We start from the raw sequence: 72,089 nt of genomic DNA, 5'->3' as shown, positions 1-72,089 counted from the left end.
TGCAATTCAACTGTACAGTAATTGTGCATATAGGAAAGACCTGTATTTGGCTGCAGTGACCACAACATGGAGCAACAGTGGGTCTCCAACATCTGTAAAATGAATTGCCAAAGGGTACAGTAAGTGGGCATAGAAGTGGGAACTAACTTCTTGGCCAGTGCCAAAGATATACAAAATAACGACAATGAAATGTGAAGTAACACTGTCTTACCTGTGTGTCATTGGAAGTATTGTCGTGTCACTGCTGTTCTGTTGTCCTCATCCTCTGCCTCCTCATCCTTACTGTCCCCGGCGTCCACTGCTGCCACGCGGCCATCTCCAGCCTCCTCCTCCTGCAGAAAAGGCACATGGCGTCTAAAGACAAGGTTGTGCAACATGCAGCATGCCACAATTATCTGGCAGACCTTCTTGGGTGAGTAGCACAGGGATCCACCTGTTAGATGGAGTCACCTGAACCTGGCCTTCAGGAGGCCAAAGGTTCTTTCGATTATCCTTCTTGTTCGCCCATGTGCCTCATTGTAACGTTCCTCTGCCCTTGTCCTGGCATTCCTCACAGGGGTCAGTAGCCATGATAGGTTGGGGTAACCAGAGTCACCAGCAAATATTGAGGGGCAACATTTAGCCACACACTATCCCATATGGCCATTACCATACCAATACACCAACACCTACTGGGTGGGAACCAGGGCTCACCTATTAGCCACACACTGTGCCTCTGTAGTTGGCCCATCACATTTGGGATGCTGCTATTCCTCAGGATAAAGGCATCATGCACTGACCCAGGATACTTAGCATTGACATGGGAGATGTACTGGTCCGCCAAGCACACCATCTGTACATTCATGGAGTTATTCATTGTGACGGGGGGCACAAATGCAATATGAGTTCCATCAATCGCCCCAATTATGTTCGGGATATGTCCCATTGCCTAAAAGTCAGCCCTCACTGTGGCCAAATCCTCCACCTGGGGAAATACAATGTAGCTGCACATGTGTTTAATCAGGGCAGACAACATTCTGGTGAGCACTATTGAGAACATTGGCTGTGACATTCCTGCTGCCAAGCTCACTGTCACTTGGAAAGAACCAGTTGCCAGGAAATGGAGCACTGACAGAACTTGCACAAGAGGGGGGATCCCAGTCAGGTGACGGATAGTAGATATCAGATCAGTCTCCATTTGGGCACATAGCTCTGTGATTGTGGCCCTGTCTAGTCTGTAGGTGAGGATGATGTGCCTGTCCTCCGGTGTTGCCAAGTCCACCAGTGGTCTGTACACAGGGGTATGTCTCCATCTCCTATTCATCCGCAGCGGTAGAAATCTAAGGGACAAAGGAGTGAGGAGCCGGTCACAAACTGAACATTGGAGCCACAACAGTACAATGCATGATGTCAATTTGTATTAGGTAAGTGGGATTTGTCCTGTATGTCCAAATTTTAACTGTGACGCAGTTATTATCCAGGGCCAAACCCCCCCCGGAAATTGCGTCTGTCTGTCCTGTATGGAGGGACAGATGAAAGTGATGTAATTCCGCTGACATTGTGTGCCGTTAAGGGAGGCGGTAGGGAACCGCCGTGCAACTCCTCATTGGTTAACATTGGGCACTATGGGGTACAGTGGCCTATGGTGATGTACGCCGGCAGTGAGGGTATGCACCGCCATGGATGTGACCGCCATTTTCTATTTGATTCCTCACTTGCTACATGACCTTCAACAGGAGAGGACCTACACTGCATGTGCTGCTGTGACCTGTGTCTGGAACCTACCATGGCTCGTGTGACTGGAAAAGGGCCCCTGCCTTCACCTCGGCGGAGTTGTAGAGACTTGTGGATGGGGTCCTACCCCAGTACGGAATGCTGTATGGTCCTCCAGACTAACAGTTAAGTACACTGTGAGCATGATTCATGTGGCATGAATGCATGGAGTGGTGTGTCTGAAGGCCTCGTGTAAGGAGGGCCGGTGGATGTCCTCTGGGTGGCGTATTGGCTGTGTATTGGGCCATGTGTGTGCAAATGGTGATGTGAAGGGGTATGGTGGGCCATAAGTGTAACAGGCAGGACTTCTGACTGATACTATTTTCCTGTGTGTATTTCCTCTGCAGGTCAGCGCCAATCAAAAGAAGGGTATATGGCGTGCCATCGCCAAGGAGGTGTGGACCCTGGGGGTCTACGGCAGGCGGAGCACCCACTGTCAGAAACGGTGGGAGGACCGGAGACGCTGGGCTGGAAGACGGTGGAGGCCCAGCTGGGGATGGCCTCCCTATGACACAGGGGTGCCCGTCGAACTCTGACCCCCCTGATTGCCCGCATACTGGCAATGACCTATCCTGACCTGGATGGGCACATGAGGCCATCACAGCAGCCACAAGGGAGTGAGTACAGTGCCCATCAATACAACTTACGCATGGTAGGGTGGTATCCAGGTGGGGGATGTGTGTCAGTGGGTGCCCCTACCCCAGGCCTGACATTGCAGAGTAGGTCCCCTGGTGGCAAGGGTCCTGAAGGGATAATCCTGCTACCTAACTCGTAGGCATCCACAACTGGTCATGGCTGTGTGAGTTCCAGGTGTGCTGCATTTGGCGGTGTGTGCCCCTTCCCATGACGTGGTGGCTAGCAAAATAACTGGTAGTGCAATGCATAGTGCGTACGGCTGTTTCCTGTGTGTGAGAGTGGTGTGTACGCCAACGGTGGTGTTGGTGCAGCCACTGACCAGGTGTATCCTTTGTCTCCCCCCCCCCCTTTTTGTTTTGTCACCCTGTTTTTATGTGCATTAGCATCATCTGGTGGAGGAGCAGAGGCACCGGCGACGGCGGGAGCTGCATCCCACAGGACACAAGAGACAGAGTCCACCGACGCTGAGGGCACCAGTGGGACGGAGGGCAAGGGGTGCACCATGGCAGAGACTGGAGGGGACAGTTCAGACTCTGATACCTCCTCCGATGGGAGCTCCTTGGTGGTGGCAGACAACTCTGTGACCAAACCAGCTACAGGTACAGCTGCCACCCCGTACCAGCACTGCTGTCCCAGCAGCCCCTCAGCGAGTTGCCCGTGCCCGCTCACTCTGGAGGGTGGGCATCTCCTTCGCCTCAGGCGCTGCCCCAGTGAGCCCTGCTGCCCTGAGTGAGGAGGCTATTAACCTCCGGAGATCCTTCTCTGTAGGGCAGTCAACCATTGTGAATGCCATACATGGGCTGGCAGCCCAAATGCAACAAACAAATGCATTTCTGGAGGGCATTCACACTGGCTTGGCGTCACAACAGAAATCAATCCAGGCTCTGGCCTCCTCTCTGATGGCAGCCATTGTCCCTGTTTCCTCCCTCCCCCTCCACCTTCCTCTTCCTAAGCCCATTCCCCTCAACCCCAACCTATCCCAAGCACACAGGCAGATGAGCATGCACACAAGACAACACACAAGAGTGGCACAGGCAAACACAAGCACCATACATCATCCCACAGGCACTCATACAAACACCATCCAGATGCAGACATACCAACATCCACAATTTCCACTGTCTCCCCCTCCACCTCCCTCCCAGTTGCGTCTACACTTAACACCTGCATGCACTACATCCTCATCCACTACCAGCATCACCACCACACCTAGCAGAACACACATCTCACTGGTAGGCACCTCCACAACAGCCATGCACGCATGCCCTGTGTCCTCTCCCACTGTGTCTGTCCCCTCCTCCTAAAGTACACAAACGGAAGCACTCAGACACCCAACAGCCATCCACCTCACAACAGCATCCAACCCATGCACCTGCACCCAAAATCAGCAGACATCTCCTACAACCACTTCCTCATCGTCCACTCCCAAACCTTCTCCCGCTTCCCGCCCCAATGTCCCTAAGAAGCTTTTCCTCTCCGCCATTGACCTCTTCCCTACCCTCCCGTCCTTTACGTCTGGCCAGGGTGGCAAAAACCCAGGCAAGCACCTGAGCCACCCAGTTTACGGGCCTAGTAGTCTCCACACCCACTCGTGGTGGGAAAGGATCCAGGGCACTTGTGCAGAGGTTGAAGGAGCCTGCAGGAAAGTGTGCCTGCCCCAGCTGCTGCACAGAAGGGCAAGGAGCCAGCCCAAGCTGCTGCCCGGAAGGGAAAGGAGCCAGCCCCAGCTGCTGCATGGAAGGGCAAGGAGCCAGCCCAGCTGCTGCCCGAAAGGGCAAGAAGCCAGCCCTAGCTGCTGCCAGGAAGGGCAAGGAGTCAGCCCCATCTGCTGCCAGGAAGGGCAAGGAGCAGGGACTCTGATGGAGCCCCCACCACCAACCATAGTTGTGCAGGGGATGGGCAGGAGCTTCCCCCCACCACCAGCAGGAGCACAACCACCACCACCAGTGGGCAGCTGTCCGAGGCTGCAGTGGATGGGCAGGAGCTTTCCCCCCACCACCACCAGCAGCAGCACCACCGCCACCAGTGGGCAGCCGTCCAAGGCTGCAGGGGATTGTCAGGAGCTTCCCCCCACCACCACCAGCAGCAGCAGCACCACAACCACCACCAATGGGCAGCCATTCGAGGCTGCAGGGGATGGAAAGGAGCTACCCCCACCACCAGACTCAGCAGCCGTCACTGCTGGCAGACAGTATGTAGTCCTGCCTCCATGGGCTGCTGTGCAGCCTGGCCCCTGCTAATCCAGTGGGTATGACACCCACCTGAGAGAATGTGACCTTGCACTCCCCAGGACCAAGAGCACAGGGCACGATGCCCCCTCCAGAACCAGTGTGTAAGACACCCACCAACCCCAGCCTCCCCAGTATCAAGAGCACAGGGCACGATGCCCCCTCCAGAACCAATGGGTAAGACACCCACCAACCCTAGCCTCCCCAGTATCAATAGCACAGGGCATGATGCCCTCTCCAGAACCAGTGGGTAAGACACCCACTGACCCCAGCCTCCCCAGGATCAAGAGCACAGGGCATGTTGCCCCCTCCAGAGCAAGTTGGCAAGTCACCCACTAGAGAGACTGTGGCCTCGCACTCCCCAGGACCAAGCACAGGGCATGTTGCCCCTCTAGAACCATTGGTCTTGTTCCATCTGCTGGCTGAGGTGCCCCCCCATTCCCCATTCCCCAGAGGTGCCTGCCTATTTTCCAACTGATGCCCCTGCAGAGTTCTCTCTGTGTTGGTGCAGGTGACAAGTGAGGCCTTGGACCTTGGCCTGTGGCCCTGTGGCCCACGCACACTGAGGACTGGTTAGCGTCCCTTGAACTGTACATTTGTATATACCAGTTACATTGCATATTTCTTATTTCTACTGTGTTGATCTTATTACACTCACTTTGATAAATTCATGTTGTCCTTGCATTTTTCATCCAAGGTACTGGGTATATATGTTTTATTATTGCAGCTGATTGGGTGTATGGTTTTGGGAGTGGGGTGTGTGTGTTGTGCGTGAGTGTGTGTCACTCTTGTTTTCTTCCCCCCTCTCTTGTGTGCTAGGTGGCTGTACTCACCGTCGTCGTCTTCGCCGTTGTTGGTGTTCGTGGTGGAGCAGCACGTAGAAGAGCATTGGGAAGACATGCAGCTCAGGCTCTATGGCGACGCGGTTGATCCCTGTGTCTCCAATGGTGAGTCCTTTCACTTCTGCACAGTGTTTCCACCAGGCTTTTGATGTCATTGGTACCGCCCCAGAAAAGGTGGCAGATTGCAGGGTCTTAATACAGTGGGTGGGACATTCGCTTCCGTCTGGCTGTAGGCGGCTACTGCCGTGGTGGCTGTTGTTTTCGCCATGGCGGTCAGTGTGGTAAAGTGGCTGTCTATCTGAGTCCTCACCGCCATGGTCAGAATTTGGCGGTATTACCGCCACTTTATCACCGACCGCCAGGGTTTTAATGTGGGCCTATTTCATCCTCATCCCATGAATATTAGTGGATGCCTCTTTATCCCTAATGACCTCTAAGAATGTATGATGGAACAACAAATGCGATAATAACGCATGCCTAAACATTGTGGTCGAAACAATGACCACGTTGTTACCACGAATGCCTTTACCACGCATACCTTCACAGCGATTTTTCGTTGTAAAAGCATGCCTAGTAAAGGCATGTGTGGGAACGGCATGCGTGGTTCTAGCATGCCATCCCCCACCTGCCCTAAGGCCCAGAAGTACCCCATCCCTAATACTAAAACTACCCAGACCCCCCCAACCCCACCCCTAAAAACAAAAGTACTCCAACACCGCCCGCCCACCCTGAGACCTAAAACCTTTCCTGAGCCCCCCACCCGCCCTAAATAAAAACGACCACCACTCCTGCCCCTAAAAACAGAACTACCCGACCCTCCACCCCAAAAACCAAACTACCCCACCCCCAAAAACAAAAGTACCCCAATCCCCCCACCCCAGCCCCTAAAAACCAAACTACCCCGCACCCCTGCCCCTAAAAACAAAACTACCTGACCCACTGCCCACCCCTAAAAACAAAACTACCCAAACCCCCACACCCCAAAAACAAAAGTACCTTGACCCCACCCTAAAGACAAAAATACCCTGACCCTGCACACCCACCCCTAAAAACGAAACTATCCTGACCCACCACCCCTCGCCCCTAAAAACAAAACTATCCCATCCCACCTCGCCCCTAAAAACAAAACTACCCCGATCCCCCCACCCTGCCCCTAAAAATAAAACTACCTCACCCCCCACCCCCAAAAACAAAACTACCCCACCCTGCCCCTACAAACAAAATGACCCCAACCCCCCAACCCTACCCCTCTACCCCACCACAAAACTACCCCAACCCCGTCCCTAAATACAGAACTACCCCAATACCCCCACTCCTAAAAACAAAACTACCCAGACCCCCCACAACCCTAAAAACAAAACTACCCCGCCACACCACCCCTAAAAAAAAATTACCCCAACCCCTCCATCCCATCCCCGAAAACAAACCTACCCCACCCCCCTCACCCCTCTCCTAAAAACAGAACTACCCAAATCTCCCACCCCTAAAAAACAAACTACCCCGGCTACCCACCCTGCCCCTAAAAACCAAAATACCCTGATCCCCCCACCCTGCCCATAAAAACAAAACTACTCTGACCCCCCAACCCCCACCCCTAAAAAAAACGACCTCCACCCCCAAAAACAAATGTACCCCGACCCCACACCACCCCCTAAAAAAAGAAGTACCCCGCCCCCCACCCCCAGAAAAACAACACTAACCTGCCCCCCACCCCGCCCCTAAAAATAAAATTACCCAATCCCCATCCCGTCCCTAAAAACAAAACTACCCCACCCCTCTACCCCACAACAAAACTACCCCACCCCTAACCTCACCCCTAAATACAGAACTACCCCATTCCCCCACCCCCACCCGTAAAAACAAAACTACCCCGACCCCCACCACGCCCCTAAAAACAAAACTATCCCCATCCCCGTCCCTTAAAACAAAACTACCGGCCACCCCACCCATAAAAACAAAATTAGCCCAACCCCCCACTCCACTCCTACAAACAAAACTTCCCTGTCCCACCCCACCCCAAAAACAATACTACCCCACCCCCACCCCACAACAAAATTACCCAGCCCACCACACCCACCCTTAAAAACAGAACTACCCCGATCCCCTGTCCCGAAATCACAAACTACCCCGACCCCCTCACCACGCCCCTAAAAACAAAACTACCCCACCCCAAAAAACAAAACGACCCTGACCCCCACCCCACCCCTAATAACAGAACTACCCCAACCCCCACCCGCCGCTAAAAACAAAACTACCCCGATCCCCCACCCTGCCGCTAAAAACAAAACTACCCCGACCCCCCCACCCTGCCCCTAAAAACAAAATTACCCTGAACCCCGTCCCTAAAAACCAAATTTCCTCAATCCCCCAACCTCCGCCCCTAAAAACACAACTACCCAGATCTCCCAACCCTAAAAAACAAGCTACCCGGGTACTCACCCCTAAAAAACAAAATACCCTGATCCCCCACCCGCCCCTAAAAACAAAAGTACCCCGACCCCCACCCCAAAAACAAAAGTACCCTGACTCCCCACCCCCTCCCAGAAAAACAGAAGTACCCCGACCCTCTACCCCCAAAAACAAAAGTACCCCGACCTCCCACCCCCAAAAACAAAACTACCCCGCCCCTAAAAACAGAACTACCCAGATCTCCCACCCCTACACAACAAACTACCCGACTACCCTACCCACCCCACCCCTAAAAACCAAAATACCCTGATTCCCCAGCCCGTCCCTAAAAACCAAACTACCCGACCCCCACCCCAAAAACAAAAGTACCCCGACCTCACACCCCGTCCCTAAAAACAGAAATACCCTTCCCCCACCCCAAAAACAAAAGTACCCTGACCCCCCACCCCACCCCTAAAAACAGAACTCTCCGATCCCCCCTCCCCAGCCCCTAAAACAGAACTACCCTGACTCAACACCCCTTCCCCTAAAAACAAAACTACCCAAATCCCCCCACCCGCCACCCCTAAAAACAAAACTACCCTGCCCCTAAAAACAAAACTACCATGACTGTCCATCCCCCACCCCAAAAACAAAACTACCCTGACCCCCAACCCAAGCCCTTAATCCACCCCACCCCAAAAATCTACTCTAAACCCTGCTCCAACCCCACTTACCTGACGCACCCTCTCCTGATCCACTCTGCCTGTTTCTCTGCCTTAACCACGAATATGCGTTGTTCAGCACATGTGTGGTTACGGCAGAGAAAAAGGCAGTCGTTGTTCTGGCAAGCGTGGTTACGCTTGCGTTGTTCACGGCATCATTCTTCAGGAGTCGTTATTGTAGATGTTTCCCGACCGTAAATCCGTAAATAACCCCGCCCTCCCACTTATCCCTAAAAAATGTCCACCACATGCTCCTCAATGACCTTACAGCCTATAATGCTTACACCATTCACACATAAATAGTATCCTATCAATCATCCTTATCCACAAATAATTCTAAACAAATGCCCACCTCAACCTTCCACTGACCTTCAATTTACAATTCGTCCTCCGAATTGCCTCTAATGATCTCTCGAACATTCACAGTTAAGAAGCAGAAATGTACATGTCACCATTCTCCACATCCTTGTGCGCTTCCAATGTTCCCTTTATCCTCCCAAATTGCCTCATTCTCACTCCTTAAACCCTTCAGAATGTGCAACTCATCCTCATCCCTTAAGCTCTTTAGGTTGTATATCTCTTCCTCACTCCTTAAACCTTCAGAATGCACACATCATACTCACTCCTTAAACCCTTCAGAATGCACACCTCATTCTCTCTCCTTAAACCCACAGAATGTGCAACTCATCCTCATCCCTTAAACCCTTTAGAATGCATACATATTCCTCACTCCTTAAACCCTCAGAGTTCGCACTTCATCTTCACCTCTTAAACTCTCAGAATGCACACCTCATCCTCACTCCTTAAACCCTAAGAATGCACACCTCACTCTTATTCCTTAAACCCCCGGATTGCACACCCTATCCTCATCCATTAAGCCCTTTAGAATGCACACCTCATTGTCGCTCCTTAAACCCTTCAGAACGTGCACCTCATCCTCATCCCGTAAGCCCTTTTGAATGCATGCCACTTCCTCACTCCTTAAACCCTCAGAATGCGCACCTCATCCTGACTCCTTAAACCCTCAGAACGCACTCTTCATTCTCACTCCTTAAATCCTCAGAATGCACACCTCATCCTCATTCTTTAAGCCCTTTAGAATGCACACCTCATTCTCAGCCCTTATACCGTCAAAATGCACACCTCTGTGTCACTGCTTACACCCTCAGAATGCACACATCATCCTCATCCCTTAAACCCTTGATAATGCACACCCCATCCTCACTCCTTAAACCCTCAGAATCCAAACGTCATCCTCACTCCTTAAACCCTCAGAATGCACAACCCATCCTCACTCCTTAAACCCTAAGAATGCCCACCTCACTCTTATTCCTTAAACCCTCTGAATGCACAACCCATCCTCATCCCTTAAGCCCTTTAGAATGCACACCTCACTGTCGCTCCTGAAACCCTTCAGAATGTGCACCTCATCCTCATCCCATAAACCCTTTAGAATGCATACCTTTTCCTCACTCCTTATACCCTCAGAATGCGCACCTCACCCTCACTCCTTAAACCCTCAGAACGCACTCTTCATTCTCACTCCTTAAATCCTCAGAATGCACACCTCATCCTCATTCTTTAAGCCCTTTAGAATGCACATCTCATTCTCACCCCTTAAACCCTCAGAATGCACACCTCATCCTCATTCTTTAAGCCCTTGATAATGCACACCTCATCCTAATCAATTAAGCCCTTTATAATGCGCACCTCTTATTCACTCCTTAAACCCTTCAGAATACACACCCTATCCCTCATCTCTTAAACCCTTTAGAATGCACACCTCATTCTCACCCCTTAAACCCTCAGAATGCACACCTCTGTGTCACTGCTTACACCCTCAGAATGCACACATCATCCTCACCCCTTAAACCCTCAGAACGCACTCTTCATTCTCACTCCTTAAATCCTCAGAATGCACACCTCATCCTCATTCTTTAAGCCCTTTAGAATGCACATCTCATTCTCACCCCTTAAACCCTCAGAATACACACCTCATCCTCATTCTTTAAGCCCTTGATAATGCACACCTCATCCTAATCAATTAAGCCCTTTATAATGCACACCTCATATTCACTCCTTAAACCCTTCAGAATACACACCCTATCCCTCATCCCTTAAGCCCTTTAGAACGCACACCTCATCCTCACTCCTTAAACCCTCAGAATCCAAACGTCACCCTCACTCCTTAAACCCTTAAGAATGTATACATTATGCTCACTCCCTAGCTCTTTAGAGTGCATACCTCATATTTTAAAATCACTTCCATGGCTCACCTCATCTTCTGCAACAATTTCTACAAATGCCTACCTCCTCTTCCTTTTAAGCTTCCAAGCCCACCTAATCCTCTCTGCTGATTGTTGAACATTGCCCCATTGACCTCTAATGCCCATTGTATCTTCCTTCGTGGTTCTAGATTAAGCTGAAGCCTTGCTCCTAAGGACATGTAATGCTGGATTTATGTTCATGCAACAGCCCTCAGTGGGCACTTCATCCGCCTTGTCGATCTCTCATTTTCGAGACTGATTATTGCACAACTACCTCTAAATCCACTTCATCCCCTTGATCGTATATCCCAATCTTATCCTTGCCCAGTGATCGGAAATAATACATTGCTCACCCCCAAATACAGTGGCCAAGCCACCTTCTTCATATCGTCAATAATGCTGTAAACACCATTGCCTAAACTTCTCCTAACTCCACATTCCCAATACATTTGAAATGACCCACAGGTATTCCTGCACTGTTCCCATGCAATTACCATTAATGCCAAAGTCATTCTTGCATATTGAAGATTAACATATACCCCATCCTCACCCGAACATCCTTAGAGCCTTCCTTATAGGCTCTAAGGATGTTCGGGTGAGGATGGGACATATGTTAATCTTCAATATGCAAGAATGACTTTGGCATTAATGGTAATTGCTGCGTACCTGGCAATGCTACAACTTTCTAACTAAAAGCTGCCGTCTCTTATCTAAGACACAGAACGCCCCTGCTTCCTAAACCATGAAGTTTGAAAAATGTAACTTTGTGCATTCTCGTATGTTCTTACTTTCAATGGTCATCTGCTCTCTTTCTCAGGGGTTATTTAGTGCACATGTCCATTATCATATTGAAACCTGTCAGCCACATGCCCAACTCTAGAAACCTCTGAACTAGAGTATCAATTTGGGATTCAGCAGCCTCGGGGGCCTCTACTCCTTTGACAACGCTGGGGATCTCTTTCCTCAATTTTCTATGATTCACAGGTGCTGAGCCATGTCTCCAAGTTCACTCTAACTCCTAAAAGTAACAATATCGCTCAATTTTTCATAATGCCGAGACACTTACTTATTCCCTTCTCGTGGGCACCCTGGCCATATGTGGCCTCTCCGCTTATCTAACCAAAAATCTTACTTTTCATATTCTCTCCATGGTATAAACTTCCTTGATGCTATCTTCTTCAAGCACAGGTTGCTGGTTTTCAGCACTTCGACAAATATCATTTTGTCTGTTGGGGTGCTCCCCATGATGGACGTGTGGGGTGGCTTTCTAAGAAACATTTTAGACACCTGCACTTATTTATTTATTTACAAATTAAGCACCGAGGAATGAGATATTAAAAGGCCTAGCTGTGTGTTAGAGTAAAATCCAGCCCCAGGTAAGTGTGTTCAGCTTCCACGAAGAGCTTGCATTATTGTTTTTTTTTTTTGTTGGGGGCTGGGGAGGACGCTAGAAAAGTTCATAATTGCATACATCAGATTTTTGGGGTCAAACCACATCTTTAAAGTTGAAATCCCGGTTCCCTAAAATTTGGAGAGAAGATGAAAGAAAAAAACAGATCGTTTGACAGTGTAAAGCTCTTTATTCCAAATTCCAAAATCACGTTTAAAGCACAACGTATTCTAGTTATTTAATTTGTAGATTTTTTTCACTTCTATTTTTTTTTACACTTAAAAAGCGGTAGAATCAGGACGGGCTGAGGCTGGGCGATCGAGTTGTACATCTCAGCACGGACAATGCACCTGTGTGTTGCTATCACTCAGCCCTCGAGGGGGCGCGCCCTGTCATCGCGAAACAGAAAGAGAAAAGCAGGAGCGACCGAAAATCCGTGTAAAGAAATCCAGCACCTCCTGAGTCAGCTGAGACAGGGGACGATGAAACCCAAGCCGGCCGCCTTAGTAAAGCGCTCCGGCCCCGGCTCGTTCATCTGGTAAAAAGAGCCTTTTCAGCCGAGCCTCCGAGTCCTGACCCCGAGGAAAGTGGAGAAAAACCCGAGAGCAGCGAGCGCCGAAAGGCAGAGCGTGAATGGGAAGGAACGAGAATGCCACAGAGATAAAACCATAGCGTCAGTACGGGAAATCCTTAGCATTTATTACGTTGTATTTTATAGCGCTTACATTTATGTAGCGCCTAGCACACGATGAGGAGCAGAAGCGCGCTTCCAGACGAGTAGCACGCTACACCCACTGGGAGTTCTTGGTTGAAAGAAAGTTGAAGTAAAGTGTGGCCTCTGTGTGTGTGTGTTGGGTGGGGTGGGGAGGGGGGAGAGAGGTGAGGGTTGTCTGTACCTGAATGGAGCGCTAATATCGATATTGGCGCTTCACTTAAGAAAATAGTGGGAAAACGAGGAACTGATGGAAGGCGTTAACTTTATATCAGTTTATTTCAGTATTGGAACGTGTGGGTAGGGTGACCAGATTTTGAGGAGCAAAAACTAGGACAGGTCAGACATTAAAGAAGGACTAAGAACTTTACACTCATCTTCATATCTGGCGTGACTTTTTTGGGGGTACCTTTGCGAATGTGTGCCTATACATGTGTGTGTTTACACACATATATATATATATATACACACACACATATTTACAAGACTACACACATAAAATTAGCTATCGCTTGACCTCCCACCCTGCACCCCCAACCCCACCCCCCCCACCCACCTCTCTCTGCTCCCCACTCCGTCTAAAATTAAGAGAAGCGTCGGGACACGGGACAGTCCTCTAAAAACTAGGACTGTCTGTGGAAATCCGGGACATCTGGTCACCCTACGTGTGGGTGATTAAGTGCACTAGAAGTTTTCAGCCACTTCGATTTTTGTATAATTATGAATTTATCACAGTGGCCACAAACACCTTCAGCTGCTACGCAATTGACAGATTTAAAAAAAAAGTTTTAACTCAAACGGATCAAAAGTTACTTAAAATAAAGCATCATACGTGGTGCAACTAAGTGGGAGATCTTTTGCCAGAGTAAACTGTTACTGTCCAGTTACTGATTGCAGTTCTTAGGCGTGTAGCTGGTACTAATGAAGTGTTATTTTGTGTGCACCTAGCATTAATGTGTTAAACCAACACCACCTTAAAATAATGCTGCCACATCATGCCACAGTATTTAGCATTTCTTACGCATCTTTTCATACCCCTGCTGCACAATTGGGTCCTCTGTTGCCGCATAATTCCGGTGGCACTGGTTATGTGTGCCCCATCAGGAAGGTGTATCATTGTAATACATGTTGTGTATTGGGATGCCCTTCTCGTGTCGCTGTGATCATGTGACTGAACGTAAGCCTCGAGTGGAATGAAACAGAGTGAAAGGAAGTGCGTCAGTGCTCAGTTTAAGGATGAGTACATTAGATCCAGAGGTGCTGGCTCTTACTTACAAGGGGGAGGGGGGGTTACAATAATAAGAAAATAGAAAAAAAACTACACTTACCTTTGGAAGGACATCCTCCTCTCGACGTCTCTCCTGGGTCCAACGGACTCCGGGACCCAGGAAACTGCACTAGCCAATCCTGGCGCTGCTTTCATACTGGTAACCAGGATTAATGGGAGTGGGCTCTCTAAACACTCCCCAGAGAGATGGAAGCCTGTGCCTCCTCTAACCCAGCTGTCTGGTTAGAGATGTTTAGAGTGTGCAAGTCAGGCTGGCCATCTCAAGACGGCTGGCTAAAGGATATGCACACTTTAAACAAGTGCACAGCTTCCTGCTGCCACTCGGCAGCAATTGCCCTGCCCCGTCTTGACACTCAGTTCAGGATGGGGCGCTGAAAAAAAAAATAGTAATAAACAAAGTTTATTGCCATTTTATTTTTGTGACCTGGGGCATTTTTCTTAGCTGGGTGACTCACCTCCGCTTACGTGGAGGGACCGCCCCTGATTAGATCATGAACAGTCCACATTTGCATTATTTGCCATTATACTTACGATCCGATAAATACATATAGTACACACCACACCAGGAGCACTGCTGTCACCCCAAGCTAGGCTCTAATAGGCTCTGTCCTAAGAAACACCTGCATCACCTAGGGGCTTCTCAACTTGCAAATGCTTTTTCCACTGCACATTGTTTATTTGCTTTAACTTGCCAATCTTCAAGAACTTCATGGAGTTTGAGAAGTTTTATAAAAAGTAGCAGGGGAAACCTTCCACTGTCAGAAGGTCTACAAAAGAAAAACTCTGTGGATAGAAATAACTTAGAACTTTGTAAAATTACATTAAAGGATGATAAATTGTGTATGGCACATGTTTTACGGGAGGGCACTTCCAAGGCCCCCAGGGCCTCAGGAAGGTGGACCCTCCTCGACTTGAAGTCCAAGGAAGGAAAGATCTCCAAAGATAATAAGGCTGATCCTCTGAGGGATGCCAAAAACATAAAAAAAATAAAGAGGACATTGTGTAAAGAATTCGATCCTTTCAGGTGATATCTCCCCTTTTTCATCTTATAAGAAAACTCTAGAACACAGACTTCCTCAGGCTCGGGCCAAGTTCCACCCACTTTAACATCTGCGTTAGGCTGCTGGCAGGCGTGGTGAAATCGTTTGGGATTTCTTTGGTATCCTACGCATATGCTACACAGCTTAATGTCTCTCTGCCATTGGAGTCTACGGAGGGTGCTGCAATTTTTAGAAGCATATGGCTGTCGATGCTGATTGGATGCATCCTAACTGCCTGAAGTTGAATGCCAATAAAACAGGGATTCTCTTGTTATGAAGCTTTCTCATATACGGAGAGATCACTGGTGGCTGACAGCGCTAGGGTCCCCTCCATAGTCAAACCAGTTGTAAAAAATCTGGGTGTCTGAGTCGATGATGCATTATAATTTTAGTCACAAGTCAAGCCTCTGTCGGCAATCTGTTTTGGCACCCTTAGAAGCCTTCACCTCCTGCCTCGACTATTACAATATTCTTTATTTGGGAGCCACTAGGTATGTAAAAACATATGCAGATCATTCCGAATTCAGCAGCAAGATTATTTTTTCATCTGCCTAAATTCAGCTCTGCCTCTAAGCTGCTTTGTAAACTTAATTGGCTCCTGATAGAGAAACAAATTCAGTTTAAGGCTTTGTGCATATCTCACCCGAGTATGAACAAGCAGGAGGCACCTAGTTTAGTGTCCCTTTTGCAGTCATAGACACCGACCAGGGCCCTCCAACCAGCTGGCTTAAATTTGGCGGTGATACCTCATACCAATAGGGCCAGGTTGGGAGGTCGCTCCTTTAGAGAATTGCTTAAGTTTTATGGAAAAAACAACCTCTACATGTACGCAATACTCATAACCATCTCTGTTTTTAGAAAGCAGTTGAAGACCTGGCTTTTTGGAGCATTGTTCTTTATGTTCCGGTTCTGTGGTGAGTCATGCTGGTTGTAGGAGGCCAGCGCTGGGAAGCCCCACTGGGGGGCAGCTATGTGTTTTATAAGTTTGCATAACATAACTGGACCTGGACTGGACTTTACTGCTGCCCTCTGTCTGACATTCTCTAAGTGCTCTCCCTGATGTCCTAGGGGGTTTGGAGGTGTATTTGTTTGAGCACCAAAAGAAGTTTAGGAATTTTATGAAAACATTTGCTCCAAACCTTCAAGGAGACCGACCACAGAAGGTATCTGACCCGCAGTTCCCTGGCATTTGATTACATTTCAGGTGTGTCTCGCATGAGGAAGGGTTTTTCCTCAGAAAAACAACAAAGTCCCTTTTCATACTGGGACATACAAATGTTTTCTGGGACTTACAAATGTTTTCAAACGTCCCAACTTCTAACCCCTAGCGGTGCCAATCTTCCTGGTGTACCCAACCTGTGCTCCATTACAGTCCTCAAATAGGTCCTAGATCCTAGATTATTGCGTTCAAATTCTTTGAGCTACTTCACCTCTTAAATCTTTAGAAAAATCATATCTCCAGTTTCTCTATATTTATATATTGGAGTGGAATGTCTATTATGTTGTGGTTTCAACTTTCGAGCTGTTTTGGCAGTTCTAAATGTTTTTCTTAGTTAATCTTGCTCATCCTGCTCCATAGCTGCCAGAGGTTAAAATTAGGTTTAAATTATTGAAACCTTTGACTGGAACTAACAAGATAATGACTTTATTACTTGTGGTGGATACCAACCTCCCCCAACTAATGAACCACTTTCTCACACCATATTACCATTTTGCTTCGATAATAGGTAAGTGAAATGCTCATCCGTTAAGTGCTAATATAGGTGCAACCATCCCCAGGGCAAGAAAAATTCAAAGGTGCATCTGGATCTGACCTGTGGTGCTGGAGGCCCATGACTGGCTGTGTTGTGTGTCTGCCCTTTGTGTCAGGCAGCAATGCCACCTGGCTGTGGCATCACTTTGCCCTCTTTGTGAGATCAGTGTCACTGATGTTGTTGGTATGTATGTTTGGAACTGGTGGGCAAGCATAACTGGATTGAAATGTCACTTGTAAGAAACACAGAAGTGGTGAATGAGGTGCTTTTTCCACAGAGCTGGTAGTGCAGACACAGTCACTTTGCATTCCAGACAGAAAAACCTCCAGAACCACATTCCACGTTGTACTCCAGAAAGAACAACATTCAAGAAAGAACCACTGGTGTTCCCACTGGAAAGCCATGCCCAAGCATAACCTGTTTCTTCCACAGAACTTGGTACTGTGACTCAAACACGAACTGATCTTGTCCCCTCCAGCAGGACTGCGAGAAGCTCAGTCACCCTCCGGCATGGCTGTTGCCACCTCTGGTTGTCGGACACAGTCAATGGGGACTGCAAGACTCCGGTAGCAGAAGTGCTTCTAAGCCGTCACAGGTAATCACCCATCACATGATTTCCTTTCACATAAGAGGCATCTCTGCACTCCAGACACACACAAAGAGATACTTTCTTGCATTTCTCATTGTTATCCATTGGCTACCAAAAGTTTACCCAGCAATCTAGGAGCTCATTCGACAAAAAGAAAAGTGAGGACTACTGTTTGGTTAAAAAATGTCCAATGTAAGACATCTGTAAAGCAGCTGCTTTTACCAAACATTTCTTTCTTGAATCAGACTCCAGCATGAACGCAGTAGTTGGTCAAGCTACCCTCCAATAATCCTTTGGTTGGCGGAGAATGACTATTAATTCATGAGGACCTAAGTCTCTTCGCTCTCTAGTTGTGTGCTCAGTAGCTATTGAGTGATGCACTCTTATGTAGAGAAGGTATTGGTGTTGAATGTGGCAGCTTAAGTTGGAGGAAATTAGGAAAAATGTTGTGATAATCAGTGTAGGGGATGGGAAGTGTTCTGCTCACTTCCTCTTTGCCACGTTTTGTGATGGGGGATCCTACAAGTAAAGGTGTGCAATCTCATGAGTTTTGAGGTGGGTACAGATCTTTAGATAAACCAACCAGCAAAGAATAATATGATGCTGTGGTCACTCTTTGGAGGGGTATTATGCCGTACCTCTGGCCACGGAGAGGTAGTACCGAGAAGTCAGAAGGAGACCATTCTCATCAACACAGTTCGTTCTGCATGTTCTTACCAAGGACCACAGTACAATGTGTGTTGACGGTGACGTACTTTGTCTATTTGAAGGGGGGAGCAGCTACACATGGATAGAGGACATCAGCTTGGTAAACCAGCGAGGTGTCACATGAATGAACCAGAATTCTGCTGTCCAACACTAGACACGGATTAAAGCTGTGCTTTATTGGTTTAATTATATCAACGTTTATGGATCTATAATTTAAATGAAACAAGGTTTATATATGAGTAATGAAATAAAATTGACATGTATGTATCTTTGAAAGAAGTGTGTAATGCAAATGAATTTATTAACAGAACAAATTATTAAAAAAGAAAACCACCAGGTTGGTCATTTTTTTATGCTAAATATCAAATTAATTTTCTATATTTACTTTAATTGTAGAACAAAATAAAAATTACAAAATATCAGTTTTATGAAGTGCAAATAAAAAAAAATCCCACCAGAAATAAGTAAAAATGTTTTATGTAAGAATATTTATTAAAAGTGGTGTGAAATCAAATACAAATATTTGAAATAGATTTCAATGCAACACTAAGTTTTTAACTAAGAAAAGGTTATTAAAATGTTAGTATAAAATAAAAGTATGCTTTATCTCTAGGTTTTTTAAAACATTAAATTAAATGCATTTATATGTTTAACTATTTTAAATATTTTAATTGATGCAATATTATTTTCGATTTGGTTCTATTTTAAGACCCTACCTCCAAAATGTTCTGTAGGAGAGAGTTGCAGTACTAGTTGTTGGTCATGTGTGGTGCTGGGCTTACTCCTGCTCTGATCTGGACCACATTTAATACTGTTTGGATCCTTCCTGGCAGTTTGAATTTTAGTTTGTGAATAGCAATGGGGTTACTGTTTTGTGGGTGGATGCATGTCCCTTCCAAAACCTCTCCCCAACACTCTCTAAACCCCTTATTACTTCAACCTCTCCAATGTAGTTGTAAAAATGCTGGTTGTTCCAACCACTCCCCATGGTCCCTTCCATATTTACTACTAAGTAGTAAATTTACATGTGTGAGGATCTCCCAAGAGAAAAGGTATGAGAGGCCGAGCTGGACATTTACACTTGTAGGTTTGTGAATAGCACTTTGTGGTAAGTAAGTAGTACTGCTTTACATAATACAAAATAATTTTTGGGAAAAGGACCCTCAAACGTGTGCTAACTTAACCTCCTTGGAGGCTAATTGCACATGACAGCATCATGCTACTAAAGTTCCAAAAATTTCAAAAGTTTGGGAAGGGTTGCAATGGGGCGAAGATTTGCCCAGAGATATAAAGGCAAAGTCCAGAAGACATGGTATTCATGACCATCACCTGGCTAGGAGTGCCCACTTGTGTTGCCATTTTCACTGCTGCCAAGGAGAAACAACTCATCCTTCTGTAGCAGCAGAGATGTACATGTGTCACGCCTGACATTCCCTTAGCCCTCTATCCAGCCTAGAGTGCTCTCTGAAGTACACAAAAAAATGATGGGTGGGTGACTGAATTATTCTCAGACAATGGTAATTACTTGGAGACGCACCTCAGTGCATTGTCTTTTGTGCCCATAGTGCCACCTCAGATTAGACCCAGCTGCACGCAAAGCAGCTTTTATCCTGGTCCAGTAGAACGGTCCAGCCCAAGCTGCAAAGCCAGGTCTTGTCTGAACCCAAACACAAACAATTCTAGATCGATTTCACCCTAGCTGGAGGCTTGCCAGGCAGGTGTGGCTGGGTTCAAGCAGCAAAATGAGTACAGGACCCACATCTGGGCATTCCCATAGCACTTAGGGCATCACACTGAAGTACACATAAAAAAGCGAAGGGCTGAATTCTTGAAATAATCTCAACTTGAAGCAACTGAATAAAACAAAGCAAGGACTTACCTCAACTCTGTGGAGCCTTGCAGAATGCACATACCTGTGATAAGTCCATGTACTACTTTGGCAGTGTGCGCCAGAGATATGTTAAAATGTAATTTACACTTTCATTTCGCAGTTGTCAATTTGCAAACATTTTTACATCTGATTTTCGATGATTGACTTTGAGTGAAATGTTTTGCGTCCTGGCCTTCATATCAGTAAGGCAGACAGGTGGGGTTAGGATGCTTCATGTCCCCCTAGGTGTACCATTACTCGATGACCAAAATTGATGGGTGAAATGTGTGACTCAGACTCAGAGGTATCTACTCTGGGCTGCCTGCCAAATCCATATTTTTGTTCCCCGTGCCACTATAGATATGGTCGATCCATATGTAAATCAGTCATGTTCCTTCGCCAACAGAAATATCCCAGCCTAAACTACCACTTTATGGACGGAGACACAAACAACCACTTAGTTTGGAAATATTTTGCTTCACGACTCTGAGAGAGAACACTGTAACCTACTTAGACGCATTGTATTCTACCGGGGAGCAATTCAGTGGTCTCTTTATTGCCTCGGAGAATTACAAATGAACTGAGTCCGTACCCCCGGGGCACAAAGGAAAGGTCACTCCTGATTACTGCAGCACACAGAAATGCACTTTCCCTGCAGTAACTCCCGGCGCCGTTTCTCAAGTGGAATTGAAAAGCTCGAGCTGGGTATAACAGAGCGAAGTTCACCCGAGGACCCCTAATTATTAAGCTGTAGACACATTATTTTATAGCATTCAAATCTTCTGTGGATGTCCCAGCAGCACGGAGATTCACTCCGGCAGCCATGTGTGGACCCTCGGCTAGGCTGCCACAATCAGAGGGGACCCTGCTGTTCCTTTGAGGTTGTGAGAAGTTCCTGCCTCAGTGCATCGGTCTTTGATACAGGCCGGATCTGTTCCTGCTAGAATGATTAAAGGAACAGTCAAAGGCTTACTGAGGAGACCAAAATCCGAGCACAGCAGTGCTCGAATCTATTGGCATATTCTTTGATAACAAGTATCGCATGTGTAGAACATGGGGTGTCCATCTTTGTGGCGATGGCGGCACCGATATAAAAATAGTCCCCACAGTCCCTGTGGTGTGTGGGGGGGCCCCCGAGCTCCAGGGGGGTCCCATGGCACTGTGCACCGGCAGCGGGCACCTGGCCTGAGAGCTCCTGACTGACCGAGCGTGGGAGGGCCCTCCATGTATTGTGCAGGAGGGCCCCGTCAAGGTTTGTCACGCCACTGGATGGCAGTGGCGTAATACAAATGAAGGAGCCCCCTGGAGAATGTGACGAGAGGCGTCCAAATCACGCATATCTAACAGATTAATTGACCTTGAGCTGAATCGACTCTTCTTGAAGGGTTGGGGGGCCCTTGGTGGGTTTGAGGCCCCCTGCACTGCAAAGGCTGCAGGGGGCTGTGTTATACCCATCGGGGAGGACGTCTATGCTGTTTGCAAACAACTTGCATACTAGGTTAAACTGAATCAAAAGAAGGATAAAATGAGGTGCTCTATTCTTCCTAGGATGAAAGAAAGGGGACCCCCCCAATTCCAAGTAGGTCAGAAAAGGATGACATATTTACCAAACCTGTTAAGTACCACTACCCAGAAAAAGTATTTAGCATGTATGGAAAATCTCGTATTTTAAGTTTTTACTTGGAAATGAGACATAAGAGGCTTAATAATTTATTTTTATCTGAAAATTTATCGCATAACTTGGAATTTCGATCCCCTGTGAAAACTGAAGTGTCCATAGAAATCGGTATTCGACCCCCACTTCGTGATTAGATTTTTTGTCTCTTTTTTGAGGGGAGACAAAAAAAAGAACCACAATTATTGATGCAATTGCTTGAGTGGCCACTTCACAATGACTAGTAATGTGTCTGGAGTGAAAAGTTAGGCCTACAAATTTTCCTCTATCCTCTGGGCTAGCGTGGCGAGCATTCAAAGTCTCGCTTATGTAACGGTGGTGTGAAGGTTGAGTCAAATAGCGCAGAATACATGTCCTGCAGCCACAATTAAACTGATTGGGAACTCAGTGCTACAACAGGGACATAACTAACTATTTTAAAATTGTAGAGCTGTGCAAAGGAGACAATGACAGTAGATTCAGGTCTCGAGAGTATAATCTTGAAAAGTTATTGCCACCCTGAATTTTTCATCAGAGCCTTTGTTAGGTGCCTCACCAAATATCTTGAGGCACTGAGGTCCTCACTGTGATTGAAGGCTATATCTTGTGCCAGTTAGAGGTCCAACTCATGGTCAGCAGCTCATAGTGCTGGGATGAGGGCTTAGAATTGACTTCTACCTTAAAGTCAAGTTTCTGGTCAGTGCCTAAAGGAACACCCTCACACAAAGGAACCTTTGTCAATCTTTGAGCGGAGGGTCTTGGGGCTGACGGGACTTCCAGGTGCTAGACCACTGCAGAGTCCAGCTTAGTAATGAGACCTCAAGTGTGCCTAGATGACAATCCCTCAGTACCCATTCAGATACTAGTGATGGCCTTGTGCCCAAAGCCAGTTGTAGAGTAGGGAATGCCAGGGCTACTGCAGGATTCCCCAGAGTAACAAAGTAGCAAACAGTGCAGTAGAGTGCCCTTGCCAAGCAAGGTTAGTGTACTTTGTGGCACCTTACCTGCACTTGAATCAACATCATCATTCTTCAGAGTCTCTGTTGACTATTGCCTGAATGACTTAGGGGCTGTTTCAGCTTCTTGCATCTCCTGTGGCTGGCAGATGGGTTTGGAGTGAGGTAGTCCTCCAAGTAGCAGTGAGGCAGAACATCAAGCCTTTGAGTAGAGTTTCTGGCTTAGTGCCAGCCCAGTTGCAGTGGACAGTACTCAATTCCACACATGCAGAATAGCATCACTAAAGGTCTATGCACGTCTTGTCGTTGTGAGGATCTGCACTTCGCTGATGAGGGGATTCAGCTTTCATGCTTAGTTGTTTGCAGGTGGACCGGATTGACACTGGCAATAAAATTGAAAGCAACACTCAGTGCTTGAGAACCAGTCAGTCTCTGCCTGCCTTTGTTTCTCTCTGTAGTTTCAACTGTGCATTTTAGGCTGAGCCCAAGGCAGCCTGAAAGTGAGATGTGTAGTGGCCACAAGTCAGCAGATCACTAGCAAGCATTGGTCGGTAGGCAAGTGCATCTTCAGTGCCAGATGTTGCGGGGAGATGCTTTCTGTAAGTCAGCCAACAGTTGTTGTGTTGAGGGATGTGTTGATTCTTTATTTCTTTATGCAGTTGAGCATGTGCACACATACACACAGACACACAAAACTGTCAGACTTCCTTGGCTGGAAAGGATTAAGGTGTTATTCGTCCAGATCAAAATGTCAGCAAACTTTTTTTGGTGCTGTCCCCTGCTCCAGCAAGACAGAAAGTGTCACTAGTGATTAGTGGAGGTTTAGAGAGTAGGCCATATGGGTACAGCCATAAAATCAAAACATATGGGAACTTCAAAGACACATCTATGCAAGTATTTGCAAATGGAGTCGACCTTGCTCAACCCCGTCTCCAGAACTGAGGCAGGGGGAAGAATCATCCACCCTGTTTTTTAAGAGTATGTTGGGAAGCATAAATGCTTAGTTTATTGGCAAGTTCTACGTTCCTCCAACGTGTATTATAACACTAGAACTGGGCGAGCCATTGAATTCTTGAGTCAAGTTCTAGCCAGATGCCAGGCTCCGGCTTAGCTCAAGGTTCTTTTGGACACTCTGCCCAAACAAGTGGAGATTTTGTGTGGTATCTGCCTGGCATTCACGCTCCAACCTACTGAACCAATAATTAAAGGCAGAGCATTAACCTTTGTGTAGAACAGGAGAGAGAAAGAGTTACCCATCTAGTAACACAATTGCACAACGTCAAAACCCGAAAACCTGGGATCAATCCTGGCACTTTCACTTTCCCAAACTGTGTGACAGTGTGATTCACCGTGACTGTACGACGAAACAACGACTTCAAAAACAACTACTGCCTTAACAACGAGGTCAGAACACCGACCTCGTTGCTACTACTAATGATTTTACCACGAATGCCTTAACAACGATATTTCATTGTAAAGGCATTCCTGATAAAATCATTAGCAATAGGCACCATTCACCCTACATCCCTCACCCCACCCCCTCAACCCCACCCCAAAACCTAAAACCCTCTGACCCCCCACCCACTCCCCAAAACCAAAAACGCCCCACCCCCCCAACCCCACCCCAAAACCTAAAACCCCCTGACCCCCACCCACTCCCCAAAACCAAAAACGCCCCACCCCCCAACCCCACCCCAAAACCTAAAACCCCCTGACCCCCCACCCACTCCCCAAAACCAAAAACGCCCCACCCCCCCAACCCCAACCCCACCCCAAAACCTAAAACCCCCTGACCCCCCACCCCCTCCCCAAAACCTAAACCCACCACTTACCTTCGCCAACTCACTTCTTTGTACCTTAACCACGCATGTTCGTTGTTCAGAACATACGTAGTTAAGGCACAAAAAAACGGAGTCGTGGTTAAAAAAAAGCGTTGTTGCGCTTTCGTTAACCACGACTTTCGGAAAAAAGAAGTCGTAAAAAAGGATGTTCCCCATTCACCGTACCTCCTTTTCCTTCATTATTGCATACAAGAGCACATTGAAATATGGAAATTTAGGGTGTGCGCTGTACAAACATCTCTCTGGTGTTTGATGTAATAGAATATAATGTTGCTTTACGGATAATGTGTATCTAGGCAACACAGAGTGTGTACATGACAACTGACTTGCCTCTAAGTTCACCAATGGAATTGTCATTGGGCGTTGGATGGGGTGGCTGAATGTTTCTAAGTTCATGTTTTAAAACTATCTCATTTATTAAATGCCTATCAAGGCAGTGTATAATCAGATGAACTGAGGTGAAATGCTTCCACATTAAAAAAATAAAATAATATACAAATATATATATATATATATATATATATATATATATATATATATACATATACATGTTTCTGTAGGATGTTTGCTTCATGAATTACATTCCAAACATTTTTATGGCTTTGCTCATGCACAGGCTCTTGGAGGCAAGCTGGACCCTTGACTCAGCTCTCCTTTTTAATTTGTTGGCTTATCCTCCTCTAAGATTATTAGCCTGCCCAGTAAAACCTTTGTTGCATCTGCCATTTACCATGAACTCTGCAAACATGTTTTGTTTCCACCAGATGCAGATTTAAGTGTGACATGTTTAAAAAGGATTTTAAGAGGTCTCATACAACATCTCAAATGGAATAATTTGATCAGCAGTCCCCAACGCAAGGTCTGCAACCCTAAACTTTTATTCCCTACACTTACATGAAATGAAATAATATGGTGTATTTCTGTTTTATCCCTGTCTGGTTGCCACTAACATGCCTGTTAAATATGTGTAGTTTCAAAGTGAGATCTAAGAGTTCAAATGGGAAATGCATTTGACAATGTCTTGTGAGCTCTTTGTTACAATTCACTTTGGGATAGGGTGTGCAGCCGAGGACAGGGTCCCTCCAGCACAGACAGAGGTGTGGCAGCTACTTTACCTCTGACCCATAACTTATTGGTGCAAGTTCTCAATCTGAGCATTGACAGACTCCTCCCGGGGACCAGAGAGTCATGGGCCCACTGCACTCCCATTATGTCTGTCTTTTACTACCCAACCATCGCTCAAGGTTTTCCAATGTCATTACGTGCATTGGGCCCAATGCACTCTAGCTACGTCAGTGAGCTCTGTCTGTCCCTCTCAGTGAGCCAGAGACTGGGATCTGGCCAGCTGAAGACCCATCAGACTATCCAGACAACGAGTTTTGGTCCTCCTACACAGCCCCAGCACGCCCTCTCCTACAATCGCCCTATCACTTCAGAGAGCGCCACTCCTCACTTCCCACCAAAAGTAGGGCTGAATTCACCAATATCTCCAGGAGGCCGAGCAGCAACATTGGTGACCAAGGGACAACTTATGTCCCAGAGACTAGGAACCAGCTAAGGGGCAGAAGTGGGACGACACACTCTGCTATTATGAATGGCAACAACACAAGCCGAACCTACAGGGCAAGCACACAAACCAGCAGGATGGCCAAGGAGATGGTACCAGGCAGAGCCCAGCAAAACCGTTCTACAGAGGCAGCTGCCTTCGGTCTCTCCAGATGATCGAGCACAGTATCTCCTGGAGATCTACCCGATGACCTGAGATTGTATCTGGTGGCACGCGTAGAGACCATTGACTAAGCCTGGTCACCCAACCACGTCCAGAAATCTCTCCAATGCAGTGCTGCTCCGCATTTACATTGATCGGTCTTCGCAGTGTCCTCATTCGCCTTCTCAGTGTCCTCATTCACCTCATCCCACAGTTGGATTCATGGAGCTGTGACAATCAGATCTGTCCCTGGACTAGTACAGGTGGTCAAAATGGCAGCATTCCAACCACTGGGCCCTGGAACAAACCCATCCTCTCACCTCCTACCATGTCAAACATCTGTCTCCCCCTCCAGGACCGGACAGTGGGCCTGCCAAGCGCTGGGAATGTGCATCTGAGCGGACCTCCAGATACCCCACTTGTGCCACCGATCCACAGGCACAGAACGCTCCCATCCCCCCCTTCATAAACAGCCAGGCCTGAGAGGAGAAAAGGGGAGAACACCTTACGTGTTTCACTCACCCCCACTACAGCAAAAGCCACTTTAAGTGCTGGGACGAAAGGACAAGGTTCTCCAAATGGAAGAATATTTTCCATGTGGAAAAACTAAAGAAGCAAATGAAATTGTATTTTGGTGTCACATTACGGATTTGCACGCACAACTACATTTGTGCATGCAAAAATGCTTTCACGTGGGTTATTTTGAATTTAAAAGGATTTTGAGATCTAATTCTAGGACATCTGTACATTTATTCCACTTATAGACTAAATCCTAAGTGAGTACATTTCCGACTTAAGTTAGAACCGAACCCTTTAGTTTTGTTTTCCTAAATACAGGGGTCACCAACATGTCAAATGTCAAAACACACACACACACCAGCACTCACTGAGATCTCAATAGGAGATGAGTTCCCACACTGGTATTTTCGGGTGCTATTTTTGCATCAGGAGGAAGGATAGATGCCAGAAGCTCAAACCTGTTTTTTCGAAGCAGTCTTGCAGTCAGTTAGGCTTGGGCAGTGATCACAGTAGTAACATCCATAAAATAAGCATTCGTAAGCATGTACCACGTAAATTAAACATAAAGGAGAATGCACCACCAAAACGTGGCAGCCATATATTTTAACAAAAAATATAAAGTTTTCAAAAATAGTCATGCGTACGATCAGAGTAGAACATTATGGGTGCTTTAAATCAGGTAAGTATACCTTGAATAGATAGAGGCATTATTTATCATTTCAATGCATATGACAGGAAACTATGTCCTAGATTTAAGAGGCTCTATCGCCACATTGACGCTAAAGTGGGGTTAGGCTTCAAAAATTGCCACGCCATATTTACACAGTGGCACAATGCCTGCATTGCACCACTTTGTTACCCCATGTGCCACATTATGCCTGCGCCAGGCATAATGTATGCAAGGGGGGGTTTGCGGCATTTATAATGCCTGCACAGAGCAGGCGTTAAAAAGAGGCACACCATTATTTATAATGGGCCTCAATGTGGTTTGCAGGATTAGCATCAAACTTTTTGATGCTAATCCTGCAAAACGCCAAACTGGCATCCAAAATTTTGACGCTAGTTCCCTAACTACCGCCATGGCGTGCCATATCTTAAATACGGCACACACACGTGGTGGCATTAGGGGGGGCGCTAAGGGGCGCAAGAAAAGTGGCACTGCATTGGATGCAGCAACACTTTTCTTAAATCTGTCCATTATATTTTTCATAGAAACTAATGAACCATTGGGTTTGAATTACTGTAACTTGAAGAATGGCTTTAAAATAAATAAAAGAGTAGAGAATGGATAGAAAATGCAATTAGCAAAGAAAAGTATAGGCCTTCCATCATTGGCGCTGGAGTGAACAACTGGCTATCACCCAGCAATCTACTCCCAACCTGATTCTCAGTGGCAGAGTTATCAACAGGTAGCACTGGTGCAAAGTCACAAAAAGTGAAGCAGACTCTTGATAAACGTTTTAGTCTCCAGCACCAAACTAAATTTGTGCTGGAAATTAGCCTATAATAACAATAATAGCACTATGCCATGATTGCCCTACGTTATGTCAAAGGGGCATCCGTTGGGTGGTACATGGGCGATTCCATGCTACCAGCCATGGTTTCTGATGCAAACCCAACCTACTAACAATGATAGACAGTGCTTTTCACCTGAACTAATGCCTCCTCAAAGTCCCCATTACTTTGGAGAACATTTTTAAACTTTGCTTATGTGATGCACGGTACAGCACACTATCTGTGTATAAAAAGTTTTAAAGTTAGTATTTTGTACTGGAATTTTTGTCTTCCAGTGCTAACCTGTGCACCTGTGCTGGGAGTCGCGTAAAATCCTTTCCACTATGACGCGGAGGTGTGTGCATGCCACTAGGCAGCCTGCGTTGCAGAGCTGGGGAAATGAGCAGTAGTACCATATCTTAGTTTAATGGCTCTGCTCTGCTCTCTTCTCCTGCTTTCTCATAGTGCAGGAACTTTTCACAGGTACAGGATGTCATTCAGGGTCAAAGGGTTGTGATGTCTTTTCCAATAAATGTGGCATTTTGCAGTGGCCGCTCCTCCACTATGGCGGAGGAGCGCTCCCCTCCACCGCTTCTTTACCACCAGCAGCAGCGGCTGCAAAACTTGAAAAATTAAACAATAATGAACTATGTTTATTATTGTTTTATTTTTGAGGGGGACCGGGCCATGGGGGGTGACAGCCAAGGAGGGGGAGCGGTGTGCACGCCCCTCAGTGCACCTGTGTGTTTGGCCAGCCATCTCTGGATGGCCAAACCCACATGTGCACTGAGCAGTGTTGCCGGGTTGCAGACATCAGGCACAGGCTCCCAGTCTGTCTGGGAGCTCAAAGCCAGGGTGGCCAGTCCAAATCGTAATGCTGCTCTCATGCTGCCAACAGCATGAGAGCAGCGTTAGGATTGGCTGCAGGACAGGCTGGGAGCCTGTGCTGCGCCTCCCCTGACCCCCCCACTCCCTCCACACACATACTGACTTTGTCCCATTATGAGCCACAACTGGCATTTTGGCGAATGAACGTATGACCACACCTGTGATTTATAAATAACAAACGTAAATGTGCCGGAAGTTGTCTTGCTGCCTTTACTCCATGCATAAAAACATTTTCCTCATATTGCTCCTTCCCAACCGGAACTCTGGCCCCTGCTTGCGTCACTCAGTTATGTTACCAGACATTCTATCAATGCTGGGGTCGGGAGTAGATTTCCATTGTTCTTCTGAACAGGTGGGGAGGCCGAGGCCTCGGGGCTCGTGGTCAGCTTCTGATTGGTGAAACAATTTTGCGAAACGCAAAATCTGCTTTTCTTTTTTTTTTAAAAACATGCTTCCCTGGCAAACACAAGCAATGGATGGACTGCAGGGTTTGTCCACTTTGCGAGGTTCTGCCTGGCGAAATGGGGTCCAGGAAGAAGGAATCAGCTTGTCTGATCTTATCACAGGAACAAGCCGAACTGTCAGTTTTTCTTTCTTTTTGCAGTTTTATATAGCGCGAAGGCAACCGGAAGGTATTGGAGCGCTTTACATGAGCACCAGCCGCGTTACACAAGGACACACACATCTTCGGTAGGCGCAGAGAGATTCAATGATTTGCCCAGAATCACAGGGTGTTGAGCAGACGCCGCGATTCGAACCTGGATCCCTAGCCCCAAGGTCAGCAGCGCTGGCCATCACGCCACATCCTCGCCCGTCTCACTTCACAGGCCATTTCTTAAAATTCCTTGGTGAGCTGATGCAGATTTTGTAGGATCTTGTAGTAAATTGCTTCTGCATATCACAGTATAAAAAAAGAAACAGCGCCCAGCTCTAGTAACAGCACTCGCCCCCATTTTCAATCTTTGGAGCTGATGCAAATGATTAGCTTCTTCGACCATCTCATGTTAACCATGTCACAAAGCCACGCAGTCAACCAAATATGAAGTTAATGTATATTTAGAGGTTTGATCGTGCGATGATCCCATAGAGTGGCGGGGTGCTTAACATATGAATACTTATACTTAATACCATGAACATGTGGCCTCTTTATTCGGTTGGTATAGCGCTTGTTTTTCACTTTTGCTTCCCTTTGGCGCTTTGTGTTGTGGAATTGGAATTGCATAAAATGTCCGACAGCACGCTGCAGGGTACATATATTTGCATGTGGGGCACACATGCTGTGGGGTGGTGGGGTGCCAACAGGAAGAAACAGCCAGGGCTGTTTACGAAAGATATGGCTTTGAGGAATGATCTGAACAACTGTTTCGGTTACTCACAAAATGAGTTTTTTGATCACGGTCCGTGCCCCTGGGAATCGTGATCAGTCTGACAGGCAGAACAGAGCAGCCCTGTGTAGGAAGGTTATCGAGTAACATGGAAACTGATGCAATGTCCACCCGCGTGCAAGCCTCCTCCAGCCTGCTGTACACAAATCAGACAATTCAAACAAGCGTGTCTTTATCCAATCAGATGTTTCTCTGATCAGCAGACGTGTCAGGGGAAATGTGCTGTGGGGGTCTTGGGGTGGCAATGTCTGCTATTGCCCCCCCCCCCCGGAGGGAGGGCGTTCTTCTTCATTGAAACGGATGGATGAGTGAGTGAGCATGAGTTGAGAATGTGTGGGTAAATATAAGTGTGTGAATGGGAGAGGTATATGGAGTGAGTGAATAAATGAGCATGAGCGAATGAGTCAGAGTGAGATCATTAGGTAAAGCAGGTAAACGTCAGTGGGTTGAGCATCATTAGTGAGTGCATGAACATCTGATTGAGGAAGTGATTGGAAAGGAGAGAGTGATTATGAGACTGAGTGTCAGTCAGTGAGGGAGAATAACAATTACTGAGCATGAGATTGACTGATCATGAGTACGAATGAGTACAGGAGTGAACAGCGTGAGAGCAAGTGAACAAGTGATAGATGATGAAAGTGAGTTGGGCAGCAACAGAGTGAGGGGTGAGGCAGAATGATAGACTGAGTGAGTATGAACGCAAATGAACGAGCGAGCGATGAAGAGAGAACATTTTAGAGTATGAGAGCAATTGAGTGAGTGAATGAGAGAGTAAGATTGAGCATGTAAGCAAGCGTGGGATTGCAATCTTAAAGTACGCTGTAGTGTGACAACAATATCATCTGATAATATATAAGGAAGATGCTTCTTCGCAAACAGGAACACCAGTGCTTGAATGTTATCGCTACTCATGTTCCACAAGGGACTGATTACTTATGTGGGCCAAGAATAAACAAAGCCGTAATTCAAACTGGAACCTGCACTTTGAGTGGTTACAGGGATAAATAGTGGAGAAGTGACTCAAACAGATCTTTGCCTCCTGGATTTAAGAGCTTTTTTCTATAATCCACAGGGGTAAATGAAGAAATACCGAGCCCGATTCACCGCGCATGGCCTTCTAATAGTGTCTGTGAGAAAATCCAATCCCGTGGAAGATGTGTAGAGAACTTCCCTCTGGAGGCCCAGAACTCAACCCCATCAAAGTGTCCACAAGTGTCTAAGACAAACAGTCCTTTCTAATGAAACCACACTTTTCCTCCAAGTTCCCACCTTGTATTGATGATTTTAATTGAGCTGAGAGACGTGTGTGCAAATTAGTATATATAAGTCCGTAGACACCTGCAATACCTCTGTTTTTTTTATAATAATCAAGAGAATCAATTGAAGCAATTTCAATGCCTCTAAGACCTAATACATTTGACATTGGAAGCTCTGCAACATTTCTTGGTTTTACAACCTGGAAACATATTGATTGTTTCTGTTAGGAGAATTTAATTGTTAGTGTTGAAAGAAAACGTGTACCACACATGAAAGTATATCCAATGTCTCCAGAGCTGTGTGACTTGAATAAGGCGCAGCTCCTATTGGGTGTATGCATGGAGCTTTTGTTCATTCTCCTGCTTTGTACACCTAAAACATAACTGAAATTAAACAGAGATTTCAGTCTCAGCCATCAATGGTTCTGCAAATTGAGAATGGTCAACAAAGCATTGGGTTTTAAAAGACACTAGAAAGGACAAGCTCAGAGCATCAATCGAAATGAGATTCAGGAATTGTCCATTTAGGGACTATTTCCTGGGACACAAACTCAAAGGAAGGTAGCTCACAACTGTGGATGCAGACATAAGCGAGCAATGCCTTTGGGAGTTTTAGCAGAAAAGCGTCTCAATTTCTGCCCTGACAAAATATATCAAATGTTTTTTGCCGTTATGATATGTAATTGGAATTCCAATAGCCCATAAAAAACAGTCTATCCTTCCAAAAAGGAACTGAATGAATTTAGATTGGACAAAAGACACAGAGGTTTAGCAACAGATGGTACCCAGTATCACTTGATGCAAGCTTTATGAACGGGGTCTGGTAAGAAAACTCAAATAGCTTTGTACGGAAAGCAATTCAATTTCAACTCTTCAATTTTTATCTAAAAGGTATGATTTTTTTTGATCATTGGTTCCCAATGATTCTAATCAAATAGGGATATTCAATAGGAAAAACTTTTTACTGTTCAAAATTAGAAAAAAGAAGACTGTTTTAATGAGGTAAGATAGGAATTGGGATAAACTGCTATAAAAGTTGACATGGTACCTTACCCGAGTGGATGGTGAGTGGTCTCATGAAAGGAAACTATTAGGAAATTACATTTTGCCAGTAAGTTGTAGAGTGGTAAAATTGAGCTCGACCTTTCTTCATGAAAGTTTGCACAGCACCGATATAAAGAGCTGTTGGATATCCTCTATAAAAAGGATCTTAAGCATCTTGGGAGCCATTACTAAAAGCACTTTGCTATTTCTTTATAAGCTTCTTATTTCCGATATGCACCCATGCTCTCTAATCTCCTTCAGATCCATGACAGAGAAGGAAGTTTTCATTCTAGCCAAGAAAATAAAAGCTTCAATCTACCCAGGGGTTCAGGCCCAGAAGCATGCATTAGAAACACTTTTACCAGTGCTCTCAGGAGACATTACAAATCTAATGAATGTCTCCATCGTTAGATGCACAATCCTCGATCGATTGAAATGCACAATTGTCAAACCCATGCAGTAGAACCTACTGGCAACACCCTTGTCCTTAACCCCAAGGGGTATCCAATAAAAGTTTCAGGGAGAGAGTTTGCCAGTAAACCTCAAGAGTATAAGGAACAGAGCCTCATCCTGATCGATCACAAATTGGGATTCGGATCAATAAAAGGCACAGACTCTACTCTGGAGACATTGGTGAACATGTTCCTATTACTCTTGATGAAGATAGTCACTCAGCCTTGAATTATCTTGACTTTACCACAGCCTCCTATTTCAAGATCTACAACATTTTATTACAGAGGTGTAAGGAATAGGCAAGGGAATCTAGACTGGACATTGATTGCTGTAGGTCATTCCTACTTAACCAGAGTCAGTACGACAGTATTCTTAACACTCTCATCTTCTCTTCAAAGCCTTTAGGCTCACACCAATAACTGATTAACATCAGGTATAGTTTCACATGTACACTCATGACACCCAGATAAAAATGCATCAGGACAGCACAGAGAAGCACATAGTGGACTGCCTAGATCAAATAAATTACTAGACGAAGGAGAGAATCCTTTACTTGAATGGAGGGAGACTGATATATCAATAGTAGTAATGGTTGGCCTTGAGACCCCACCAGTGGTTAATTTTAGCCATTGGTTGCAGATAGAACCCACTGGTACTCATTTTTTACGGAACATAACTTATTCTGCCATCATAACATTTTGACACAGATTGAGAGAGAGGTAAAAAAGGGGAACAGAGGAGAAAAGGTTAAAAAAAAAAACAAGGAGAAAATGACCCACAAGAGTGAGATAAAAGAACAGGCAATGCCTGGGGGTGAATGAAAGAGTCGTAAATTGGAATTAAGATTAGACAAGCTAGGTATTTGGCAACCCCTTCATTCGGCAGTTCCAGAGGTTGGCTTCTGAGAAAAATATTGGGCCATGGCATTTATCCTTTTACAAATTAGGCAATAGTCTTCCCTGTTTTTCGGTCCAGTCAATCAGGCCTCTCACTGTGAACGCCCCCAACCATCCTCCCACCCGATCCTGAACAAGTCAGAAAAGGACCTCCAATTTATCCCATAAGTCAGTGGAGTCATCAAAGAAGAAACACAATCCATAGTTACGCCTTTGGAATATCCTTCCACCTTTACAAACAAATCAATGGAGAGAACTAACTTGAGTTCTGGATAACACACCTGGACTATTGAAATGCAAAACTGAAATGCAATCTATGCCTGCCAGCCCAATATACCAATTGCCAGGCTTCAAAGAGTGCAAACCCAGGCACGAGACGTGCATACACTTACAGACAAAGAACAATGTCCAGTTAGCCCTGAACACACTCCACCAGCTTCAGGTGAAATTCACAATACATTTTTAATATAGTCTGCATCATGCACTAATCATGCAGAGACAAAAGCCCTGACTGCTAATGCTGACTTGCAATTACATATCAGACAGAAACTTGCAGTCATCTTTCCCCTCACCTAGGAGATCAACTGAAGAATGCCAGTGTTCAGCTAGTCTCAGACATCTAGTTGGGTTCTAACCTCTTGCTATCGTTCCTACCATCCCTGTATGTGTCTTTCTTCCTAGCACTTTGAAGTGGCCTCATTTATGGTTCAGCACATTGTACTGTCTTAGAATTGTATGTGTTAGGACCCTGTGACTAGGGGTAGACGTTTGAAGGAAATTATGTAATCAATCTAGGAGTTGTGAAGGTGTGGTCTTAACGGTTATTGGGATATTGAGTTCAGTTACATGCTGTATGCTGATGAGTAAAGACATTAACTACGAGCCCCGTGTGGGTGTGTGTTCTTGTGCATGCTACCGGGCTGGGGAGGATGCGACAACTGGCGAAAAGTTAGAGATACGCGCCCTGAAGAAACAGAAGTGATCTCCCTGAAAGTTTGCACAAAATACCAGACTGCTCGTCATGCCATGTGCACCCAAGCATAAAAGAAGAAAAATGCAGTGGAGTATGTTGAGTGCCAGTGCCACTCGAGCCCGTACAAGGCCTCGTGGAGAAGTTGAAGGTCCAACGAGGGAGCACTGTTGGAAAAACCCACCAAGACTTGCTGACCATGCTAAGGAAAAATAGAAAGCACCACAACACTGAACCACCAGTCATACAAAGAAAACTCCTAAGGCAGCGATAACTAAGTACAACATCAAAGGCAGCAGAAGCCAGACATAACGCTAGAGGACAGTGACAACCATGTACTAGAAGTGAACTTACTCACCAGTCATACAACCTAAAAATGGGGCGAGGTGACTCGAGAGCGAACACAGGGGTTGTGCTCACAAAGCTCTTGATTTCATATATGCTTTGGAAGAAGTAAGTGATGAGAAAATACTTAAATAATCTCACTGGTGACAGAGTGAAGGAAGTGATAAAGAAACTTTCAAAGACTGAGACATGTCTAACCATACGTCAACTATAACAGTCACATTTTCATTCAAGTGAGAAAACAAGTTTGTGGAAAAATGGATTTGTTTGTTGAAAACTCGATGTGCTCATCAAACACTGCAAATTTAGGAAATTTAATGATAAAGAAGCCATTGCTTGTCAGACTCATTCAGAATACCCACATTGCAAGAGACATTCAGTTTAGAAAAGAGGTATTACTGGCTGCCGGAGGTGAGGAACGAGTCGATCGGCATGCAGCTGACATGGAAGCAGGAACAGCAAAAGATAAAACTGCATTAGTCATGAAGAGTATACAGCAGCACCAAGCAGATGCTCGTAAGTTAACATAATTGAAAAAAGAAAAACTGTGTTTCTGATGTGGATTTTCATTTCCACATAAGAAAAAATGACTAGCCATCAAACAAAAGTGTAAAGTGAGTGGAAAGGAGACCCACTGTATAACCGTTCGTAAAGCAAAGACAAAACCAAGTGCATCAAAGCAGGAGGAGAAGATAGATGCCAGAGTACTCCAGAAGCAACCTCACCACACTCAGTGAGACAAAACATGACCTCACCTGTGACAGGTCGAGACTAAATGAAGTCGATCGCCATCAAGTTCATCCTGCAAGAGATCCTTGACATCATCGCTGAGCGACAACGAAGAGGGTGAAAGGGAACAACATGTACAAGGGGTCCTTGCCGCTTGCATGGAAGATGAAAGAATGGCAGAAACAAGTGAGCTGATAAGAACTCATATGGACATTGCCCCAAAATGAAACTGAAAGTCAATGATTGACTGGTTACTTTTGTAATCAATTGTGGTGCATCGATCAACATCATGCCAGTTGAACAATTCCACAGTCTATTGCCTGTACCACAACTCAAAATGTCACCTACAGAGGTGTACACATGAGTTGCTTCCAAACCATTGCAGCACAAAGGATCGTTCATAGCAATCCATTGGCATAAGAAGACGTCTGTGCAGGCACCAATTCACGTTCTTCAAGGTACTCCACCCAGTGCATGTCTACTTAGCTTTACAACTGCTGTTGACCCGAAACGGATATCCATCAACTACAACCTAAATAAAACGACTTGAAATTTTCAAATGAAGGTGCAACTTTAATGACAACATCAGGCCTATTGCACATCTTACACAGCAGGATAGCATGTCACATACAAGAAGCGGCTGAGAAGGAGCTAGAAACTTTGCTGAAACATGATATTACTAAGTGCTCTACCGGTCCCACACCATGGGTGTCCCCTATCGATGTAGTGCTGAAAAAGACAGTGAAGGCACAGTGCGCATCTGCGTTGATATGTGCCAAGCCAACAAAGCAATCAAGACAGAAAGACATCCTGGTACACACATTGTGGATATGATCTTGCAGATGAATGGGCCACATTTTTCCCATCTTGACCTAAACAAGGGCTACCATCAGTTTAAACTGGAAGGGAACTGCAGGTACATTACCACTTATTCGACTCACGTTTGTCTATTTAGATGCAAAAGATTAAGCTTTAGAGTGTCCTTTGCTGCAGAAATATTCCAAGATGTTATACATAGGATCATTAAGCTTGTGACATATGCCCTCAATTACAGTGATGAAATATTAGTATTTAGTGCAACACTGAAGGTGCATGATAAAGTTCTCAAACATGTGTGTCAATTACTTACAGATGGGGGCCACACCTTATATGCCAAAAAGTGTGAATTTCACGAAACAGAGCTAAAATTCTTTGGACATATATTTTCTGATAGAGGCATGACTCCTGATCCTGACAAAGTACAAGCACTCTCAGACACCAGTTCTCCACAAGATGTCACTATAGTACGGTCTTTCTTGGGCATGTCAAGCTATTGTTCAAGGTACATTTATGTCTTTGCCAAAGCTAGTGCCCCTTTTCGAGACCTGACAAAATAAAATCTTCAGTTCCTATGATCTTTTGAATGTGACTGTAGTTTCAAGAATATAAAACATGCAATTCGACATGCATCTGAGATGGCGTAGTTTGATCTTAAATTGCACACAGAGATCACTGTTGATGCGAGCCCAGTGGGGTTGGAAGCAATCTTTCCTTAACATAGTGGACATCCGAATGCTTGGAGCACATTATGGCATATGCCAATCAAAGTTTGTCTGATACAGAACGCTCCGATTCCCAGCCATAAAAGGAGAGTCTGGAGGAGGTGTGGGCCTGTGAAAAATTTCATGTGTTTCTGTATGGAAAGCATTTCAGGATCATCACTGATCACCAGGCATTACTCACCATTTTTCGCAATCCAAAAGCCAAGATGCTCCATACAACTATACAGTTGTACACAAGCCAGGCAAAAATCAAAACCCTGCCTATTAATTCTCATGAGTATCCCTACAGCGTCACAGTTCAACATTGAAAACTGGCGAGGAGTACATCAACTTCATTGTAAAGTCCAGCAAGCATGCAGCTCTGTCCATTCAGCAGATCATTGCCACTTCCAATGCTGATAAGGGCATGTTGGCCATTAAAGACATTATTGCAGCCCAGTCCTGGAGACGGAGTGTTTGACCTTCAAGACAAATATTGCAATGTTGAAGATGAACTGTCTTTCACTAAAGAAGGGATTCTGCTAAGAGGATCCCAGATTGTCATACATGCGAGTTGGAGACAGCAAGTTATTGATCTAGCCATGAGAGGCTCGCAATGGTGGGCTGTCGGACCATGCCCTCCTTAATTTCTCCTTTAATTAATTGTGTTGTTCATATTTTCTTTTACATCTAATTAAGAATAATGCAAATTTAAATAAAGCTTTTCACCTTTCTCCCTCGAGTGCTGACAATGACAACAGCACTAAATTGTTTGCTTCCATACTCACACGTGCTCAATGAGCATATGCTTGTATCTCTGGCTGCCATTAATTAGCATTTGCTATGCTGACACTCTCACAGCACTGAAGTATGTGAGATCATCAGCCCAGCAAAGCAACTGCATATGGCACTTAAATCAGCCCCCTGACAGTGCAAAGTTAAAGGGAACTCTGGGGCAGTACAGGCTGAAGCTCTTTAGCATCAGGGGCTACACGTCTATCAGGGTCTGGCTTTTCAGCCACTTCAACCATTCACAACTCCTTATAGGGTGGGGTGGGGTCAGGAAGCCTCTTTGACCCCACCCACCATGTGATGATTTGGGAAAGGGTGGGCTTGATGCAAAAGGTGGCGTTGCTACCAGAAGCTGAAATTTAAAATATGCACGGTGCATCCACAAGAATGTTGAAGGCTCCAGATCACCTTCTGCTTAAAGTGTGCCTCAGCTTTCTATATGTGCAGTGACAGCGAGGGGGAAGTGTCTGTTGATCTCGATTCCGTTAGATTCCTGTAACGCTGCTACAGCATATGCTAAGGAATGCCCGAGCAAAGCTGAATAAAATAGCCTTAGTGTCATTGCTATTTTTAAATAGTATTTGGGCCGTGGAGTGTTTGTGATTTCCTGACAGCCCACTTGTGTGTGGCCATCTCTAGGTGAAATATGCACCTGTGCTTCTTTTGCCCTACCCTTTGACTTCTGTTGTTATTTGCCCTTCCATAGCATACAGTAGTACATGGAGCTCAAGGGTTCATTGAGAACAAGTCTAGCCATAGGCGGGAAGTTGCCATTCCAGACTGGGAGCCCAACCAGCCTTAAGTAGGATCAGTGAATCAATTTAAATTGTTCACAATGTGAAAAATTACCCGCAAGACTGCTGCCAACGCTAAATATTAATTAAATTGGAAGAAAGCTTGAAAAAATAAGGAGGAGACAGCCATTGTGTGCATTAAGCATTAATTATTACAAAATTCATTATTCTGTTACGGCCTCTGTGTCAGCTGAAAGATTTTTTTAAGCATACAAGTGTGTGGCTTACAAATGGCATGTGGACAAGGTGACTTACTATAGGGAAGCGGGTACACCACAGTAGCGAGAAATGGCCATTTGTGCCTAAGACAAAAAAAGAGAATATACCTTGCTGTGCAGGGCTGCATTAAGTTGGGAAACTACTTCAAGAGCATGTAGTTAATCGAATAATATAGTGGTTCCCAACCTTTTGACTTCTGTGGACCCCCACTTTATCATTACTGGAACCCAGGGACACACAATGAATCATTAGTCGAATACGGGGACCCCGCACTGAGTCATTACGGAAAGCTAGGGACCTATTCTGTTAATATTATTTCATTTTCTAAGCAGTCCCGTACCCCCTGAGGAGATTTCACTGACCCCCAGGAGTCCCCAGACCACAGATTGGGAACCACTGGTACAATATAAATAAATGAGGTTGACTGATTTATTGGTGGCAAAACTGTTTCCCAGTATTGTGGGATTGACGTTACCAAGAGTATTCTAATGGCTATGATTTAAAAAGAATAAATGAAGAATGACACAGATTGTCATAACTAGCTATAATTTATATGTCTTGTATAACATCTGCAGCTAATAAAACATTTCTATACAAATGCAGTTTTCTTTCCTGGGACAAGTATTTCACTTTTAACATCGAAGCTCAAATATCTTCCCATATATGTCCTGTTGGCTAAAAAATAAGGACCGGATAAAATCATTACACATGACTTTAAGCAAGTAAACATCTTTCTTAAAAGGTGCATTGTGACACTGAGTTGTTCTGCATATATGTCAGCCAAGAACAGAAAGGGTAAACAATAACCACTTTAAGTCATTCAGAATATCATTTGGAGGGAGGTATAACCTCAAACCAATCAATCACTATTTAAATGAGCAGCTTCTACATATTACTGTGTCAGTTAGCAATCAGTCACTTAAAGGGACGAATTTTGGACGAAAAGCCCTGAATTGCCATTTGGTCATGATATTCCCAACTCTTGCTCTATGCAAAACCAGTCAATGTTTTTGTGAAAGAAATACACAAAGCAGATTAGAAAAATATGTCCAGAAGCAAACATTGGAGTCCACAAGTATTAACCGCTATGTGGGCTGATGCATTTGGAAGTACCGAATGGTTCACAGTACCCATGAACTTTGAGCACAAACTGCTTGATGGACTGATTCTGTGGTCGATGTTTCATTGTTGTTAGTATTTGTGTGTTACATAGTGCTACACTTACCTATGCAAGAGGGCAGTCTGTGGAAAAAGCACTCAGGCTGACACACAAGTACAGAACTATATTTTAAACCTACAATATTTCAGGCAAATTCTTTATGAAAATGTGTTGTAAAAACACAGTTTTACCCTCTTTTTTTCATATTTGCTTTGCTTGCTCAAAGCCAGAAATGATTTTTAGGCCCGCCACTTTCAAATGTCACTTATGCAACTGCCTGTCTCCCAAGATGGCCCAGCATCCCCTGACAATGTTTAATCTTGCTGCTCATACGTGGGAAGATTGCTGTTGATTTCTTTGGGCCTTTGACCAATGGATATCAGCTTATGGTGATCACTGGTGAGCATTTTGGTTTCCTCTGGTAGAAGACATGTCGACCACAACCCACGACAAAGTGATTGACTGGCTAGATAACATCTTTGCAGTGCGGGGCATACCGGACATTCTCAAGTCTTAGAATGGTCCACCATTCAACAGCAAGGAGTTTCTACTCAGTCCTGAGATGAAGCATAAGAAAAGCACACCTTTGTGATCTCAGTCAAACAGGGTACCCTGTAACAGGTGGTTCAACGTGTGATAGAGGGACTTGATCTGAGTCAGGCGTTATGCCAAGCCCTCTGTGCTTATTAGTCAACCCCTTATTCTACTACAGGTGAGAGTCCTGCTTGTCTGATGTTCGGGAGATCCATGAGAACCAAACTACTACAGTGAACCACTAAGCGAACCTTACTTGATGATGTGATTTGTGCTACTGATGCTGCTCGGACACATCAGATGAAGACGTATCCTGATTGACATTGTCAATATCGAGAAGTTGTCTTCGATGATAGTGATTTGGTTCTCATCAAACAAAAGCAAAAGACAGATCCTTCATTTAATTTTGAACCTTTGCAAGTTGTGACACGAAAGGGACATATTGTAATGGCACTTACCCAATGAATCCACCACAAGAGAACCATTCCACTTCAGTCATCTGTCCTGTTGATCATCATCAGTCCCTACAGATCCAAAGGTAACTTCCCCACCTGAAGACTCTGATCAAACATTAGACCCTGTACCCCTGAGGTCCCCCCCTGTACAGCTCAAACACCTTGTACCACGCAGTCCGGGCAAAACTGTATAAACACCTAGACGGCTGATCGAAGAAATGTGATGCTGCTATTTGTTCATATCTTTTGTTTATGTCTTTTTGTGTATCAAGGGGGAGATGTAATGTCTTGGAAACTGTATGTGTTAGGACCCCGAGACCGAGGCCAGACTTATGAGAAAATTATGTAATCGATCTGGGAGGGGTCAATGTGTGGTCTTTAACTATTATTGTGATATTGAGAGTTACATGTTCTACACTGATTATCAAAGACATTAACTACAAGCTCTTGTGTTGTGTTGTGTTGTGTGTTCTTGTGCATGCTACCAGGCTGGAGAGGGCATGACACACACCATAAGATTCTGCATGAAAAATAAGGGCAAATGTAACTCAAAGTGCACAGAAATGTAGGGGTTCATCTAGGTAATGGTTAATGGATTACTCCACATCACCAAGAGTGGGCTTTAGTACACAGCTTTTTTTCAACAGATGTGTTTTTCAGCTGTGTTACTTCAGTTGGGCCAACTCAACTGAAACAGGACTGCAATTCCCAGAATGCATTAGGTTTATAATAAAAAAAAACAAGGAAAGAGTGTTGCCTTCCTACAAATATGGTGTAATCTGGTAACCTTACTTGTTTCCGGTGGTAGAAGCCTTCTACAGACCAACAGTAAAACATAACCTAGCATTGCATGACTGGCCAGGTAAATCAAAGTCACAACTGCAGAATCCATCCCAGCCTCATTACAGGGACATGTTATGTTACTGCCACTTCTATAGCTCTTCCTACCATTATTAATTCACCATACCCTCTATTTTGTCATGGTGCCATAACAGATGGATCTGGGAGCACCAGTGCTCAATTGTCTACATGTTTGATTTAGAAGATTGTAAAGTAAGCATGAAAGTAAAATCACTCTGATCTAGGTAAACTTCTTAGCTGTGTTTTATTTGTGTAGGTGGGATTTTTCTATTTTTCTTTGGATTCACAGGTTGGTATCCATTGCTCGGCCTTAAACTAGCTCAGAATGCTTTCTACGTATGTTTTTTAGGGTTGCAACAGTGGCATAACAAAGTGCCCTGCAGGCCCCAAGGAGCGGGGGGGGTGGTCACTGAGTTCCCTTGGTTCCCCTCAGCACACTGTACAGGCCCCTCACTGGATCCAAGGGGGAGGGGCCCCTTCAGGTACTTTGCAGGGGGTCCCCCTCAAGTTTTGTAACGCCACTGGGTTGAGACTTTTGCCAGAGGACAAAAACAGCAATTTCTTTAAGTTTTACGATTCTGCATGAGCCAGAATGTTTTACTAAATAGGACTTAATCATCTCTACTCATTTTTAACATGGCTTTTCTTTGTTTACTTTAACAATCAGTCATGAATCATTAAGGCAGTAGTAGAGTACATTTTAGTGTTTTCTTCTTGTAGTTGTTTTTTTTTTTTTTTATGTATGTACTTTGAACAAATATAATTACTGGTGTTTTGTTATTTCCATATGTTTTACACCTGCTGGAACATTATCATACTGATCATTTTGGCAAAAAATAAAACAAGCCTTTGCAATGCAAAGGGTATCACATTTGCTCGAGTTAGAGCTATTATCGTTGTAAATTCCTAACTAGACTTTTCTTGCCATATAAATTGAAAATGAAAAGTAAAACAGTTGACATAAGCAAGCTGATTCAAAGCGCCACGGCTGCCATGAGCATGAGCGCAAAGGAGAGACACAAAAGGAAAAAGAAGTTCACTCACAGTCAAACGTATCGGCAAAGGTGCAACTATCCATGTAACAGGGTTGATGGGTAAGGGGTAACAAAACCGCCCCAAGGAGGGACAAAAGTAAAGCATTTACCAATGATAACAAAGGATTTTTGAAAGGCAAACCCATGAACGAGTGATAGTGATGGGCGTGGTTAAAAGCTTACAGATTACAACACGTCAGACCGCTTGCACCCTCGACCTAAAAAAAGGACCAGGTGGCATCCCTCTTATAAATCCAGGTTGGTACCTACGATAACCAGATGCTATTTACAGATGTACTGGCATTTTTTTAGCCCTGGACACGTGGTGCGCACCTGGATGTGTCCAAACCTGATGTGTGAGCCTTTCCCGCCAGACTGTTTTAGAAGTGTCTGACGTCGTTTCCCCTTCTACTGATTATAGACTGCTGCCTTCAGAAGGAGTTCCCTCCTCCCCATCTGGGTCGGATTGGCTTTTCCCTTTCAGACTGACTTCCAGCTTTGGCTGGTCATCAATGTCGAGTCCAATTTGAACTCTTCACAAATGTAGGGGCAGGCCGGTTTGTTCGGTGATCTACAGTTTACCCCCACATTAAACGAATCAAGTAATGTTCCTGGCTTGGCGCAATCAGTCAGTGCAACCGTATAATTTTCATCTGCAGTCACTCAACTGAGACAAATTCCTAATTTGTTTATCTTCCGAGCGCTCTTTCAAGGAGTCTATTGAATCATAAAAAACTTCAAACATCATCACGCAGAAGAGAGGAACCGAAATCAAATCCACTGAGACCTTTCCTTCCGTTTGGGCCTCTACTTCCCCCACCCCTTCTCGCTAAGCATTGTGGGAATAACAAATATAGGTTCCTTGTAGTGAATGCATGATTGGAAGATTGCAGAAGCACCACACAATGTCAAGTTTTTCAGTTCCGTGGATGGGTAACTTATCCAGTTTAGTATATATACATTTGCATTTTGCGATTTGTAGAACTGTTGTAGTCCTGAGTGTACATAATTGGATTAGCAGAACTACAATTCCTAGAATGCAAAGAAAAACCTGGCTTGGATGAGCTAATCATGCAAGGACAGGTGAAACTTAAGTGCACTGTCTGATACTGGGCAACCAAAATACTCTGTTATCGCCTTTTCTTAAAGGACAGTTCAAGCAGGGATTGGGAACGCCACTTTCCACGAAATATTGTCTGTGACATTACCGAATTTTCACTAAGAGCTCCCTATACAATTAAATGGGGTGTACGAATTTGCAAAGTTTTTGTTGCAACTTTCTCAAAGTTCAATGGAAATGTTTGCAAGTTAGTGACTGATGCAAGGTTATTTTATTTACTACTTTTTCTCATCCCTCATGCGATTACCGGTTTGGTAAATCATTATTATGGAGTGCTCGTTCTGCAGTGCATGAGCAGGGTCACAGGAATTTTGCGACGGAGGAGAACCGAATTATGCAGCAGGGTTCACTAACGTATGCGGCACACACAAGCAAATTAGATGGTGTAATGCAGCACATATTGTGATAGTATTACATTTGTGTTCTGTATTTCTTACACAGGTTAACCCTGTCTGGGCAATGTTTTCACCTCCTTAGTACCACTTTAGCACCCAAATGCAGCATAAGCAGCAAAGTAATTTCCGTATCACTTAAGGTCTGCAGCAATGGTCATTGGCTTGCCACATAACCAACTCAGACCTGTAGTATTGGGTATAGGTAGGGACCCTGGAATTATGAAGCAGTAGAGGGCATTAATATGCATCAAGTTTGAGTAAATTTTGCGGCTTAATGCAGCATATGTGATTTAATTTGTTCATTATTTTGTCATTTTATGTCGCATGCGCAAGTGCTTTGGCCTGTTGTTAGTATTGTGAGGTTATAACCATGCCCACCTCACGCCCATCACTTTCACCCGTTTGTGGGCTTGCCTTTCAAAAATCTTAGTTGTAATTGGTAAATACTCTACGCTTGTTCCTCCTTGAGGGAGGTTTTGTTATCACCTTGCAGACTGACCGTGTTACATAGATAACTGCACAAGTGCCGATATGTTTGACTGTGAGCAAACTTCTTTTTCCTTTTATGTCTCTCCATCACGCTCATGCTGATGGCAGCCATGGCACTTTGACTTAGCTCGCTTTTGTCAACCAATGTTTTACTTTTCATTTTCAATTTATGTGGCAAGAAAAGGCCAGTTAGGAATTTACAACACCAGTAGCTTTAACTGGACCAAATGCGAGTCCGATTGTATTGCAAATGCTTGTTACACTTGTTAACACTCTCTGGAGATTGATTGAATCTCGTTAGTACCAGGTTAACACTCAAATATAGCAATAAGCAACAGAAAAGTGACCAACCATTTGAGCTAGACACAATTTTTTGTTAATATCTGCAGATTATGTACTAGATGATGGATTATGTGCGAAATACACCAATTCTATATTTATGCAAAAAATGCCACTGCCGTACAATCGCATAGTTCCAGTGACCTTGAGAATAAGGTTTGCCACAAGCCAAAAAGTGCAATACACGTACTATATATAGTGAACATACACAATTTTGGCACGACCAAAACCAATACTCAGGGAAACCAGCATGTGAATGGAGTTTAAGACCCTCTATCAATAGTAACCTGACCGCTCTTTTTTATTGATCTCATAAATTGAAGTGACAGTTGTGCTGTGCTGGCAGATCCAAAATATATGTGGATGTCTGTAGCACTAGGTATTCAATACAACTTTCAAACACACAACTGCACTGTGAAGTCTAAAATGAATAATGAAAAGGGAAAGGTATCTGTGCTGCTGCCAGAGAAAAACAAACACCGTAAATTATCTGCTTATCTTAGACATTTTAAGAGTGTCATGCAGTGCCCCTGAAAGCTGAAGCTCTCTCCCATTGTAAGCTTGATACTTTATGTTTATTAATGACCCTTGTCTAAGAAGGCATGCTGCTGCTGGTTCATGCAGTTGGGTATACAACAAAACAATCACAGATGACTGGGGGTACTTTTTCTGTGAAAGTACACAATGTTTGCCCAATGAAATACATGCTTCTCTCCACCAACATATGGCTGGAGCCAAAGCCTTTCTCTCTGTAAAACGTAATCACATAAGGCCTAGCAACAGCTGAGGAGCCAAGCCAGACCTAAAAAGGAGAGCACCGTCAAATTCTCCTGTAGTACCTGTGGCTTACTGCTAAGTTTGTAGAGTAAGCTTGTGGTATTCCTCATTTTTTGTTGACTTAACCATGGAATGCTGGAGTGAATGGGATTACTGCAAGAGTATTTGCAGCAAAATCTTTGTAATTCGGGTCTGCACAGTAGAAAACAGTGATAAGCTAAACAGTTGGATAGTTTTTCCAACAAAACCGAAAAGCAATTAATAACTAGAATTGCAAAGCTGAAAATCAAACCTCATGAAAGAAACAGCGTAAACCTCACAATTTTTTGTTAAAGGTATTTCCTTCACCTTTTTCATTTTCTTATGTAGTTAGTGCTTTTAAAGAATTCAACTTCAGAAGAACAATGATCCAAATGGTAGCAAATGTATTTAGACCAATATCATGAGAAGAATATTGTGTGTGTGTGTGTGTGCGTGCTTGCGTGTGGGTGTGTGTGTGTGTGTGTAGAAATAAGGGTGGAGTGAAGAAAAACCATGCTCAGTACTTCAGTCTTCAAAGAATCAGTACAGCCTCCTGATTCAACTATTATGATGAGTATGTACAGTCTGTTGACTGTGTTTGATCCACTGAAATTATCAGATCATCATTGGGAACTAAGGGCCATATGTACCAAAGCATTTTCCCATTGACACAGAATGGGTAAAACCCTTTGATACATCTGGCCCTAAATTGCAATAATTCCGACACAGTCAAAAGTGTAAATTAAAAATCAACACATCCAAAATTTATGGACAGCAATTTCCAAAAGGAAATATTGTACACACATGAAAATCTTAGTGCGGGAAATGGTTTGACTATGGAATTTCACAATCACAAAAAGAGACTACTAGGAATGAGGTCATTGGGCCAACATACTTGGTGAACAGTGATAGGATCAGAAGCATTCCTCTGGCAGGCGCTGGAGACCCGATGAGTGAACCCTGGGACATGATTCCACCTTGTGGAACATAGTTTGTATTATGGCATGTAACAATAATCAATCAATCAAACAATCAAGGATTTATAAAGAACGGCAAATCACCCATGAGTGCCTCAAGGCGCTGAAAAAGCAAGGAGAAGACAGGGCAAGAGGAATGCAGCAGTATGGGTCGAGCTGGCACCTGTTCAATGGGGTTGCACTGGAGCATCCATTAAGTAGGTCCTGGGAGGAAGGAGAGGTGCGGGGAGGCTGGTGGGTGGGGCTAAGTGGGTTAGACAGGACATAATGGGTGCATGCAGGAGTGGCAAGGGAAAAGAAGGAGGAAGCAGTGAAAATGAGTGAAAAGCAAGGGGAAGGCACACAAAAACAGGGTAATAGCAAGAAGAAAGCAGTGAAAATGAGGGAAAAGCAAGTAGAAAGCACCCAAAAAAAGAGGGAAAACACAAGGAGAAAGGAGTGAAAATGAGGGAAAAGCAAGGAGACGGCACAGAAAATAATGGGTGAAAAGGCAAGATGTTAAACCAAAAACGGGGGGGAAGGCAAAGAGAAGACAGTGAACACGAAGGGAAAGCAATGAGAAGGCACACAAAAACTGCGGGAAAAGCAAGGAGAAAACAGTGAAAACAAGGGAAAAGTAAGGAGAAGGCACTCAAAAAAACAAATGGGTGAAAAAGCAAGGAGAAGAGAGGAGTAAGAGCATTGCAGCAGCACGGGGAGAGCTGGGCCTGGGATACTCATTTTCATATAGAATGGTACCTCAAAAAGAGGTTCCAAATTAAAACATATGAAGCAAAATGTCAGAGGCTAAATCTGATAATGCAATTAAACAGTCCCCTTCTGACCACAAGGATGTGGTGTGGAGCCAGACCGTTGTCCGAATATAGTTTGAAGAAACCATTGGGTCCTAAATGTTATCTACAAATTTATAATCCTATTGGTGTTTAAACCTGAAATTCTACAACCAATGGAACTACATTCCTGCAAATGATATTTAGAGCACAATAACTATGTCAGGCAAATTTTCTCTATGTGAGATAGTGACACACAGCTCAAGAAAGCCTCCTGTCTCAAGTAGCCTTGAGGACTTTAGCAAAACTAGATCTACACTTTAATGGTAAGTTGATAAGAACATTGGATGCCCATAAGCTGAACCTCTTTCTATTCACCTGGCCCAAGTATGAGGAAAATGACAGATTTACGAAGCTCCCAAGACACACACCACAGACAAGCTTCTACAACTTCACTTGTCAGCCTCCTCTCTGGAGAAATATTGCCAGGTGAGGGGGGTGATCTCTTTGTCCTATGAACAAATGGTCATGTAAAGGAGGGTGTGTGTGAGATGAGTCTGCTACTTTCCAGCCTTCCAAAATGCCATCTTTGCTTAACCACTGGAGATATTCAAGCTGAAATGTCCGACTCATAAAGTGACCAAGACAAACAGACTTCAAGTGCTCATCTTGCTTCTCAAATTGATAATGTGTGTGCTCAAGAACAGATGGGTGATAAACTCTGAAAATGTGTACAGTTACAGACAACAGACAATGTTGAAACCCTTTCTTGATCAATTGACCAATTTAATTAAACTTATGCTAGGTGAAGAATCGCTGCCCGCAGAAACCGTGCCCACAGAAGAGCGAGTGGGTATTACAGGTGGTCACTAGCAGTGTCTTTAAAACATACTTCTGGCACAACTGTACCTCCATGTCCCTAACCACTTTTGAACACGGTCTTAACCAGACAGCATGTGCTGAAAACCAGATAACTCCCCCACACTGGATAGAATACATCAGTTCTTGTGGTTTCCTAGAAATACTATCAAATATAGGATACGTCTTACAAAATGTAGAGATTGTGACTCCCCACTTTCTTTTCAAATGGACTCTCCTTAAAAAGTTATTACTTTAAAAACATTATTCTAGGATCATTTACTTTGTTCCATGTGTATAAGATCTGAAGAAAACTAAGTTGTTTTGGAGTCTGAAAACCAATCAACAGTCAGGAAACAGAGAAAGAAATAGCAATAATTTAAGTACTTGTGTGTGTTTGTGTGAGTGCATGCATGCAAGGATCTCAACACCCCTTTCTCTTACTCGTAGGCATCTAACCTACCTCCAAGTATAGTACATACATTGAAGTGCCCCGGGACATGGAGGATAACCAACTATGCCGAAAAAATTGTTAGAATACTACATTGCACTCCTTTTCAGAACCTACGTGACTGAAACTGTTGAAAACATACTTTTGCAGAATTTGTAATAGGGCCGTAAGTTAAAATTGGTATACAGTCTTCATTAATAATGCTTCTGCATGCTCGTCTCAATCTCATCATTCAAAGAAAGTAACATGGCTTAAAGCATGTTTGCGTACTTGCATTTGGTGTCAATGAGTCCAAATGGTATTTGAAGCATCCTGAGAAAGTACCATCAAATTTAGTAGTATAAGCTGAGCCAGAATTCAAGGACTCTTTACATAGTGGGCTCCCAAAGGACTTCTTGACAAAGGATAGCTTATGGGTGACTTTCTGAAGTGCTTATATTTACTTACAGAATGTACTTTATGAAAACATTCTAATAAGTTATCAAGTACATATACTGGTAGGATTCTGTAACATGCAAAGACATTGGACAACTCTCTATTTTGGTACCTTCTACCTAGATAGGAATGGACTTTTTTGTGGAGTAGTTGGCAACTTAATGGTTATCTGAAGCTAACTTGTGGGCCACTCAGTCTTGGTCCTAAGGCGGTTTTACTTTGCTATCCTCAAGACATCTTCAGCATACATGTTGTTTAGAGTTGTTTAGAATTGAGAATCATCCAGGGGTTTCAATCACTACCATAATTATTTCCACCACAACCTCTGTACACTCAAAAATGTGAGCTTTCAATTGAGATCCCTAGTCTATAGTGGCCATGGCAGAGGTGAAATCAGAGCTTGCATGGCATTCTCTTGGATTGGCGAGCCAATGAACGAAGGGAGAGAGCTAGGAGTTATGTCTGCTGCAAATTGGCCCCCCAGTCTCTCTATGCAGTTCTAGAGTGAACTGTATCACAAATGCACCAGACAAAATATTCCCTTTTTTGTCCGGCAGTCTGGCTACAGGCTTGAGATATAGGTGCTACCAGCTGAGACCACCGCTGGGGAAGCCAGATCGCCCTGCCCCAGAGACATCATTGTGAAGAAATTTGGCTGAGAAGCCACAAGTGCTGTGGTTGACACTTGGTTCCACAAAATAGGACCAGTGGGTAAGAGTAGGAGCATGTTCCATTCCTGCTGTACAGCCCGCCATGCAATACAACCAAGAACAGGAAAATACAGGACATATCCTGCATATGGGGACAGATACGTAGGGCCTTATTTAGAGTTTGGCGGACGGGTTTCTCCCACACAAACCTGACGGATATCCTGTCCACAGTATTGCAATGTCCATAGGATATGATAAATACGTAATATGGCAGAGGGGATATCCATCCCATTTGTCATGGAGTAACCCAATTTATCAAACTATAATCAGGCCAAAAGTCGCACTGGAAGACAACTTTGCTGCTTAAGACTTTTTAACAAAGGGCAGAAAAAGGCCTCAAACCAAGGTGCTCAGCTAACAAGCGATACTGCTTTGAATGATCTGCCCCTGTGCCTAATCATTGCCTAGTCTTCAGAGCTTTGGGAACTGTAGAGGCAGAAACTCAACGTTAGTGGAAGGAGAGGGGTGTTAGGGAGAATGGATAGGGACAGCACTTCACTGACAGAAGCAAATGATTACAACCCGGTACTGGACTCTCATTGTGTTGTGTAATATTACGTTTCCCTGTGTGATTACTGTAATTTATTTGAAAGAGAAACACTGGGTTGGTCAGTAAGTTATTGTGTCTGTTGGTTGGCTGTTGAGTTCTGAGCTTTTCTTCATATACTATCTCCATGAGAAGTCTGCGACTGCTCACGCTCGCTACTCTGAAAGTCAAGTGTGGAATGGGTGTACTAACTGCACATGGCCCAGTTTCAAAACCCACAGTAGGACGCACAGCGGACATAAGTGGCAAATGACCACAACAACCATGCCTGGCAAGACAGCAGGACACGGCCCTGCCACCTCACAGGTTAAGAGCAGCAGCAGGTAAAGCTATGCCTCTCACCATCTGTGCATGGTACTTTTGGCTGCGGTGAATCACTGGTCAATCAATCAGAGATTTGTGGAGCACGGCTAGTTACCCATAGGGTCTCAAGGTGGTGTCTGTGGGTATGCTGCTCAGTCGAAGAGCCAGGTCTTGAGGTCCCTCCTGAACTGCTTCAGTGATGTGCTCTGCCTGAGCTTAAGAGGTAGCATGTTCCTTGTCTGGGCTGCCATGTCGGAGAAGGATCTTCCTTCTGGTGTCCTTTTCTGTATCTTGGGGATGGCTGCAAGGGCGAGCTGAGAGGAATGGAGATGTCTGTTGGGTACGTAGAAGGCGAGACGGTATTAGAGGTATGCCAGTTCTATGTTGTGCAGTGCCTTGCAGGTGTGGATCAAGACTTGTATGTGATGCGCTTGTTGACTGGGAGCAAGTGTAGGTCTCTGAGGTGGGAGGAGATGCGGCTGTGTCAGGGGGTGTCCAGGATGAGTCTGGCTGCTGCATTCTGGACACTTTGTAGACTAGATTGAAGTTTCTTGGTGATGCCGGCATAGAGTGTGTTGCCGTAATCCAGTTTGTTATTGATGAGTGAGTGGGTGACTGTCTTCCTTTTGTCAGAGGGAACACACTTGAAAATCTTCTGCAGGAGTCAGAGAGTGTGAAAGCATGATGAAGAGAAGGCGTTGACTTTGTGGGTCACGGATAAAGAGGAGTCCACGACAATGCTCAGGTTTCTTGCATGGCCCATGGGGGTGGGGTGTTTCCCAGAGCGGTGGGCCACCAGGAATCGTTCCAGGCAGAAGGCATGGAGCCGATTAAGAGGATCTCTGTCTTGTCCGAGTTGAGTTTGAGGCAGCTGGCCTCCATCCATGCAGCGACTGATCTCATCCCATTGTGGAAATTTCTCTTGATCACAGCAGAGTCCTTGGACAGGGAGAGAATCAGTTGGGTGTCATCGGCTTAGGAGACTATGTTTATCCTGTGTTGTTTGATTATCTTGGTTAGCCGGGCCATGTAGACGTTGAAAAGCATCGAGCTGAGTGAAGATTCTTGGGGCACTACGCAGCATGTGTCTTTGGGTTCTGACGTAAATGGAGTTAGTCTTGATACTCTATGTTCTTCCAGTGAGGAAGCACCTGATCCAATCCAGAGCTTTATCTCAGATGCCGGCGAGGTGTAGTCAGTCGCAGAGTGTGGAGTGGGCGACGGTGTCAAATGCAGCGGAGAGAGGTCGAGGAGGATGAGTGTGGCCATGCCTCCGCAGTCCAGAATGATGCGTATGTCGTTGGTGGCTTGCTAAGAGTGTGGTTTCAGTGCTGTGGTTGTTTCTGAATCTGCATTGGGATGGGTCTAGGATATAGTGTGACTTGAGGAATTTGGTGAGTTGCTGATTGACGGCCTTCTCTGTTACCTTGGCTGGGAAAGGGAGCAGAGAGATTGGCCTGTAGTTCTTCAGCTCCCTAGGGTAGGCGGTGGGTTTCTTGAGAAGCAGGTTGATTTAAGCACGTTTCCAGTCTGAGAGGAAGGTGGCAGACTTGAAGGATCAATCGATAGTTCGGCAGAGCTCCAGTGCTTTGGTGGTGCTGGCCAGGTTAAGAATATGATGAAGGCATGGATCTGAGAGTGCTCCCGAGTGGATGGAGTTTATTAGTCTTTAGGTGTCCTCTTTGGTGATGGGGGTCCAGGAGTTCAGTATCTGATGAGGTGCTATGTCCGTGGTGGTGAGTGATGCTGGTGGGTTTTTGTTCCTGAAGCCTTTGTAGATGTCCTGGATTCTTTGGTGAAAGAAGGTGGCGAGGTTGTTGCAGAGGTCTTGAAGGGATGGAAGAGTTGTCTGTCTTGGGGTTCAATAACACTTTGACAGTGGCGAAGAGCTCTTTGCTGTTATGAGTGCTGGTGTTGAGGTGTGCTTTAAAGGCAGCTTTTGTGGCGGCTCTGATGTTCTGGTGGTGCGTAGTGACTGCATTCTTGCAGGCTGTGCAGTCTTTAGTTGATTTGCTGATCCTCCACTTTCGATCCAGTCGTCTGCAGGAGCACTTGGATTCCTGTATGTTTGCTGTAAACCAGTTAGGTGTTTTGTTTTGCCAATTTCCTGTTGTTTTACTCAGGAGGGCTACATTGTTGGCACAGTTCGATAGCCAGAGGTGTAGGTTGTGTGCTGCTTCATTTACATCCATTGCGTCCGGTGGGAGGGATTGGTTGAGAGCGTTGGTGAGTTGTGATTCTGTGATTCTGTGACTTAGCTCCAGCAGCTGCCGGGCGGATGGGGTGCATAGTGGCATGTGGTGTCCTTTATGTAGGTAAAGTGGATGCACTTGTCGTCTGTCCAATGGTGTTCGGAGGTGTGGGAGATGGTGATGTTGTCCCCTGATGAGAAAATGGGGTCGAGAATGTGTCTGGCTCTGTTGGTGAGGATGTTGACAAGTTGTTTGAGGCTGAGAGTTGTGAGTTGTCCAGGATGTTTGTGGTGTTGGGGGTCATCGTGGGTATCAAGGTGGAAGTTGAGGTCGCTGAGTAGGATGTAGTCAGAGGAGGTGAGTGCTTGGTGGGTGACGAGTTCTGAGATGTCTTCGCAGAACTGGGGTCGGGATCCGGGTGGCCTGTAGATGAGTATGCCATGGAGGGAGGTGTTTGGGTTTGTCTGAATCCCGAGATGTAGGTGTTCGTGGGTTGACTAAGACTGTGACTCTTTAGTGGTTGTCCGGCAGAGTTTGTTCTTATAGACTATGGCAATGCCTCCTCCAGGCCGGTTGGCTCTGTCCTTGTGGATGATTTTGCAGTTGTCCGGGATGGCCATGGCAATGTCTGGGGAGGCGGTGGGGGTGATCCACGTCTCCCTGAAGAAGGTGACGTCCGAGGCAGTTGAGTCGAGAAGGTCCCAGACTTCTACTGCGTGCTTGACGACGGAGTATGTGTTGAGGAGTATGCAATTGAGATGTCCGTCCATGCTTGGTGCGGGATCATGTGCGTGTTTGCTACGTAGCGACTGTTTACCCACTGATGCATCAGTGTGCGTCTGCTGCGTAGCGACTGTTTACCCACTGCTGCACCAGTGCGCATCTGCTGTGTAGCAACTGCTTAACCACTGCTGCACCAGTGCGCATCTCCTGTGTAGCGACTGTTTACCCACTGCCGCTTAGGCGTAACAGTAACCAGGTGATTTAGTCCATCCAGTTGCTGCTGTTCTCGAGGTCCAGAGCTATACCGGTGCCCTGAAACACTCTGCAACTGGAAATACTGCACCTCTGGGGAGGGACACCAGTCCGCAGGAAATTGTCTGCTGTGTGGGTAAAACTGCTTTACACATATGACAGTGAAGTGCCAAATGGTTTAAATTGCCCTTCTTGGCCACCCATAAACAATCACACATCCTGGGCTTTCAAAAGCTGCTCTCCTCTGTGGTGGAGCCTGTGTTTGCCACCTGTCATCATTTCAGTACAAGACACATGATTTTTTTGCTCAATATGTCTGGTGATTTTCTCTTGAAGACAAAATGCAAATTTCTACACCGTGTTCTGCTAATGTGCGGAATAATGACAGTAGTCCCCGTCAGTGTAAAATGCTTTATTTGCATTTAAACATCAAATTACACAATTAGACTCCGTTTTAAATTAGCAGCGTATGGTTTATGTACCGAGCGTCCTGATTTTTTATGAATAGCTCTTATCATTTCGATAAAGCTGGGATCGCAGTTCTGGAGCTCGCTAGTGGGCTGAGCACCTCTTTGCTGAAGGAGGAATAGGCCCTCGCCTTCTGGCTGCCTGCCCTAAATAAACACTGAGTGAATTTGCCGATCTTTTACGAGCCTCATGCTGGCAGCCAACTCCGGGCCAATTAAACTTATTTCTAACGCATAAAACAATCAAAGAAAACATTCCACATCTTGCCCCAAGTAATGATATAAACTGGAATAATCCCCCCCCCCCCCCCTCGTTCTGCCCCCGGGGGGATTACGACACAACCGTGGAAGTGAATCGAATGAATGGTTGCTGTGTGTGTCAGCACAAAGCCTTCACATAAAGGGCAGACACCTGCCTGAGAGGGACCTGTCTTCGGAAGAGTTCAGGTGGTGCCTACGGGGTTTCCTGTCAAGTAAACACCTCAGGGACTCCCCCTTTGTCCATTTACTTCCTAAAGCAACAACTGAAAAGACCCAGGATGGGCTCACTTTGTAACAATGGGCCTGATTTGGACTTTGAGCCTGGTTTAGAGTTTGACGGACGGTACTTTCTCAGAGATATCCCATCCTCCTCATTAAAAGCCCACTGTGTCCCAATGCACTTTCACTAAGGCACACGGGATATCCGTCATGCATCCATCCTGGTGAAAAGTGCAGTTGACTTATTACAAAATGTTTGTACTCAATCCAGCTGCTGGCATGTGTGATTTTGGGCATTTAGGGCCTGATTACAACTTTGGAGGAGGTGGTTAATCCGTCCCAAATGTGACGTATATCCCGCCCACTGTATTACGAGTTCCATAGGATATAATGGACTTGTAATACGACGGACGGGATATCCGTCGCATTTGTGATGGATTTATCCCCTCCGCCAAAGTTGTAATCAGGCCCTAAATCACTAACTGACTAACTTATGTTGCTGCTTGATGCAGGTGTCTGTCCTTGTGAGCTGTGTTATCTCTTGTAGGTTTCCACAAAGGGGTGCTTCACTGGGGTTGCATCTTGTGACTGCCCCTTTACAGAAAGTACGGTGACTGCAGAGCGGTCTATGCTCACTAGCTATGTTTCCGTTCAGCTGTGTATCCTACACTCTGTGTCGTGGCTGTGTCCTCCTGCTTTGTGGGATGCCCTCGCTGATTGTGTCTCACACCCCATGTCTTTCTCACCCTTCCTTGCCATTGTTGTTTTCTGGGAATATGTGTCTCCCACTTTTCAGCCCTGATATCCATGACAGTGTTCCTTTACCCATGTGTCAGAATCGGTGTCTTCTCACCCCACTGTCTTGCCTGTGTTTCCCTGCCCTACTATCTGTGACCATGTTTCCACCCTGGAGTACGCCACTCTTCCCAATGTCTGTGTCTCTTCTATCCGTTTCATTTCTCCATTCCAACACTGTCTGAGTTTCCCTGCTTAAGTATTGGAGTTTATAACTCCTTGCTACAGTCTGTGAGTCTGTGTCGTTTTGCTACAGTGGTAAGTCTGTGTCTCATTGCTACAGTGTGTGAGTCTGTGTATCTTTTCTACAGTGTGTGAGTCTGTAACTCCGTGTAATGGTGTGAGTCTGTATCTCCTTGCTACAGTGTTTGAGTCTGTGTCCCTTTGCTACAGTGTATGAGTTTGTAACTCCTTGTTGCAGTGTGTGGGTCAATGTCTCTTTGCTACAGTGTGTCTGCCTCCTTGCTACAATGTGTGAGTCTGTGTCTTGCTACAGTGTGTGTCTGCCTCGTTGCTACAGTGTGTGTCTGCCTCCTTGCTACAATGTGTGAGTCTGTGTCTCTTTGCTACAGTGTGTCTGCCTCCTTGCTACAATGTGTGAGTCTGTGTCTCCTTACTTCAGGGTCTGAGTCTTTCACATTTCTGAGCGTCCAAGTCTGTGTCCTTCTGCATCGGTGAGTCTATCACTTTGCCTCACTGTCTCCCACCTCAATGGTTGACTCAGAGTCTTCCTAATTCGTTGCCTAAGTTTCCCTGTCCAGTAGCTATGTCTGTGACCCCCTGTGTCGGTTACTGACTCTGTGTCATTGCTTCAGTGTCTGATACCATCCCTGTCCGCTATATTTAGTAACAATAATGCCATAATGAATGAAGGATGCTTACCATCTTCCATGTTAACATCAGGAGAGACCCGTGACAGACTTAGTTTTCCTCTTCTTCCCTCTGTTAATAATTCAGCTGCTACTCCTTGCTACGATGGTGCCGTAATGACTGTAAGGCTTTTACCACCACGCAAACTGACATCAGAAGTGTCCTTTGACAGGCTCAGCTCCCTTCCTCTTTTACCCACAAACAACATGTCTGACTGCTTCATTTCAAATACATTCTCAGAGGATAGTATTCTGCATTCACCCTGTAATATATTATTTTGGCGGGAATGTGGCAGGATAATGTGGGAAGGCCAACATTACAGAATGGGTGGATTTTGTTACTTAATTTCAGATCTTATACTTTCAGGAGATGTGGTCCGTCAAACCCATACATATTAATGGCTTTAGAACTTTCCCCGTTTCATCCGAGGCAACGATATCCGGAAGACCTAAGGGTGCTTTAGCCATTTACATCTTTAACTATTTGCAGTGTTTCTAGTGGGACAATTCCCCAATATTTTAAACTAATTAGCACTGAAATTTCAACCCTTTTTACAGTCGAGCGCACAAGCGATCCGTCCCTGTTGTAATCTCTCTTTGGGCTTTTAACCACACCCTAGTCACACCTGTCACTTTCATGGGTTTGTGGTCTTGCCTTTTTAAATCCGCTTGATCTCATTAGTGAAAGGTATACATACGTCATGCCTTTTTTGGTGTTTAGCCCTCCTCAAGTGCACCGGCCAACAACTGAAAACAATCGAGGCTCTATGTTTTCAGCATGGTTTCTGGTCAACTTTATCTTATTATTTTCCACACAGCGCGATCGCGCTGGGTTTTAAATCGCGCAATCAGGCTTGTTTTTTTGTTTTTCAATTTCAGTGCGATCGTGCTGCGTTTTACATAACGCGATCCCACTTGTTTTTTTTCTTTCAACTTGTGTGGCAAGAAAAGTCCGGTTAGGAGTTTACAACGCTAATAGCTCTATCTTGAGCAAAGGCGAGACCTGTTGCATTGCAAATGCTTGTTATTGCTGTGATGGTTAATTTTTACAACAACGTCTTGCGGAGTGAAATCCCGTCTGTTCTTGGACAGCTTGATAATGACCTTGAGAACACTTGTAAGGGTGGTACAAAGGATGTTTTCACACTTTGGGGTGGTGATTTCAACATTTACTTGTACCCCTCGTCCTCAAACAAGATTTGTGGCTTGATGGATATTAACAATTGTGGTCTATCCCACTTTAGTCACAGTGCCAGAGGGCATAAATTGAACACAATGTTTTTCAATCATGATCTCGCAGTGTGTAATGAAATGTGTGCCCCCAGTGGTCATTGTTTATATACTATCCTCCCAAAGGCACTCTTCATTGACATCTAATTTCACCACATACAGCATTGTCCCGAGTGACCATTAACCACAAAGCATAGATTTTAAATCTAATTATTTGATCACACAATTTAAGACTGCTAATTCATGTATTGTGGATAATACAGAGATTGTCACTCTCAAGGGCCTCGCTCTCTGTTGTAGGCATTGAGTCAACTATGTTATCGGTACCACTTGGGGTAATGCGTTCTAATATGATTTATCGGCAAGGCATGGATGCCTAGAGATGGAAAATATGTGATAGCAAGTCATAACTCTTTATCTTTTGTGAGTTACCACTCCACTCCCAAAATACCTTGATGTGAATGGACCTTTTTCATAATGTTTATAATTGTACATTTTATTATAAAAAAATACAATTACTGTAAATGTGATTATAAAAATTGCTAATAATTATAATGGTAATTATGATTAAATGAAGTACACAAAGTAAAATTTATTAGCCGTAAGAGTCCTATTAAACTCCTCCAGGGACATCTGCCTGGCTTAATGCGCCTCCGGGTAGTAAATGACTGTGCAGTATCATGAAGAAAACTGAAACAAGCACATCCTGTCCGTCTGATCCCCAGTGTATAATTCATTTATGGTCAAATGTCCAACATGGAGTTACGCTGACAAGCCCGCAGGACTACTCATCATAGAAAACTTTGTTAGAGGCAGCTCAAGCAACAAATCACATTCCACTGTTAGACATTGCAAGAAATGTGGAAAGCAACAAAGTTCCCCAATTATTTTACCACAGGAAGTGCAGGAGCCTGTTTACTATGAAGAGAGATTTACAGACTAATAAGTGGAAAGCAGATGCAAGTGTCAGTGATGATGCTGGAATCAGTGAGTGCATGAGTAAATGCAGAAACAGAAGAACATCATTAAAGTCAAACATGTATGTTGAAGAATATATATTTTGTTGAGAGAAAAGTCTACAAGGGAACATAAACATGTTAGAAATTAATTAAGACCATGGAGCTTAGACTTAACAAAAGGCTTCAGGACTGTGCAACCATTATTTGTGATTCAAAGACCTTAGGAGGCTGTAGTAGGGACATAGTGGCTGCAGAAGCCCATTATTATGCATCTTGTTATAGGAACTATATAAGGGTTAAATCAATGGAAGAAGATCATGCACCTAACATTTAAACCGATGATCACTACAAAAATATGAGAGATGAAGCATATGATGAACTATTTTAATATATTAGAACTGTGATTATTACGAACAAAGAGGTAATACGTGTGGCAGCTCTCATCGAAAGGCTTGAAACCCTCATGACATGCAGAGGAATACAGTGAATAGACAAATCAACCAAGAAGCATAGTAGAAGAAAATTTGGTAACCAACTCCACATATTCCCAGGCAACCAAGGAAAATTATTGGCCCTACCTGATAGTGTCATGCTCCAGGAAGTGAGAGAAAACTAGAGTTTGAAAAGAGAATTCTCAGTTATAAATGTTAAGGCAACAGACATGAACAAGATAATTTATCAACCATAATTGCACATAAGAACAATGATTTAAACAAACTTGACATCAACACCATGGCTGTATCATCCATCCAACATTGATAAAGGTGTGTGCTTTCAAGACGTTGATCAAACGACAAGGAAGAGACAGGGAGATTAGTGATCCAGTGTACAGTCTCCCAATGTAGTTAATCACAAAAACCATAGAGTACACTGTTCCATGGTAGAGAATCATGGAAACCTAACTCTTTAGGAGCAAGAGCCCTCACACATCCCAATGGATGTCATGCTTCATCATCGGGAATGCTCCTCGTCAGACCGGCTCTGCAATGTCTGACGGGCTCCCCAAAAGGGGGCTCTTTGCCGGAGTTCTTTAATAGTGACTGCCGTCATCGACTATGTTGTGGACAATGCCTTTCTGAAGACACTAAATCATCAGGAGAGAAAATAAATAAAATTGGCTCTAAACCTCAAGTAACATCACCAGTTTATTCAGCTAGTATGAGGTGTAGGCCAAGATTAAAAACAAATTGAAAGTGAAGTATGAGTGGTCATGCTCAGTCACTTTCAGAAAAAATGATGAGAGGCCTGAAAATATCATAGAACCTTTAATCAAGGGTCAAAATGTTTCGCGACTTGTGGTCCAGCCGGATCCATTGACGCTTCATTAGGACCAAAATGCAACTTCTCCTATAACCAAGAATGTAGATAATAATACGACACCCAAGTCTATGAACTAAGGAACAGTCACTTACTTTAAGCCAACTGTTTGTCCGGTCAAAATTAAAAGTGCAGGTCGCCCATCCCCAGTTGTGAAATGTGGCTCCTTGGGAAATCACACACCTAGGACTGATGCTGTTGCTATAGTTCAGCGAACGGTCCGTGCTGTCGGACCTACCCTCCCGCAGTGCTCCCGAATCGGCACGGACCGTTCGCTGAACTATAGCAACAGCATTAGTCCTAGGTAGATCTGTGACTGGGGGTGAATGTTTGATTGGTTCCGCATTCCGTCAATCATTTGTGTTTTGCTTTACTTTTGCCACCATAAGTGCGCTGGGTATGCCCAGACGTGGGTCCCGGGCTCACTATGCCACTGGATTCAAGCTAGCCTGGCTGATGAAGGGTGAAACCCTGAAACCGGTCCCAGGATGCTTGTTTACGGTCCAGGGAGGACCTGGCCTGGCGGTTCGGGCTGGACTGTTCCCATGAAGAACAGGGTCAAGACTGATTTGCATATGGCTGGGTTTAAACTGGGGTGGCATGGGGAGTAAAAGAACGATGAATTAAACCCAGATCTGTGACTGGGGGTTAATGTTTGATTGGTTCCGCATTCCATCCATCATTTGTGTTTTGCTTTGCTTTTGCTGCCATAAGTGACCTGGGTATGCCCAGACGTGGGTCTCGGGCTCACTATACCACTGGATTCAAGCTAGACTGGCTGATGAAGGGTGAAACCCTGAAACCGGTCCCAGGATGCTTGTTTCCAGTCCAGGGAGGACCTAGCCTGGCAGTTTGGGCTGGACTGTTCCCATGAGGAACAGGGTCAAGACTGATTTGCATATGGCTGGGTCTAAACTGGAGTGGCATGGTGAGCAAAAGAACGATGGATTAAACACAGATCTGTGACTGGGGGTGAATGTTTGATTGGTTCCGCGTTCCGTCCATCATTTGTGTTTTGCTTTGGGTATGCCCAGACTTGGGTCCTGGGCTCACTATGCCACTGGATTCAAGCTAGCCTGGCTGATGAAGGGTGAAACCCTGAAACCGGTCCTAGGATGCTTGTTTCTGGTCCAGGGAGGACCTGGCCTGGCAGTTTGGGCTGGACTGTTCCCATGAGGAACAGGGTCAAGACTGATTTGCATATGGCTGGGTCTAAACTGGGGTGGCATGGTGAGCAAAAGAACAATCGATTAAACCCAGATCTGTGACTGGGGGTGAATGTTTGATTGGTTCCGCATTCCATCCATCATTTGTGTTCTGCCGCCCAGACGTGGGTTTCGGGCTCACTATGCCACTGGATTCAAGCTAGCCTGGCTGATGAAGGGTGAAACCCTGAAACCGGTCCTAGGATGCTTGTTTCTGGTCCAGGGAGGACCTGGCCTGGCAGTTCGGGCTGGACTGTTCCCATGAGGAACAGGGTCATGACTGATTTGCATATGGCTGGGTCTAAACTGGGGTGGCATGGTGAGCAAAAGAACGATGGATTAAACCCAGATCTGTGACTGGGGGTGAATGTTTGATTGGTTCTGCATTCCGTCCATCATTTGTGTTTTGCTTTGCTTTTGCCGCCATAAGTGCGCTGGGTATGCCCAGACGTGGGTCCCAGGCTCCTGGCTGATGAAGGGTGAAACCCTGAAACCGGTCCCAGGAGGCTTGTTTCCGGTCCAGTGAGGACCTGGCCTGGCAGTTTGGGCTGGACTGTTCCCATGAGGAACAGGGTCAAGACTGATTTGCATATGGCTGGGTCTAAACTGGGGTGGCATGGTGAGCAAAAGAACGATGGATTAAACCCAGATCTGTGACTGGGGGTGAATGTTTGATTGGTTCTGCATTCCGTCCATCATTTGTGTTTTGCTTTGCTTTTGCTGCCATAAGTGCGCTGGGTATGCCCAGATGTGGGTCCCGGGCTCACTATGCCACTGGATTCAAGCTAGCCTGGCTGATGAAGGGTGAAACCCTGAAACCGGTCCCAGGATGCTTGTTTACGGTCCAGGGAGGACCTGGCCTGGCGGTTCGGGCTGGACTGTTCCCATGAAGAACAGGGTCAAGACTGATTTGCATATGGCTGGGTTTAAACTGGGGTGGCATGGGGAGTAAAAGAACGATGAATTAAACCCAGATCTGTGACTGGGGGTTAATGTTTGATTGGTTCTGCATTCCTTCCATCATTTGTGTTTTGCTTTGCTTTTGCTGCCATAAGTGACCTGGGTATGCCCAGACGTGGGTCTCGGGCTTACTATACCACTGGATTCAAGCTAGACTGGCTGATGAAGGGTGAAACCCTGAAACCGGTCCCAGGATGCTTGTTTCCGGTCCAGGGAGGACCTAGCCTGGCAGTTTGGGCTGGACTGTTCCCATGAGGAACAGGGTCAAGACTGATTTGCATATGGCTGGGTCTAAACTGGAGTGGCATGGTGAGCAAAAGAACGATGGATTAAACACAGATCTGTGACTGGGGGTGAATGTTTGATTGGTTCCGCGTTCCGTCCATCATTGCTTTGCTTTTGCCGCCATAAGTGCGCTGGGTATGCCCAGACTTGGGTCCTGGGCTCACTATGCCACTGGATTCAAGCTAGCCTGGCTGATGAAGGGTGAAACCCTGAAACCGGTCCTAGGATGCTTGTTTCTGGTCCAGGGAGGACCTGGCCTGGCAGTTTGGGCTGGACTGTTCCCATGAGGAACAGGGTCAAGACTGATTTGCATATGGCTGGGTCTAAACTGGGGTGGCATGGTGAGCAAAAGAACAATCGGTTAAACCCAGATCTGTGACTGGGGGTGAATGTTTGATTGGTTCCGCATTCCATCCATCATTTGTGTTCTGCCGCCCAGACGTGGGTTTCGGGCTCACTATGCCACTGGATTCAAGCTAGCCTGGATGATGAAGGGTGAAACCCTGAAACGAGATTAAACCCAGATCTGTGACTGGGGGTGAATGTTTGATTGGTTCTGCATTCCGTCCATCATTTGTGTTTTGCTTTGCTTTTGCCGCCATAAGTGCGCTGGGTATGCCCAGGCATGGGTCCCGGGCTCCTGGCTGATGAAGGGTGAAACCCTGAAACCGGTCCCAGGATGATTGTTTCCGGTTCAGGGAGGACCTGGCCTGGCAGTTTGGGCTGGACTGTTCCCATGAGGAACAGGGTCAAGACTGATTTGCATATGGCTGGGTCTAAACTGGGGTGGCATGGTGAGCAAAAGAACGATGGATTAAACCCAGATCTGTGACTGGGGGTGAATGTTTGATTGGTTCCGGATTCCATCCATCATTTGTGTTTTGCTTTGCTTTTGCTGCCATAAGTGCGCTGGGTATGCCCAGACGTGGGTCCCGGGCTCACTATGCCACTGGATTCAAGCTAGCCTGGCTGATGAAGGGAAACCCTAAAACCGGTCCCAGGATGCTTGTTTCCGGTCCAGGGAGGACCTGGCCTGGCAGTTCGTGCTGAACTGTTCCCATGAGGAACAGGGTCAAGACTGATTTGCATATGGCTGGGTCTAAACTGGGGTGGCATGGTGAGCAAAAGAATGATGGATTAAAGCCAGATCTGTGACTGGGGGTGAATGTTTGATTGGTTCCGGATTCCATCCATCATTTGTGTTTTGCTTTGACCCTTGATTAGAGGTTCTATGAAATTTTCAGGGCTCTCAACATTTTTTCTGAAAGTGACTGAGCATGACCACACACACTTCACTTTCAATTTGTTTTTTATCTTGGCATACACCTCATACTAGCTGAATAAACTGGTGATGTTACTTGAGGTTTAGAGCCAATTTTAGTTATTTTCTCTCCTGATTATTTAGTGTCTGCAGATAGGCATTGTCCACAACATAGTCGATGACGGCAGTCACTATTAAAGAACTCCGGCAAAGAGCCCCCTTTTGGGGAGCACGTCAGACATTGTAGAGCTGGTCTGATGAGGAGCATTTCCCATGATGAAGCATGACATCCATTGGGATGTGTGGGGGCTCTTGCTCCTAAAGAGTTAGGTTTCTCTGCTTCTCTATCCTGGAACAGTGTACTCTATGGTTTTTTGTGATTAACTTTCAAGACGTTGGCCTTCTCATCCTTTGCATTGAAGCAGACATGGTAGCAGAAGGATCAATATCATCAGTACTAGAAGGTTGTATGTACAATCGTGCTCCTTAGAGTACACAAGTGCGTATATGCTGCTGTGTTGAGACTGGCTTGGTTTCAATTTATCTCCTGGGTTGAGAAGAATCATGAACAGAGCATTCAGGTAGTCTTCTCCTTCCCTGAGTATGTTAATGACTTTGCAAATGAGATATGCCTACAGAGATTATACAACCTCTTGCACATTGCTGACGTAGCCGAGGTAAAACAGCTTTGGGATGTATTCCTGGAACATCTTCATCATGACAATGGTGATCTCTGCGTTTTTTTATGGTATGTGGATATCATTGAAAATGTCTTGCTGGCTCTGCTACATGCTGCTCAAGAAGGAAATTGGCATCTACATCTTACTGCCATACACTCTATGATCCCATGGTGTTTTGCGTATGACAGGATGAACTACGCTAGGTATCTTCCTGTATACTATGCAGAAATTGCATTACTTGCAGTGAAACATCCAGAGATACACCACAACCTCATCAACTAATGCTTTTCAGTTCAACTGACAGGTATTGATCCGTTTGATTGTATTCCGGTCGACGATGGGATAGAGGTAACAGTCAACAAAGACACATAGACTCTGGGTGGTACAAAAAGGTTCAACCTCAAAGCGGGTGTTGTGAAAAGATATTATATGAAGGCTGAACACCGAAGCGCCTTTTTGGGTCATGTAAGGGAAATGGACTGTAACAACAGATCAGATCCTACTCACTCAGACCTACGTAAGTCACGAATTGAAAAAGACGAAGATACTGTTACGAGAGCTGTTAGTCTGGTTCAAAGCTGGATAAACCCATTTGTTGGGCCAAATGATCTCATTAGTCTTTCAAACGCAAAAAAAGGCATCCTAAGACATAGGGGTTCATTTTGACCTCGGCGGTCTTTTTTCCAGACTGCTGAGGGACCGCCGTGCGGAAGACCGCCAGTGGTGGCGGTTTGCCGCTCAGCCTATTATGACCGTTGGCAGCTCTCCGTCCTTTTACGGACGGAGAGCAGCCAACAGCCATACTGGCGGGCGGCGGGGAAGTGGAGGTTGCTCCACCTCCACGCCAACAGAACACCGCCCAGCGAATCACGTCCTGTGATTCGGCATGGCGGTGTTCTGTTGGCGGTGTGGTGTCAGCGGAGAAGCCCCCATGGCTCCCGTCCCCTACCAGAGGATCGTAGGACCAGGTAAGTCGATCGTCCGTGAGGGGAGGGGGGTGGGGGGGCGTTGTGTGTTGTGTGCGTGCATGGGGGTGTGTGTTTGTATGTAGAGGGGGGGTGTGAGTGCGCGTATGCTTGCAGGGGTGTTGTGTGTATGGGAATGAGTGCGTGTATGTCTGTAGGTATGGCTGTATGGATGTGTGCGTGTATGTTTGAATGTGGGTGTGCGTGTCTGACTGTGTGTGTGGATATTGGCATGTATGTCAGTGTGTGTGCGTGTATGTGTGTTGGTGGTGCCTGCGTGCGTGTCGTGTGTGTATGAGTGTTGTTATGTTGGGGGTCGGGTGGGGAGGGGGTCCTGCCACCTTTGGAGGGTGGCAGGGGGGGTGGGGGGGTAGGGGAGGGAGTCGGGTGGGGGTGGGCGAGACCCCTATCAGTGCCAGGGAAGGAATTCCCTGGCACTGATAGTGCTTACCACCATGGATTTCATGGCGGTTTCAAACCGCATGAATTCCATGGAGGTCAGCCGGGTCCAAATACCGCCGTCGGTATAGTGACGCCCACCGGGCTGGAGACCCTGGTCTCCAGCCCGGCGGTCGTCTCCGCCCTGGTGGGCGGAACGGAGAACCGGCGGATGACCATGGCGGTAACAGCCATGGTCATAATACGCTTAGGAAAGACCGCCAGCCTGTTGGCGGTCTTACCGCCGCTTCTCCGCCTTCCGCCAGGGTCATAATGACCCCCCTAGTGTCCGACATAATAAAGGCTCATTAAATAGATGAATAGTGCTATACAGACTTCCAACTTTAAAATAATCCACCTATTAAGAAGTTTCATGACCCAATGAAAATGAACAAATTACAAACCTTAACTAACATATCCAAGAAGAAGGCAGTAAACAGCAATGGCAGGGCAATCATCATGAAAGCAGACAAAGCACTATTTGGTTGAATCAGTTGTGATAGCACAGCATCAGACCCTTCAAATGGAGGATGTACTCTCGCATCCCTTAGGACATTTACCATGGACTTTAGCAACTCCAGAAGCTCTGTTGCGAAAGAATGACTTAAGATATCACGTGAATGACTTAAGATATCACCTATTCTGCACAAGGTGGTCATCAACTCCCACCTTGCAGAGAATGTCTGAAGAAACAAGCCAAACGTGCAAATTATCAAGCTGCTAGAAGCAAGAGAAGTCTTATGAATGATCCACAGACACCTAGACCAAATGGGATAGGGTGGAAGTTGGAAAAACGAGAGGGAGCAGAGCAACTGGTAGTGGACTAGATGGGAGGGCAGCCAGCACCTCATACTGTGTTAGATCTACTAGCTTGCAACTGCATTAGGAACTGCAAACTCCCAACATGTGTCAGCTGTCTAAATGACCTAAAGTGACTTGTTCAGACTTCCTGCCTGTGAAATTCAAACAGGCAGAAAATGATAACACCTATTCAGAAGAAGAAGATGATGATGAAGACAAATGTGAATGATAAAAAACTGTTTATGTTCACCAATGACATACATTGATTATGTAAGATGTGACAACTATTATTATTTGAAATTGTAAGTGAAAATTATGCATAGAATCTATATCAATATATGAGGAATACAATGAAGTTTTATTATTATTGTAAGGACTATATTCTTATTATTACAATTAATATTCATAATTATTTTTGTAAAGTATATTGAATTTAACCAGTCTGGTGGAATCAGATTTATTTTTCCACATGTTCGCTGCTCGCTATAAGAAGTATGATAATTTGCATGAAAACCATGATATTTTTCAGCTACAGTGATGACTTGGTATCACATATTTTCATCTCTAGGCATCCATACCTTGCAATAAAATCATGTTTGAACCCATCTCCCTGTGTGACACCAACAGACTAAATTTGGGGTCCTGGCTCCTGGCCTACTGGTCACAAATTAACTTCAACACTTTATGGAATTGCTGGTCTCTACACATAGAATGGCTTTTGAAATATGTCTAGATGGCTCAGCTAGCCCTATTGACATTCTTATGGTCTTCCTAGAAATAACAAAGGGGATCGAGCAAGATCTATCCGTTACTAGACAATGTCCGATTCGGGATGGCCCCTAGAGTGGAGTATGCTATTACTGATACCAAGTGGGTGACTCATTTTAGAAACATCTATTTAAATCCTAATAATAAGACAGCAGAGACAGCACCCCTTGTTGTTGATGCTGCTATCGCTAGAGTAGCAGCTCTAGACTTGCATTCTCCTTAGAGGAGGCCAATAGGACTCTTACGGCTAGTAAATGTCGGAAAGCGCCTGTGACCAATGGCATTCCCGTCGACCTCTTCAAGAGCTCTCTTCAAGAGTAAGGTGCAAATTTGGGGACCTTATTCTTATACGAAAAACAGAATTGATTAATCAATTAGGCATTATACTTGAAGTAAGAATTTATTTTTAGTGTTAACATAGGGACGGGTGACTGTGTTGAATGTGGAAAATGTAATTTCACAGTTTTGCCTCACATATGCATGTATTGAATTGGTCTAGTGTTAATTGTGCAGGTAGCAGTTTTTGGGTTTGTTTTTCTGATGTTTGTAATACAAAAACTGAAACTGAATTAAATTAAATGCCTTTGGAATAATTTAAATCTTTTCGGTCAAGAAAATTAAGTTCCCTGCTCGCTGTTAGGAATAGTGATGTGAATCAAATCCACCTGGTGGATTATTTATGTAAGTTTCTTATGATGTACAGCCATATCTTAACCTTGTGCTGAATGCCAGAAAGGGATTTATTTTAACTAAATTTAGGCAGGATATATTTCATCGAATGATAAACTTTCCCACAGTCAAAGATTGGTCTAAGACACTAATCAAATGTTGTTGTGTCAATTGTTGAATCAAACTACGGCGCATACTGTTTTATTTTGCAAATTTTATAAAGCTTTGAGGAACGAGTATTTTATTACCTCCTCTGCGTGAATATAAATGTGTACGATGTCATCCTGCATACTTGTTTTTATAGTCATTGCCCATGCCTCTGAACTGTTGCACTATATCTACGTATTTATTGTCAATGATCAATCAGAATTTTTTTTTATCTGTTTTCAATGACTTTTTTTAATATCAGGATGAACTTACACCTGGACAAATTTATATACCTTGGATTGTTTATGCTTATTCAGATTCACTGTGTATCTCTGTTTAAAGTTGTTTGTTTGATATAAGGTTTGTTCATGCTTTTATGATTTTATTTTAAAATCAAATAATGCTTATTTTGAATTGACTTGACTCTGACCCTGTAGCAGACAATGTAGGATACAGACTCACATGTTTGACTCACTGGCTTCCAAATTTAGTATCAGAGTTTGAATTCAGTGTCTCAATCTGTTGGACCTTTCTGAAGACGGATGCTCATTGTGCAGCCTCTGACTACAGGTTGCCGTAGTAGCCCAGGTTTTAACAGTGTTGATCTGCTGGAGGTATGGGCCAACCTTGTAGTTGTAGTAGTAGTAGGAGGAGGAGTAGTAGTAGTGATAGTTTTGGAAAGTATGCTTAAAGGTATGAGGAGCCACCATCTTGGAATCCTCACTAGAAGATTCTGGGCCAAAGGAGAACCAGGAAGAACATTGACATGCTGGTAGCATTTTCCCAACCAGCCACCCAGGGAGAACAATGGATGCACCAGAGGAGTTACCGGCAGGCCAGCTGTCGTGATGTACGTTTGCAGCAAAGGAAATGTAGTGGCCCACTGCCCTCGCCCTCGCTGTTCATGAACTACTCATCCTGCCCACCCCGGAGAAAAGCAGGAGTTGCTGCAGAGTGGGCTGAAGGCACAACAAAATCAGTATTTTCCTGTTTCCATATATGAGTGTGTGTCTCCCTCCTTCAGTGTCTGAGCCTCTCTGCTTAATTGTCTGAGTCTGTGACTTCCTGCTTCACTGTCTGATTCTGTTTCTTCCCTGCAGTATATCTCCCTGCTTCATTGTCCCACTCTCTGTCTCCTTGCTGCTAAGCCTGAATGCTTTCCTTGTTTAGTGCCTGGGTCATCCTGCTTCAGTGTCTGAGCCTGTATTTTCCTGCTTCAGTGTTTGTGTGTTTCTGTCTGTGTTTTCTTCCTTGTTAAATTACATTTGACACAGGTAAGTTAAAGAAAACTATGGTTTATTTACAGGTTTAGAACAGAAGCCTTAGTGTGTCTTAGAGCTGATGCTGAGTGGTGACTGTTCTTGTCACTGCAGGCAAGGCAACTTGATGTCAACAGTGCTCCTCCAGGTGTGCGGTGTGGCCTCCTGATTCCAGCTGCAGGCCTCAGGTGCAGGCCTCAGAAGGCATCTTGTTTCAGATAGTAATGTAGATGTTCTGGTTACATGGTTCACAACCTGTTATGCTTCATTTTTACATGCCGTCAAGGGCATCAATCCTCTCTCTCCCCTCCACGGCCCCCACCTTGTATACAGGGATTACTAAAAGTGGTACACAGGGCAAAATACTTTCAGGTCACAGCACTGCACATGGCAATGGCCCTCTATGGTCACAGCTTTGCACCAGGGTGACAGCCCTTAATTTCATTGCATTCCCACCTGGAACACGGGATCATCAACTTGAGCAGCATATGTAATGACAACCCGATAGGTGTGGCGGTCCAACTCTCACTTTTATAAAGGGGTCCACTCAGCAGGATCTCAACTGGACCTCTCTTGTTCCAGGAACTCTCATATTCATCACAGGGTCCTCTTTCTCTGCAGTATGGCGGATGCTGGTGCTCCAGGCTCCTGTGAAAGTGGTCTTGATTCCCCGGGTGATGTTCCCTCTCCCAGCAGGAAATTGGTTGTACTTGGCTCGGAGTCCTGGTTACAACAGGCAGAAGTTATGCTGAGTTTCTCCAGGGTGATGTACCACTACAGTTTGACCATTTGGGAGACTCAACTAAGTCTTTTTATAATCCTTTTTCAGATACAAATGTGATTTAGGGAGGGTCTCAGTCTCTAAAAGTCACATTGTGGGTGTTGTCTCCTTTGAAGTGCCCATTCGTCTGTCCTGCCCATTGTCCAGGGAGCATTCTGTCACAGAAGAAGCAACTCTAATCTTGATAACCACACAACACAGTCCGTGAGTGTGACTGGAGGATGACACCTGCATGTCAACGTTACTAATATAGGCTTAAAAAAAGGTTACAATGGCCTGAGCCCTGCCCTTTATGATTCTTCGTCTCTGCAGTGTTTCCCTTATCAGCCCCATCATCTCTCTGACAATGTGCCCATACCCCACTGACCAATGACCTTTACAGAACTAAGGAAGCCTGGTTTCCCTTCCTCCAGTGTGTGTGTGTCCCATACATCTCTCACAAGTGCAGGAAATCATGGCTGTTAATTTGTGTTTCTTGCCCCTCCGGCTGTTCGCTAAGTTGCTGGCCCTACACTCTGGTTCCCCCTGCTATCTCGAACACTTCTGTCCACCACAAAAAACATTAACAAAGCCAAAGAAGCACTTGCATAACCTAGAGCTATTTGGCTTTGTTAATGCTTTTTTAGACATAAAGCACCGCAGCACCGGTGGTTGAGCAACATAGCATAAAAACTTTGACAAAGCCAATTCATCTTGTAT

Source organism: Pleurodeles waltl, chromosome 11 (assembly GCF_031143425.1).
Source record: "Pleurodeles waltl isolate 20211129_DDA chromosome 11, aPleWal1.hap1.20221129, whole genome shotgun sequence".
Classification (NCBI taxonomy): domain Eukaryota; kingdom Metazoa; phylum Chordata; class Amphibia; order Caudata; family Salamandridae; genus Pleurodeles; species Pleurodeles waltl.
The sequence above is the reverse complement of the archived record's forward strand: the minus strand, read 5'-3'. Positions refer to the sequence as shown.